This window comes from Musa acuminata, chromosome BXJ2-8 (genome assembly GCF_036884655.1).
Source record: "Musa acuminata AAA Group cultivar baxijiao chromosome BXJ2-8, Cavendish_Baxijiao_AAA, whole genome shotgun sequence".
NCBI classification, from domain to species: domain Eukaryota; kingdom Viridiplantae; phylum Streptophyta; class Magnoliopsida; order Zingiberales; family Musaceae; genus Musa; species Musa acuminata.
This window is the reverse complement of record NC_088345.1, coordinates 37,957,815-38,029,903: the sequence shown is the minus strand read 5'-3', so window position 1 is coordinate 38,029,903 and position 72,089 is coordinate 37,957,815. Positions and strand designations below refer to the sequence as shown.

General features: G+C 37.7%; 3 protein-coding genes and 1 long non-coding RNA gene across 9 annotated transcripts; 2 read left to right on the top strand and 2 right to left on the bottom strand.

Annotated features, from left to right (window-relative positions):
• Nucleotides 1–4,843: 4,843 nt before the first annotated feature.
• Nucleotides 4,844–11,177, bottom strand: LOC135619432 (uncharacterized). Its single transcript, XR_010489392.1, has 3 exons — nucleotides 9,548–11,177; nucleotides 8,047–8,171; nucleotides 4,844–7,395 (listed from the first exon to the last, which is right to left on the bottom strand). It is a non-coding gene; the product is annotated as an uncharacterized LOC135619432 (long non-coding RNA).
• A 1,320-nt stretch (nucleotides 11,178–12,497) lies between these two features.
• On the bottom strand, nucleotides 12,498–15,358 carry LOC135619431 (transcription factor NIGT1-like). The gene is made up of 5 exons (XM_065121440.1): nucleotides 15,104–15,358; nucleotides 14,812–15,035; nucleotides 14,406–14,715; nucleotides 14,166–14,242; nucleotides 12,498–13,037 (listed from the first exon to the last, which is right to left on the bottom strand). Exons 1-5 carry the CDS (start codon nucleotides 15,222–15,224, stop codon nucleotides 12,645–12,647), a joined length of 1,125 nt encoding a protein of 374 aa, XP_064977512.1. The 5' UTR covers nucleotides 15,225–15,358; the 3' UTR covers nucleotides 12,498–12,644.
• Nucleotides 15,359–23,900: 8,542 nt separating this feature from the next.
• On the top strand, nucleotides 23,901–39,643 carry LOC103994909 (receptor-like protein 4). Of its 6 annotated transcripts, none has more exons than XM_018829876.2 (9): nucleotides 23,901–24,115; nucleotides 24,199–25,251; nucleotides 25,352–25,502; nucleotides 26,880–26,954; nucleotides 27,490–27,558; nucleotides 35,500–35,568; nucleotides 36,792–36,869; nucleotides 37,865–38,094; nucleotides 39,223–39,643. In XM_018829876.2, exons 1-9 carry the CDS (start codon nucleotides 24,022–24,024, stop codon nucleotides 39,324–39,326), a joined length of 1,923 nt encoding a protein of 640 aa, XP_018685421.2. In that variant the 5' UTR covers nucleotides 23,901–24,021; the 3' UTR covers nucleotides 39,327–39,643. The 6 variants fall into 6 exon arrangements, with proteins under 6 accessions (XP_018685421.2, XP_018685422.2, XP_018685423.2 ...); XM_018829877.2 differs by having other exon boundaries at nucleotides 23,903–24,115; nucleotides 26,883–26,954; XM_018829878.2 differs by having other exon boundaries at nucleotides 23,905–24,115; nucleotides 37,865–38,070; nucleotides 39,223–39,642.
• A 548-nt stretch (nucleotides 39,644–40,191) lies between these two features.
• On the top strand, nucleotides 40,192–40,955 carry LOC103994911 (large ribosomal subunit protein uL24y-like). The gene has a single exon (XM_009415373.3). It carries the CDS (start codon nucleotides 40,253–40,255, stop codon nucleotides 40,712–40,714), a length of 462 nt encoding a protein of 153 aa, XP_009413648.1. The 5' UTR covers nucleotides 40,192–40,252; the 3' UTR covers nucleotides 40,715–40,955.
• Nucleotides 40,956–72,089: the final 31,134 nt, after the last annotated feature.

Here is a 72,089-nt window from a genome sequence, read left to right as displayed (position 1 = left end):
CTTACAAGTTCTTTAGTTATAATTTGTGAGATCAATTTTATACTTACATGACCTAATCTCCTATGCCAAACCCATGCATTATTGTTTAAAACCTAAAAATAAGTTTCATCACAAAAATGTTATATCCCTTATCACAAAAATAAGCCATGCATTATATCCCTTATCACAAAAATGTTATATCCCTTATCATAAAAATGTTAAAACCTAAAAATAAGTTTCATCACAAAAATAAGGCAATCATAGATTTAATTATATCTCTATAATGCAAGTATTAGATTCAAATTTAATGTTATATCCCTTATCACATAATTGATTAATACTTAGTAAGTTATATTTTAAACCATCTATTAACAAAATATCTTCAATCAAGAGGTTTGATTTGTTACCTATATTTTCTTTGCCAATATTTTTTTCTTTATTGTTGTCTCCGAATGTGACATATCCTTCGTCTTGGCTAGTGAGCTTAGAGAAATATGTTAGATATTCGATCATATGCCTTGAGCATCCACTATCAAGATACCATCTCTTGCTCCTAGTTTTCAATTGTATGTATATCTGTAAGAAATGAGGGTTTTTTTTAGGTACCTATTTAATTTTTGATACCTTATGGTTAGATTTACCTATCTTGACTTTTGGCATTAAGTCATTTATGGTTCCTTTATGAACCCAAACTAATTTATGCAAGCTATCTTTTTAAATAAATATTTATAAGCATGATGACCACGTCTACTATAAAAATTATATTTAACTTTAAGGGGAACATGTAATGTGAGTCCTTTAACAAATGTAATTAGTTTTTATCGAGTGTTACTACTCATGAAGTTGATTCCTTCATTTCTATGTACATGACCTTTATTAGCAATAATCATGTTTAATGATTTATTATAAATTTAAAATTTTCTAATATTTGTTTCAATAATATATTTTTCTTTTTGAATGAATCTAACTCTCCACATTTAGTGCAAGATGTTAACAAGCATTTATCATACTCTTTTTTCAATTTATCAAATTCATTAGAGAGAGATATAGGATCCTTTTTTAGTAATTTATATTTTTGTCAACTATTTTAAGTTCATCATACAAATCATAAAATACAGACAAATCATAAAATGCATCATACAAATCATAAAGAAGTTTCAGTTGAGTCACATACCTCATTGTTGAAACCCATCAATGCGTAGTTCACTACTTCATCTTCATTAGTTTGCTCTTCGTCTTCTAATTCACTTGATTCGTCCTAAGTTGCCTTGAGTGTTATTTTCTTCTTTTGTGTTAGCAACTTCTTCAATTATGATACTTATTTTTTAAGTGATATGGTTTTTTTCATTCATAGCAAATGATTGTGTCCTTTTTTAGTTTGTTTTTATTCTTAGAGTCTTATTTTACAAGATTTGTTTTGTTCCTTTTTATGAACTTTTTAAATTTTCTTGTAAGGAGTGCCAAGTCATCATCGTCGCTTGTGCTTTCGCTCGAGTGGTTTTCTTTGGTTCTAAGTGCAATATCCTTCCTATTCTTTAGAAAGTTGTCCTCATATTCGTCATGTGTCTTGCAAGTCATTTCATAGGTCAATAATAATCCTATAAGTTCTTTAAGAGAAAAATTGTTAAGTCTTTTGCTTCTTGAATTGTAGTTACTTTTGAATCCCAACTTTTTGAAAAAGATCTTAAAATTTTATTAACTAATTAAATATTAGTATAATATTTACCAAGAGCTTTCAAACCATTGACAACATTTGTAAAACTGTCACTAATGGATTCGCTTGGCTTCATAACTATATACCAAGAGATTAATCTTGTATTCTTTTACTCTACTTGTGCCTTCATGAGTACCTTCAATTATGTGTCAAATATCATGTGCAGTTTTATATGTAGAAATATGATTAAACTCATTTTTGTCTAAAGCATAAAATAAAAACGTTCATAGCTTTAGCATTTAAAGAAAACGTTTTCTTCTCAAGATCATTCCATTCATTCATGGGTCTAGATGATTTTTGAAAATTACATTTAACGACATTCCACAAATCAAAATCTATATAAATTAAGAAAATATGCATTCGTGTCTTCCAATAAATGTAATCTGTCCCACAAAATATAGGAGGATGAGTGATAGAGTTGTTAGAAACAAGTCGGCACTAAGAGGGGGGGGTGAATTAGTGTAGTGGTAAAATCATGTTGGTTTCAAAAAATTCTTTCGTACATTGAAAACCAATTTCAGAAACTTGAAAGCGTATGTGAGTGTAGGCGTAATAAAAGCATAGTAAAGAGGAGAGGTAGTTAACTATAAAAGTAAATTGCTCAATGTAAAGGCAAACCAGATTTTTATAGTGGTTCTGTCATCGTGACCTACATCCACTCCACCGATTCCTCCTTCGTCGAGGCCACCAGCATCCACTATTGATCATCCTTTAATAGGTCAATATCAACCTCCTTCTTACACCCCTCTTCTCCTTTTCACAGGTTTAGGAGATAACCTTTACAAGCACTCACTCCTCTCTCAAACTATTCTAACACTTAGACTAGAGGAGGAGGATTCTCACAAGAGATTACTACAATATTTTTTCCTTTTTAAATTCTCTATGCTTGCGTATCTTAACCAGAGATGAGAGGGGTATTTATGGGCCTCAAGTTTATTCAAACTTAGAGCCTAAAAATATCTCATCCTAGGTTTCCTAGGTATGGGCAGTACCACCGCCTATGTTGGGTGGTACCACCGCTAGTGTTAGTCTGACACTAGATAGTACCACCACTTGACAAGGGTTGTGCCCCGCTTGGCACCTTGCCACTAGGCGGTACCACCACCTGCAGCCTCTCGGAGATTGTGTTTGGGCGGTATCACCGCCCAAACTGGCAGTACCACTGCCTGACATAGTCTCAGAGACTGTACCACGATAGTGTCACCTTTTGGGCCATTGTTTAGGCCTTTTCATTGGGCCCAACACAATTCATACATGGGCCCAACTAGCTCCTAATTAGGTTGACCCAATTCTAATCCCAATTATGTGCTAACTATGAATTCTAAGACATTTACTAAGCTAAACAAGTCCAGAAGTCTAGTTTCTTCCGGCGAGCTTTCGGTGATTCTTCCGGCAAACTTTCGACGATCTCTCGGTAATGTTTTAATGGACTTCACGACGATCTTCTTGGTGAGTTCCAACGAGCTTCTTTAGTAAGCTCCTGGAATTCTTGGTCAATTTTGGTAGAACTTTCGACGAACGTTCGGACTTCCGATGAACTCTCGAACTCCCAACGAAATCATGTTCTTGGCTCCGGGACTTCATTTTGCTTTATAATTTGCTATCATAGTTAATCCTGCACACGTAAAATTCACTTCGATCTAGACAATTATTACTAAGCATGAATCACGTTGTCTGATATGTCATTGGTTCATTGACGCTTCGTCTGATTCTTCGACACATCACCCTTTCTTGTGGTTTATTGCCCATAATTAACCTCCGTAACTCCAATATCCTTGGCATAATATCCACTCTTCTTGGCCCGATGCCCGAAATCGTGGCCCGAAGCCTTCTGTCGATACGTCGACCGATCCTTCGACACGACATCTAATTTTCTAACATATTTCTCCGATCCAACATGATTTTTCCTGCTTTAAATGTCTCTTCCTGATTGAAACATCCTGCTTCACTCAAAACACATATCAAATCATAAACACTTATCAATTGGTTTCATCATCAAAATACGAGATTCAACAAGAGTGACCCTTTTGATTGTTAGAAAAAGTCATTTAATCTCTCTTGGGTATTAAACCAACTGAAAGAACCATACTCTGATACCAATTGTTAAGATCGTAAAAGCACTAAGAGGGGGAGGTGGGGAAGGTAGGGTGATTTAGTACTTTTAAAATTTTTGATTTAAAGGTTTCGATCGATGAAACCCGTATCAAAAATATGATTAACAAAAAGTGAAAGTAAGGATTGCTTAGTAAGTAAATCAGTATGTAATAGTAAATTAAAACAAAAGAAGAAATGCAAACTAATTTATAACGGTTTGGTCGTCTCGACCTATATCCACTCCCGATTCCTATTCCTTTGAGGCTACCGACTTTCACTACTAATCTTCTTTCAATAAGTGAAGATCAACTACCCTTGTTACAATGTTTTCTCCTTTTTACAAGTTTAGGAGAGAACCCTTATACCTCTCTTTTATAAATGACCTCTCACCTTCCTTAGAATAACTTCTAGACTCAAAAAGGAAGAGACTCAATACTTTTCAAAAGTTTACAATACTTTAAAATCATAAGCTTTTCATACTTTGCAAGCAAGCATGAGAGGGGTATTTATAGGCCCCAAATGGTTTCAGAAATTAAGCCAAAAATTTAAATCTCTGGGTTTTTGGGGTACTAGCAGTATCATCGCTTAACAGCCTAAGCACTAGTAGTACCACCACCTAACATAGTTTGGAAGACTATGTTCTAGCGATACCATCGCTTGACACTGGGTAGTACCACTACTGATCCTAGTGGTACCACCGTTGGGTTTTTTCGAAAAAGTATATTTCGTACTTTCCAACTCACAAGCAATTCCACCACTTGACCTGGCACCACTTGGCCCAACCTCAAGTCTGTCACGCCCCTCAAAAATATCGATAATATTAAAAAAATTTATCACAAACTAATCCAGGATCCAAACTAACATTTGAGGACACTAAAAAATATTCTATCAAATTTATATCTATAAAACATGTGTAGTTTATAATCATATATCACATCACTCGATAATTCATATTTATGGCAACCCAAGCCAACTTAACAAACATGAACAACATTTATAAATCCACAAGCTATGTAATTTATACAATCAGAACTCCAACCATTTACCAAAAGTTCATATCATCGTAAACTAGACTCAACATTCCGAAATTCCAAATAAGAGAAATCTTCTAACACTTTTACAAGGTATATCTATTTCGGTTCATCGACAATATTTCATTACATACAAAATATGCTTATATGACAATAACATAATAACCAACAAGACTTGCCCATAATTCTGAATAGCTCTCCACTGCCTCAGCCCAATTCAAAACATCTCAAAGAGTGACAACTTTTTTAGGATCGAGAGCACTAAGAGGGGGGGGTGAATTAGTGCAGCGGAAATCTTTCAACGATTTAAAAACGAAAGCTGCATTCGTCCAATAAAAACAATTTCGATGTAAAAGCCGATTCTAAGATTACTTAAGATTAAGCGCAGTTTACATCTAAGCACAGTTTACGTCTAAACTGAGTTTGCGTCTAAATACAGTTTGCGTCTAAACGCAGTTTTGCGTCTAAACATAGTTTTACGTCTAAACGTAGTTTTGCGTCTAAACTCAGTTTACGTCTAAACGCAGTTTTACGTCTAAACACAGTTTGCATCTAAAAGTAGTTTACGTCTAAAACACAGTTTTATGTCTAAACACAGTTTGCGCAGTTTGCGTCTAAACACAGTTTTGCGTCTAAACTCAATTTACGTCTAAACGCAGTTTTACGTCTAAACGTAGTTTGCGTCTAAACGCAGTTTTACGTCTAAACATAGTTTTACGTTTAAAAGAAGTTTATGTCTAAAATACAGTTTTATGTTTAAACATAATTTGTGCAGTTTACGTTTAAACGTAGTTTTACGTCTAAACGCAGTTTGCGTCTAAACGCAGTTTTACGTCTAAACGTAGTTTGCGTCTAAAATAGTTTCAAAGGGATCTAAACTTAGAAGCTAGTTCATAAAAAGCGCAGAAGACAGTTTTGCAGAATCAAAACACAAACGTAAGCTGATCGTACGAAAAACACAGATTTACGTCTGAATGCAGATTCGAAAAGATCAGCACTTAGAACTTGTTCGTAAAGGCGCAGAGAGGAGTAGTTATGTAGGAGGTTTGCAGTAATGATAAGGTACTCGAAATAAAAGCAAACTAGAGATTTAGAGTGGTTCGGTCAGTCTTGACCTACTCCACTTTTGGCTTCCTCCTCCGACGAGGTCACCGACGTCAACTAGCTGCCTTCCTTCAATGGGCGAAGGCCAACTGCCCTATTACAGTTTCACTCCTTTTGATGGGCTCAGGAGACAACCCTTACAGAACCTTTCTCTCCTCACTTTTACAATTCAGAAGCTTAAAGAACAGAAGGAGGAGACTTAAAGGCTTTACAACAATTTTGAGCTCTTAGAATCACAGAAAGAATCAAGATTTCGGTGTAGGTCTATGTTGTTTTTGTGCTGAATGGGTGGGGTATTTATAGGCCCCAACCTAGTTCAAATTTGGAGCTCAAAACGATCAAATCCCGGAATTCCGGGATCAGGCGGTTGCACCTCCTGACTGGAGAGGTTGCACCGCCTGGCAGAGCTTGGAGACTGAGCCCAGGCGGTTGCACCTCTCTGTCAGGGGCGGTTGCACCGCCTGAGTATGGCTCGGAGACTGAGCCCCAGGCGGTGCCACCTCCTGACTGAGGCGGTTGCACCTCTCCTGCCAGAGCTCAAAGACCGAGCCCAGGTGGTGCTACCTCTGTCAGGGGAGGTTGCACCGCCCAGTCTCGCTCGGAGACTGAGCCCAGGAGGTAGCAGGGAGACTGGGCGATGCAACCTCCTGGCTTGGGCGGTTGCACCTACTGATGCAATCAGGGTCCGAATGGTTAGCTCCATTCGGCCCAATTTCAGTTTTTCAGGGGCCCAATTGCCCCTGGATTAAGCTAATGGGATCACCTCCCATTTCCAACTTAATCAACGTGCTAACTACGATTAAATCTAAGACAATTTCTGCAGCTTTGCTTCGGTGCGTCAATCGCTTCTTCCGGCGAGTTTCCGGCGAACTTCCGTCGATCAACCGATGAACCATCGGTGATCCTCCTGCGGACTTTCGGCAAACTCCTGGACTTGCGACGATCCACTTGGCGAGTTCCGACGAGCTTCGCTTGGCAAGCTTCTGGACTTCTCGGATCTGTTCCCGCAGAACCTCCGACGACCGTCCGAACTTCCGTCGAACTCTCGAACTCCCAACATGATCATGAACTTGACTCCGGCGCAACTCCTGCTGCTTGTCTAACTTTCATCGTAGTTAATCCTGCACACTTAAAACAAAACTTCGATCGAGACAATTAATCCTAAGCAATTTAACCCAGTTGTCCGGCATGTCATTGGTCCCTCGACGCTTCGTCCGATTCTTCGGCGCATCGTCCGATTCTTCGGCGCATCGTCCTCTCCTGCAGCCTATTGCCCAATCGGCCAGTTGACTCCGCAACTCCGATATCCTTGGCACAATACTCGCTCTTCTTGGCCCGATGCCCGAGTCCACGACCCGAAGCCTTCTGTCGATACGTCGACCGATCCACCGGCCCGATGTCCAATCTTCTGACATGTTCCTTCGGCACAACATGATTTTCCTGCTTTAATTGTCTCATCCTGATCGAAGCATCCTGCATCACTCAAAACGCAGATTAAATCATAAACATATATCAAGTAGTTTCATCATCAAAATACGAGATTCAACAAACTTGACTTGAAAGATTTATATAACAACGGAGTGAGCTAAAAATATCTCAGCAAGTGACAAAGCATATTCGGAACAAAAGAAACGGTTTCAAACACGATATCATAATGTAAGGCAAAATACAAGAATTCTCAAGGATCCCATCTCATTAGATACAAAATCATATGTGTCATGTCATTCAAAACCTATTTGGTTTATAACAGATGGAGCATAGAGTAATTGGAGCATATCAATAGCATACGAGATGTTTCGGAGCATATCAATGGCCAATAGGACATTTCAGAACATATCAGTTCATAGCAAATGGAGCACAGAGTAATTGGAGCATATCAATAGCGTATGAAATGTTCCGGAGCATATCAACGACATATGAAACATTTAGGAGCATAACAATAGCAAACGAAACATTTCGGAGTATATCAAAGGCGTATTAAATGTTTCGGAGCGTATTAATGACAAATGAAATATTTTGGAACTTATCAATGGTATGTAAAGAATTTTGAAGTATATCAATGGCATAGGAAATATTTTGGAGCATATCAATACAAAATATGAAATAGAAGCTCAGACGTCGTACCCTAGCATAGTGCATATGAGGTTTAACTCAGTGGTGGCTCCACGTCGTGATGAGTTCTCGACTCCATCCATGGGTAGCCCTTTCCTACTCGAGCCCTCTCACCCTGCCCAAGTGCTAGGTCGGGTCTGAATTTCATATCAAACAGATAGATGGTGAAGTGCGATTCCAAACATAATATGGTTCATCTATTTCTGAATGACCACCAAACATAATCTAGAGCATCGCGAGCTCTAAGCACATACCCTTTACCATTTCTGGCAAAGGTCCAAATAATCCCACAAACACTAGAGTACAAAAGATATTGTGAACAATAAATTTGGACATATCGGAAGCACATGCGGAACAATGAAATGTACATGTGCCTTTATGAGTCAATACGATGCAAACATAATCATTCACAAATGTATTCAGATTTGAAAGGAAATGAAAGCAAGAGCATACGAGGATTCCAAGCAATCACATATAGCTCAATTCAAATAAGAAGGTTAGATGAAATCAATTTCCAAAGGAATGAAACCAGAATATGCGAAATCGACCAAAGCTCGATTTATGGCAGAATTCAAGAGGCACATTGAACAAATGATTCAAACTATCAATCATGCTCCAATTTACTCAGAAATATATCATTAGATTATACTTTCAGATAAGACAAGCTTCATATGAATTGAACTGTCCAATAGAGAGAGTTATAAATAATTTGGTAAACAAGGGTCGGAGAACAAAATCTCTATTTGGCATAATTCATAAGGTCAGATTCAATAGATAACTGGGTAGGTGTTTGGAATCCAATTCCTTCAATCTATATATCAAAAGAAAGATCTACGAGTCTAGTTTCTAATGAAATCAGTTTTGAACAAATCGGAGTTTCCAACATCGACTTATAGGCAGCTCGGTATCAAAAGGTCAGAAATTATAATCCCTATTTAGCAGAATCTGTAGGCTCATTTGAAACAGAAGTTTAGGCAGGCAAACTTACTCTGAATTCTTGAATTAAGCTATCAAAAGAAAGGATTATGAGTATATATTCTGATCAAATAAGCTTTGTCCAAATCAGAGGTCAATACATGAAGTTATAACCATAAAAAGGTAGAAAGGTCAGAATCTCGGAAGTTGCACATATTCGAATAGTTACGTCTAAACAGGAGATATATCAAATGCAAGGTTAGAACAATTCAAAATTCTTCATATTCAAAGCAAATGTAGAGGTAAAATTATAGTAAGGAAAGATCAGGATACTCGCAATAGGAAAGATTAGAAAGCTTGCAATAGGAAGGATCGAAACACTTGCAATAGAAAAGATAACACTTGCAATAGAAAGGATCGAAACATTTGCAATAAAAAGGATCGGAACACTTACAATAGAACGGATCGAAACACTTGCAATAGAAAGGATTAGAACACTTGTAATAAAAAGGATTGAAACATTTGCAATAGAAAGGATCGAAACACTTACAATAGAAAGGACTGAAACACTTGCAATAGAAAGGACCGAAACACTTGCCTTTCAAAGATTTTGATCTGAAGATCCAAAGAAGGTGTCAGCCCAAATCCTTCTACTTTTCCTCCATGTCCTCTCCCTGTTTCGTTTTCTACATGTCTTCTCTTTTTTCTCCACAACTACAACTCATGCAGAACATAGAGACATAGTCACCTGCTCTCTCTTACTCTCATTCCTTCGTTTTCTTTTTCAAACGCAACTGTCGCAGCCATTGCCATTGCCACTGCCACTACCACAGTCATAGCCACGACCGCAGCTACTTTCACAACCGCAGCCCCTTCCCCTACACTACTTCCTTCCTCCCTTCTCTCGTTCCTACTTTTTCTTTTCTAAACACAGTTGCCGTAGACGCAGCCGCCACCACCGCAGTCGCAATCACGGCCACAGACCCCTTTTTTTTCTTTTCCTTTCTTTCTCTTTCCCAAAAGCAACTACTGCAGCCACCACCGTTGCCACAACTACCGCAACCGCAGTCGCAGCCACCACACTCGCAGCTTCTGCTTCCTCCCCTACTCTGTTTCCTCTCCTTCTCTTCCAGCTGCAATTGCCACTGCCACAGCTGCCTCCCCTTCTTCTCTTCCTCTCTTCTTCCCTTTTCCTTTCTCTTATTCTTCCTTTCCTTCTTTCCTAGCTGCACTGCTGCAGTCGCAGCCTCAGCCACGGCTGCAGCCTCTTCTTCCTCCCCTGCTCATCTTCCTCTCCTTCTTCTCTTCCAACTACAGCTGCCATCGCCGCAGCCGCAGCCCCTTCTTTCCCTTCGCTTCTTCCTCTCCTTCCCTTCTTCCTTCCTCTTCCTCTTTCCCTGCCACAGCTGTAGCTGCCACAGCCGCAGCCGCAGCTACTTCTTTCCCTTCTCCTCTTCCTTCTCCTTCCTTTCTTCTTCTTCTCCTTCCTCCCCTTCTTCTCCCCGACGAACAGCACCTCCTCTCCTATGTTTCCTCCTGCAGGAAACAGAGGTGTCACCTCTTCACCCGCTTCTACTTCTTATCTTCCTCTTCTTCTTCTTCTCCTCTTCTTCCCTTCTCCTACCCAACACTCCACACCTTCTCACTGCAGCCCATGCCGCAGCCATCCTTCTTGTTTTTTCTTTTTCTCTTCTTCTTTTTCTTCTTCTTCTTCTTCTCATCCCCAACGCCCAACACCTCGTCTCCTCTGTTTATGCCTGCAGGAAGCAGAGGTGCTGCAGCCCTAGCTGCTGCCACCTCTCGCTCCTCTCCCACTTCCCTCTCTTTTTCTTCTTCTTGTATTCTTCTCTTCTCCCTCTTCTTCCTCCTCTCTTCTTTTCCCTTTTCTTCTTCTTTTCTTCTTCTCCTCTTCTTCCTTTCTCCTCCCCAACGCCCCACAGCTCCTCGCTGCAGCCCTTGCCGCAACCACCTCTTCTTCTTCTTCTTCTTCTTCTTCTTCTTCTTCTCTTCCTCTGCTTCTCTTCTTCTTCTCTTCTTCCCTTCTCCTCCCCGACGCCCCACACATGAACTCCTCTGTTTCCTCCTACACGAAATAGAGGTGCTGCAGCCCTAGCTGCTGCAGCTATCTCTCTTTCCTCTCCCTCTTCCCTCTCTTCTTCTTTTCTTCTCTTCTCCTTCTTCTTCCTCTCTTCTTTTCCCTCTTCTTCTCTTCTCTCTCTACTTCTCTTCTTCTGGAAGAAACATAAAGAGCATGGGGGCGGTGGGATAAAACCGAAATTTTCAGTTTTCTTTTTTTTTTTGTAACTTAACAGTTTAGTTCTTGAAATTTCTATATTTACATATAGGTCCTCCGATTTATAAATAAATCTTTATTAATAATTTTTAAAAGTGAGGGATATTACAAAGTCATAGAATTTGCCATCTAATAAACTCAATTTAATTTTGATTTAGGCCACATGGGCTCCTAATTAAGTTGATATTGTTACACTCAAAACTAACTCAATTAGACACTTAAATTAGTTCGATCAAGACTCAACAACTACAAATCATGAAGCTTACATTGTCCAGCATGTCATTAGTTCATCTGGCACTTCATCCGAACTTTCAATGTATCATCCTTTCCTTCAGCATATTACCCAATCCAACGGTATGTTGACCTCTAGTAACATCCGATCTTGACGCAATGCTCGATCTTTCCGGCCTAATATCCAATTTCTAACATGATACTCTTTGGCTCAACGTCTGATTCTCTTGCTTCAATTGATTTATCTTTTTATGATCGAAATTTATCATACATCACTTTTCTCAATGGCTCATTAGTTTATAAACTCATCAATTGATTTCATCATTAAAATCCGAGATTCAACATAATATACCATGTGATTTTTTAAATAATTATTTCATAATCAATCTACTAACTAAGTTGGGATATTACAATTTTGTTCTTTATTGTTGTTGTTCTTTGAACCAATCCAACAACCAAAAATTTTCCGTAAATTGTAATTTTACGATCCTTTCCACCGAGTCTGAATGGGATCTAAGAAGTTTTGTATTCTAATTATTCTCGATCCATCGCGCAAGATAAATGATAATACTATAGAATTTGTGAAAAGGGAAAAAAACGTAGATACCTAAGAGAACAATACAAAATTCAATAATAATATAAGATTGATGTGATTCAATATTTATTATCTGTGAGAGGAAAAACATAAAGTATAGTTCCTACCATTTAATCCAAATTCAAAACCAAATCTTTTCTATATGCTCTCACAAAAATTCCAAATAAACTTTTTTCTTCTTTTTAAATTTATAAAAAAATGATATGAACAAAATATTTTTGTATATTCCCTCCCATCAAAAGCTAAAGGCACATTACATATTCATATAACAATCAAATTCTAAATTTCAATATTTTTTATAATTTTTTCATAATAAAATTCCTTATATTTCATAAATCAGAAAATGTTTGATAACCAAATAATTGAACATGATGACATCGGATTTATAGATAAGAACAGTGGAATTCAGAAGAATAAATGAGCACAATGTTGGCAAAGCTCAGGATAATTGCATGAACTCAATATGGTCACTTACAACTCACCGGCGATACTAAATCTTGATCATGTGTACAACTGTCGTAAAGCTCTCCTTACAAAGAGACCGAGACAAAGGATGCAGTCAAAATCGTGGTGAAGTCAGAAGAGAGGCGAGGCTGTGGTGGTTTGAGAAGTTGCAGAGGTCGTAGGGGACGCAGAGTTGGTGGCATCGCCATCATCCCGCATGCTGTTGTCATCTTCACCGCCGGATCTGTCTTCTGTGTCCGAAGGCCTCGCGATGGATCTTTGCGACTGCTGATGAAGCTGCTGGTTTCGAAGCTTCGAGTCCGATGGAACCGATGCTAATGGGGCGTAGATGCTATCCGGAGGAGCATAAGCACCATTCCCAGGTGATGCTGCTGCGTAATCTGGCGGCGAAACCAGAATTCCGCCGACCAACACAAACTGGGTGGCCGGGGGGCTGCTGCTGCTGCTGCTGCTGCTGCTGCTCTGTACCGTTGGGGTCGGCCGTCGGGTGTGCAGCCGATATTTCTGAACAAAGATCAAATATGTCAATACGTCGAACAGATATTGGCATCGAAAACATGTCAGTATGACACAATAATTGTCCTGTTCACTGAATCAAATGCCAATAGTCCCAACGCAAAGCATGGTTTAGAGGAAGATTAACCAGAGAAGATATTAAGATAGCTACAATGGAATTTAACCTAAACCATACATGCGGATAGATACGTTAATGATTTATAAATACATGAGGATATCTGAAGCTAGTATCATAGAGAGACAGAATTTGATTTTTCTCTAAATATCTCATTCTACCTGTAGGTTTTGATGAGAAATATTTTGGGTGCCTCTTTGTTTCTGGGGTTTCTCTAGATATTTTTCTGTAGGTTTTGATGTGGAATATTTTGGGTGCCTCTTTCTTTCTAGGGTTTCTCTAGATAGAGCTCTAAAGGAGGATCGAAAAGATATAATTATTCGAGTTTTATATAAGAGGGTATATAAGAGAATTATAATTGAGTGAGGATCATTTAAGAGTCTTTTAATTGATCTTATACGATGAAAATTTTGGTTCTATTTTTAAATGTAGGGTGCCCATTGTATCTCTTTTTTTCTTAAAATCTTGGTTTCGAGTGTTTTTCCCCTCAAGGGTGCCCATTGTGTCTATAAGAATGTCTAGGCATTAAGTTTGGAGGGTGGTTTGGTTCATCACGGGCTCCACCAAGATTTTGACCACAACGCTGCTTACATTGTGGTCCATGCAGCATATCTGGAATCCCGGGTTTGGATACTAATCTATTAACCTAAATTGGCCACTGGAAGAAAGATGGGTTCTCCATCTTAGAAAATTAAGCAGGGTAGAGAAGTGGAAGTCGATGGAACGAACACATTAGTAATTCTAGGCATATAATTCTACCAGGGTGCAGAGACCGAGTAGCAGAGAGATTCTGCTAGCCAAAACAAAGGGCATCAAAAGGACCTTGGAGAGTTCATGAGGAGAAGATAGTGAATCGGTGGGAAGGAATCGGATTCTTTGCGGGTACAACACGATACTGCTGCATCCAAACCAGGGCCGCAGTGCATTCCACTTTTTCGGGTTTGTTTGTAGCTCACGCAATCAACAAGGAGAAGGAAATGGTAAAGGTTCTTGTAACTGACCTGCAGATGGCTCTTGACCTCGTCGTTGGTGAGCCCGTCCACCTTCATCAGCTCCCTGATCTGCTTCGGAGTTGCAACTGCGATCAACAAGATCCAATTTTTAGAAACGCATCTTGGTCGGTAAAAGGAGCAAATTTGAGATGAGCATGAGCCGAATTCTGTCTTGTGAGATGCTCAAGGCAGCAGAGACTAGTGATGGCGACGACGCTATTAATGGTGTTGTGTGTGTTTGGGGCTTACCGTGGGAGCCACCGAGCTGCTGAAGGGCGTGCAGGAACCGGCGGTGGAGCTCCGGCGACCAACAGCGTCTCGCCTTGCGATGGAGCTGGGACTGCCCTTCCTTCTCCTTGTCTCGTCCGCCGCTGCGGCTGCCATCAACGTCAGCACATCCTCCACCTCCACCCTTCCCATCACCACCACCGGCAGTGGAGCTCGCGGGTGGTGCTACTGCCACGACCGCTGGTGGCGCGACATGCTTTTCCCTGTCGAATGGCTGGAATGCGCCGCCGATCTTCTTCAAGCTCACCGCTATCGGCTTCTTCGGTGGCTCCTATCACCCACCACCACCAACAAGATCAGAACCCATCGACATGAAATCAACAAAAGGGCGAAAGAAAAGAAACCACTACAAAATTCGTCCTCTCACCACTTTAAGGTCTGTGTCCGGCTCCTGATTCCAGAGCTGGACGGATCTAAGCCACTCCGGCTTCCTATCCCACCCGATCGCCGCGGCGCTCTTCCTAGTCTCACCCTTCTCCTCCTCCGACAACGTCGAAGTGGGACTCGGCTTCAGAGGGATGAACTCTTCCAAGACCGGCCCTTCATACACCCCCTCTTCCTCACCCGCACGATGTCTCACGCTCTCGATCGCTGCAGCACCGTCAACTATTCCATGAGTGACACCATCAAAAGCAGCAAACAGAAAAGTAGATCGATACCCTGCGTAACGAGTTGAAGGCAAAGAGGCAGCTCTCTCTGGAAGACCTCGATCTTCTTGCGCTCCTCTTTGAGCGCTCGGATGTAGTCATGGTACCTCCGCGCTCGCCCCAGCAGGTCCATCGATGTGCTTTGGTTGAGATCTCGATGGAGAGGATGCAATCAGGGTCGGGGCGTCGCGTAGAGAGATCCGACTCGGTCTGATGAGGCGGGGAGGGATTGGAGGGTGGAAGGTGGGGGATGGGGAAAGAGCGGAGGGGGGGTTTGAATCTTAACGCCGTGGGATTCCACGGAGCGCGTAAGCCAACGGGTGGATGTCGCTGAAGGAGCAAACGAATGGCTGGGATGCGTTTGGGGCGAAGGAATATTCTTGTCGCCGCGTACGGGTCGGCGAGATTCTGGAGAGTTCCGCTGCGTCCCGAAGTTTTGGTGGGGGCTATCAGGGCGCACGTGACTGGGGGGGCGGGGAATGGCCCTCGCCGAAACCAAGGGGCGCTTCCTAAGTGCCGGTTGAGGGCGGGTTGGGTCGGCTTCGGATGCCGCCGCGGGGTTTTGGAGCGACCGGATAGGGATGTGGGAATTGATTGGGGGGTGGCGTAGGTTGAAGAATTGTGTGATGGAGATTCCGGAAGAATATTCTTTTGAGTGGGCGTTAGATACCTTGGACAGTTGTACTAATTGTAAATGCTGTCCTCTCGTCAATACATTCTTTGTGCTGACGAGGCATGAAACGTTTGGTAATATTAAAAAATTATATATATTAACTTTTATTTAGGAAGAGAAGAAACTTCAATATGTCTTTTCTTTAGTTATATTTGAAAAGGGTATAATCGTCCATTTAAGATTTAACACATGGATTAAAAATATATAGCAAATTTTCTTTATGAATTTTTAAAAATTATTTCGCTTCTAAAATCTCATATTAATAAGGAAAAAATTATTATTTTACAACTTTGACACGTGCACACTGAAACGATAAGATTTGTTATGTCATATATGTGCTATCTCAATAAAAATAACAAAATTATTTTTCAATAAAAACCAATGATCAGGAATATCAATTATAATTTTTTTTCTCTCTTCTCTCTCGTCACTCCTTACTGGTGATCTGAAAAAATCTGATATTAAACTTTTTATGTAAGAGCTAGATTTTGACCCTCAACAATAACCTCAGTAGTTTGGGAACAACTCTCTACAGCAAGGGGGAGCTTGGTAAATTGAGAATTCTAACTCGATAACTCAGTTTCTTCGATCTTGGTAACTTGATAGCTCGATACTAACTTGATGCCTCGACACGTCGGATGAGAATTGACAGGTATCAATTTTAGTCTCGGACCAGTTGAGTTTTTCCTAAAATGAACAATGAACTTTGAAGATAACATAGATTAAGAAATATTTTAATATCAACAACGTAAAGGTTGGAATTATCACAACCGGCTGCAATAACACTCATTGATAATGACGCAAGTCAAATTGAATATTGGATCATTTAGGATGAGCTTTAATAGTGTAAATGATATCGAATATTCGATCTGATCCAGTAAAACTTATCAACATCCTTATTAATGTTAGTGATATTATTCCCTGACACATGAAGAACATTATTTCTGATTGTTTACATTTGGCTAACATTGTAAATGTTGTTACTTTCTCCTATGTTCCTCCACACATACCTCACACGTTAGCTACCTTACTTGTCGATCAGGGAATATTATTTAAAATTGACAATATTATGAGATTAAGAACATTTAAATGTGAAGAACCATAATTCTAATAACAACGAAAGCGAAATGATGTTTTAATTATTTGAATTTTTAAATATAATAAAAAATTTTATGGATCATAATATATGAACCACTAGTGCGTTCAAATCAGTTTGAATCGTATTAAATTAAATCGAACTCAATCTATTTTTTATTTTGTTTGATTAAAATAAAATAATTCAAACTAGAACCTATTCGAATCTACATAATGGAACTAGTTTAAAAATGATTAATTCGATTCGGTTAATTAGTTAATCAATTTATAATTTTAAATAAATTAATTTAATTTAATTAAATCGAATCAAAATCTTAATCTAATTAGATGATATAATAATATTTATTAAATTGAGCTAATATTATTTGATTAATCGGTTCCCACCGATTAAAGGCTTAGGACAGTAAACTTAATTGAATTAATATATTTTAAATTAAAATTATTATCAATTTGATTCCAACTGATTAATCGAAATAAAATCATTTATAGTCTTTAAAATTGAACCATTTATGAATTGATTCGGACTAAACTAAATTCAAACTGGTTCGATTTAGATTTAGTTTTGATTAAATTTAGATTTTTGATTTAATTTGAATATTAGGGAAAATTATAGGAATACCAAAATGTCAATTGTCTTAAGCGGATGTGATGATAGCACATCTATGCTCCTTATGCCACCAAGTTTTCATGAAAAATGCTCTTTGCTCATTAATTTAGGGTGGATTTAGTTAGAAGAATGGTTTCAATTATGTGGCACAAAGGCATATATCTTAAATGCATTAGAATAATGATAAAGGAATTATAATAAAGCTGATCAAAATAGCTAATAAAAAAATAAAGGATTTTAGGTTAGGTTAGAAGAAAACTGAAAGTGAATCATTATTTTAAGATGAATTATAAACCTTTCGTGAAGATATATATGGGAAAACTACGTCAAGAGACAATTGATGTTGTTTCATACGAGCACGATGGTGGAGAACATAGACGACCATCTACCACCAGCAAAATCAAGTAAAAAAAACAACAAAATAGATGAGAGTAAAGCTACAGAGATTATAGCATTAGAAGCATTCTGGAGGGAAAAATCACCATTATTATTGTTGGAGGGAAGGTATTAATAGCCCCAACACTAGAATTGCTCTTGGAGTGTGACAGAAGATTGTTTTCACATCATGGGCAAAAAACACACAAATATTATAACATCCCAACAACAACCAAATGATATGAAATCAATAGAGGAGAGAGGCAAAACAATGAAAAACAAGCATTCAAGTAATACATTATTGAGTTTTTTTTTCAAGAAAATGCGCTACACTTTTGATAATATAAAAAATTTATGATAATTTTTTATTATTGTATACTTGCACAAGCAAAAGTCGAATGGTATATTCTTAAGATGGAATGGTTGCGTTGAAAGTCAACCAACGGATAGATCAAATCTTAGATTAGGGCCAAAAGACTAAAATATCTTGAAGACTTGATCCAACGATCTTAAATCATTTTGACAGTATAACACTAATTCAGTTTGATGTAAGGTTTCATGTAAATAAATCATTCAATGCCATCACAATTCCAAAAGAATCCCCAATCTCTCACAATTTTGGAATGACGAGATTCACTCATACTAATAAATGTTAATATATATCACATCGAATATTAATTCAACCAAAAAAACTTAAGTTCTTTTATGATCAGAATATATATATATATATATATATATATATATATATATATATATATATATATATATATATATATATTCTCAATATTATCCACTAATTGATGTACAAGTGTACTATCTTCCCTTTATTTGCAAGGTTCAAACTTTTTTAGAGTTCTTATTTTTTTTCCAATGCTATGAGATGGTTCACTCATCCACATCTATTTGTTATAGTGTGACTCATCTTCATTTAATCAAATCTAGCCTGATTGACTCAGTTTTGTTTTAAATTTTTTTACTTATTCAATTTAAATTTTATTTACCTACTCTAATAATATGTAATAAATTTTGTAAAAATAAGTCTGAACTAACATATATCAAATCATACATCAATTCAATCCAAAATTTAAGTTTCTAGATTATGAGTCAAACCTAGTATTTGTAATATAACTCTTTCAAAAATGAGATAATCTTCTTAGCCCATCTCTTTTTATGTCACACATGTGAATATTTTTAATAATTAAAGAAAGAATTATTTTGAGTTATGAGACAAAGTATGTTGAGTATATTACCATTAGTGTGAGTTTAAATTTTTTGATCCAATGGTTAAAACACATCAAATATCGAATTAGAATAGAAAACCTATATGGAATTTGATGATTACAAGCCACATTTATTTGCCTCAACTTGTGTTTCCCTAATGACCACTACGTAAAATCCCCAACTCCAAAATGACTCTCCGTTGGTCCATTCTTGTATGCATTAGGTGTTCGTAGTAGAAAAGGTGTCCTTGGTGACAAGTGACACGTCACATTCCTTTGTATCTATTGGGACAAGGTTACTGTCAGATGATAACATAATATTGTCCATTTGTCATCAGTAGCGTCTTGCACATTTGTATTATTGCTTGGAATACAACCCAATCAAAAAGTAGGCCACCATCTCCTAAGTTCTGTTGTCTTTTAACGCCGATCAACAGTTTGGGACAGTAAAAAGGTTCCGAGTTACTGCTGTCTCGATCCTTTATTTATTTACTTTTCATATGTTAGTGACAATAATGGTTTTAATCAATCCCTTAGAGCGAACTTAGTTGAATTTTTTTTAAAAAAAGTTTGGACTGGATTCGAAAGGGTTTTTGGCTAAAAATTGAGATTAGGAATGTTTAAATGGGTTGGAACAAAATCGTTACGGGTCAAATTGAACTGAATTATTTTATGGTTTAATTCAATTAAAATAAAATAGGTTTGAATCAAAACTGGATTGGATAAGTTCAAAATTGATTTATCAAGTTCGATTAATCGATTTATAATTTTAAATATTTTTTTTAAAATATATTTTAAATGAACTAATTCAGTTCAATTCAATTGAATTAGAATCTTGGTTCACTAGAACTGACATGATAAGATTTGTAAATTTGGATCCACATCATTAATGAAATTATGATATTAAAATTGGATCAAATTGGATTGATTTGATCGATTATAGGCTTAAGACAACTAACTCAATTGAATTGATATTTTTAAAATTAAAATCGATTTGATTTAGTTTGAACTAGTTAATCAAATCATAGAATGCTCTCAAATCAAAAATATTCATAATATTTTAAACCAAACTATTAATGAATCGATTTTAGACCCAATTAGTTCTAGACCATTAGATTTTTTTGTTTGGTTTGAATACCCCATAATTAAAATATATCAATAAGATGTCTTTCATGCTCAAATTAGAATATATTTAAGGTGATATAATTATGTCAAGAAGTTGTCACGGGCTAAAAGAATATATATATATATACATATACATATATACATATACATATATACATATATATACATATACATATATACATATATATACATATATATATATACATATATATATATATATATATATTCTTTCTTGACAATTTTCCAAGAATGTTGAACGTTATCAAAGTAGTTTGAACTGAGCATTAATATCGGTGTCATATGCAAATTATATATTCCATTGTATGGGATTGAATATATATCCGATTTCGTGTCACATTAATATTAATGTGACATTCAATTTTTTACTTTAGACAAATCATAGTCGATTGGAATTGAATAAATGATTCAGTAGTTCAAACTAGATTTTGACGGTTCTATTACGGTTAGATTTGGAACAAATGGTTTCAATTCGATTTCGATTTGATAAAAAAATAAAAAAAATTATTGATAAAATATTCCTCTAAATGATAAATTTATCCATTTTAATAGCCTAATAAACGATAAATTGAAGGGCGTTTTAGAAAAACTTTCAAATTTGGCCGCATTGTGCCATCAGCCCCACCTTTTCTCGATGGGCCAAATCTTTCCAAGCGAAGGGCCATGGGTGACTTGTCCTAATCTCGCTCTTGCCTTGCTACTCTCATTGTATTACATTGTAGCTCCTTTTATGCCCCCACGATATCTTATGGTTTTGAGCTAGTGCCTTTAGAATATGTTATAGATGATTTTGGATTACCGGAGCTATAGACCAACTCAGGTCTAATCTGATTTTTTTTAATTAGTCATTAAGATATTTATTGCATTGGTTATTGGATTCATACAAAACTAATTCAGGGATAATCTTGATAATATCCCTCCAATATCTAAGTTAGTACACAAGTCGAACGAGTCAGACTAGTTGTACAAATTAAGTATTATTTTATTATCTCAAGTGTTCTTATGTGACTCCCCTTTTATAATAGATATCTGGTAATAACGTTCGTAATCTATTAATAGAAATCGATCATAGCCATATTTAATGACCCTAGATGATTATGTTTATTTGCTAGGTCAATTGAAACTATCCTGGATTTATTTACTAGATAAGTATTAACCAAAGACTTTCACACGGTATCATAAATCCAGGTGGTTGAGCTATAAGAAGGTATCATAAATGCATATTTGTTAGCTGTTTAGGATGTTGTCATATCGGACATGTCACATTTACTTTAACATATGCCCCATACTTCTCAAACAGATGAGCATCAAAAAGTTGGGGCCGGAAGTATTGCTCTTTTATGACCCTTTGATGATATAAGTAGGGAACGTTAAAGTATTTGATCCAAATTCCCTACAAAGTTAGCATGAGTATATTGAATCTTGGATTTTGATGATAAAATCAATTAATTAATTTATGAACTAATATGCTTTTAAGATAAGTGAGGCAAAAAATACTTCGATCGCGGACTCGAGCTGTCAAAGGGTAAATTATCAAAGTAGGAGAATCATATATTGTGTAAAAAAAATATCATATTAGAAATTGGACATCTAATCGAAGGATTAGTCGATGGGCTGAAGATTGGACTTTGTGCTATAAGTTCGGGTATCATGCCGGAAGGATTAGGTATTGCGCCAAAAGATCAAATGCTGTGGGTAAGTTGACATACTAATAGATCAAGTGATATGCTGAAGCAAAAGACGATGTGTCCGAGGTTTGGATAAAGTGCCAGAAGATTGGAAGGGTGAAGGGTGAATTTGTGCTTACGAAAAATTACGTGCTTACAAAAAATTACGTCGGTTTGAAACTTCATATGATGAAAAATGATATCGAAAATATGTTAACTTGAAAACACGTTCGTAAGCGTAGTGAAAGTAAGAAATAAGTTTGCAATAAAAATAAAAATCTCAAAGTAAATACAAACCAGATTTATAGTGGTTCAGTTGTCGTGACCTACATCCACTCTCGATTCCTCTTCACTCAAAACCACCGGCTTCCACTATGATCTTTCTTCAATGGGCAAAGATCAATTACCCTTTTACACTCTTTCTTCTTTTGATAGGCTCGGGAGAGAACCTTTATAACCTCTCTTTCTTAGACCTCACTTCTCCATTTTGACGAACTTCTAAATATTAGGAAGAAGTGATCCTTCACTTTAAGAGAGATTATAATATTTTTTTTCAAGAATATTTTTTCTCTTTCTACTTAATTCATGCTCTACAAAGTAGAAATATCTAGGGTATTTATAGACCCCAAATGACTTAAAAAATGGAGCCAAAAAAGGTCTCATCCCGGTTTTCCTAGGTCCTGACGGTACCACCGCCTATACTGGGCGGTACTACCTCTTGCAGTATTGATACTAGGTGGTACCACTGCCCAGTTTGGTGGTACTATCGCTGACACAGTCTCGGAGATTATGTCTTAGAAATTGAGCATTTATTGAAGCAAAGTATGAAAAATTTTCATAAGAATAGACAGAAAATTTTCATAAGAATAGACATAGTTTTGTTTGATTGAGTCTCCTATTGGACCTTGATTAATGATTATTAAAATCAGAGGAATCGAACCGTGAGTGTTTGAAGTGATCGAAGTAAGGGCCCAAAAGTTTAAGCGATTCATGTCTTCAAGGTTTGATTGAGATAGTTCTACAAGATTTCCTTTAGATGGTTGACGCTCCTTCTAATGCCAATTTATTAGAGATGATTTTGGATTGCTGGAGCTGAAGGCCAACTTCGGTCCAACGTGGTTTTTTTTAAAGTTGGTCTTTGAGAAATTCGTCGTACTGATAGTTAAGTTACTACAAAACTAAGACGAGGGGTAATATCGATAATACCTCTTTGATTCTTAATTTTGTACTTAAGTGAGATGAGTTGAACTAATCGAATAAATTGAGTATTATTATATTATCTCCACTTTTATAATGGATGCTTGGTAGAAATATTACAGAGTCTATTTGATATGTATCGATTATAATCATTTTTAATGATACTAAATAATTATACTTATTTGTTAAGTCAATTAGAATGATCTTGGATGAGTATAAAATCATTTACTAACTTTATCCATTAGATAAGTATTGATCAAATATTTTCGCATGTGATCAAGTAATTGAACCCTAATAAGATATCCCAAATGTATATATTTCAATAGGACGCTCATATATCATACATACCTCGTTGCCATCCACTTTTTATCGTCCTGCTTAATCTAAAACGTACTATTGCATATCCATGATGTTTTCATATTCGTGTTTGCAGTTCACAGTGAATAGCCGTGATCTGTGTGTACAAGTTGTCCTTTTCGTGGCTTACATTCACTCCTTCCGATCAGTATCCTAATGCTCGACCGGATTGACTCGCATGTGATAGGAAAGGACTCGAACCGAACCCATCGGAAACGAATGGAATTATGAGTTGGAGATGCGTCAAAGCCAACCACTTTAATTAGCCATCAATCACGCCGCATCTTCAGCTGATCCCTGCCGTCCACGTGTTAAGCTCGCACGTCCCTCGGTCGTCCGCTGGGCCAATTTCTAGTTAATCCGCTTACCGCGCTCTCTGCCGCGGAGACGCGCACTTGTAGTGGGGCGCATTGCTCGACAAGAGATGTCTCGTCTGTTGGGTGCTGCTTTTCCCACCATCATCATGTGGTAACACCACTTAGTGGACTTACTGCGCGAATGATGCGTGATGAACGGCCACGATTCACGGCTTCGTCTTCTTCTTCTTCTTGATCTCTACTCGCACACACTCCATCGAAGCCCGTAACAAGCGAGCGATGTCTCACCACCTCGTCCCACTCTTTCTCCTCCTCCTCTCTTCCGCTGCCGGTGATGCCAGTTCCGCCCCGCATTCTGATCCCTTCACCGCCGGTAAGCTCGCCCACCCACATTGCCATTACTTCTCCTTGTAATGTCCGTACTCTTGGCCCAATTCTTTGATTTGGAAAGCGTAGGCGTGGGGTTGAACATCGACTGTGGCGGCACCTCCAACTTCACGTCGGAGTTCGGGCGCCCCTGGGTGGCGGACCGATACTACTCCGGCGGGGCCGTTGGGCTGGTGGCGGAGCCACACCACTTCCGGTTGCCGCAGGAGCGCACTCTCCGCTTCTTCCCCCCGGTCTCCGCCGGCAAGAAGAACTGCTACTCCGTGCCCCTCCCCCCCGGCCGCTACTACCTGCGCACCTTCATCGTCTACGACAACTACGACTCCAAACTGCGAACCCCCAGCTTCGACGTCTCCTTCGAGGGCACCCTCGTCTTCACCTGGCGCTCCCCCTGGCCCGAGGCCGCCGCTCGCTCCGGCGTCTACGCGGATTTCATCGCCGCCGTCCCCGACGGCGACGCGGACCTCTGCTTCTACAGCATCGCCACGGATCCCCCCGTCATCGCCTCCGTCGAGGTTGCTGCCATCCACCCTCTCGCCTACGGCGCCGCCTCCACAGGCGTCGACCTCATCCTGGTCAACTACGGCCGCCTCACCGCTGGCTCTTCCCTCTTCGGTCCCGGCTTCACCAACGACTCCGACGCCTTCTCCCGGGTCTGGCAGCCGGACGCCTACTTCCGCAGACGCGATGTCCCCGTCAAGGCGCTCTCCACCGGCGGCCACCAGATCCTCGGCGCTAACCAGGCGCCCAACTACTTCCCCGTCAAGGTGTACGAGACTGCCGTCACCACCGTCAACTCCGCGGACGCTCTCATGTACTTGCTGCCGGTGGACACGCGTCTCGATTACATGGTATGGTTCCACTTCGCAGAGATTGATTCCGGGGTGACCATGGCCGGGCAGAGGGTGTTCGACGTATTGATTGGCGGGGAAAACGCGACGAGGATCGACATCTACAAGGAGGTCGGAGGGTTCACAGCGTTCAAGTGGCATTACATCGTCGAGAACTTGACAAGCACGCCGTTGGTCGTGAAGCTGGTGCCGGTGGTGGGGAAGCCCATCATTTGTGGGCTTGAGAATTATGCCATTGTGCCCTTGGATCTTGCCACGGTGCCAAGCCAAGGTGCGTGATTCAAGAACTCGAAATGGAATGATCCTACGACTGCTAAGAACAACTTGCTTTCATGTTGATTATACATAATCTCTTTCTGTTATTTTGACAGTGATGGCGATGCAGGCGTTAAAGGAATCGCTGCGGATACCAGACAGGATGGGTTGGCATGGGTACCCCTGCGCGCCTTCCACATGGGATTCTTGGGAGGGCGTCACTTGTCATCACAGTGACAATGGACAGAATCTTGTTGTAACCCAATTGTAAGCAACACAATCTCGTTCTGCGAGCAGCTTTTAGAATGCCATTTTGCATGTTCTTGATTCATACTCTTGATCAGCTAGCGGTGTTTGGTTGTAGTTTTGCTGATTAGTCTTTAATATCTGCAACTTCATTCACCAGCATAGTCTTCCAATGGCAGAGAAAATCTGATGTCACACATCTTTGATGACTATGAAAGTTATGCTCTGTTTTTTCTTTAACATTATTGTAAGGGAAAATTGCAAAAAATAAGCCATAGATATCAATGAAATTACCGTGAGTGCTCAGTAGGAAATTTTATAACCAAGTTATTGTGAAGGCGGTATTTCCTAGCTGACTGCATGTTCACCTGCTTTCTGTGGAAATGGGAATTGGGCAGCAGAAGCTGTGGCTGTTTTCCAGTTCATCATGCTTCCTGTTGACTTGAGTGGCAGGTGAATGGTCGTAAACAGTGGGTGGGTAGGAAACGTGGCTTTCTTGTTTGGATTAATTTGAAATTGCATAGAATCTCCTACTGAGCTAAGACATTAAGGAGATCTGTATGTCTGGCTCAAGATATTATGACATCAGAGCTACTGTCTTGTGACCGAACATCAACCTAGTTCACTGGGACAACAAAGATTATATGCTAGGCTGAAGGTACTTTGTCAGTAACCAGGTTCAAGGTTCAAAGACTATGCTAAATGCCAACCTAGAACATTAATACCTATGCCCATATTCTTGTGATGTGTAAATTAAGGATATAGTGGCAGAGTATGATTAGCAAGGCAATATTCGCAAGTATTGTCTTTCTTTAATTGTGTATTACTATCCCTCCTTTCTCATATTTCCAGCTATAATCATTCTGTTCGAACATGCTATAATTTTGGTATAGAATTACATCCCGTGCAAAAGATTAAATTGCAAATATGTCCCATGCATGTGTGAAGTTATTTCTCAGGAATCTACCCTTACATGGATTATGCATACAATGTCGAATTCTGCATAGGCTGCATAAAAATGCATTTCACTCTGCCTATGACCATTCCTATTCCTAAATCTCCATTCATATTTCACTATTGAGACAGGGGACAATTTAGTTTTTTTGTTTTTTTTTTTGCTTATAGTTCATCTTTAAATGTGGTAATACTGTGCAAATGATTGCATCAAGCATTGTTGGTTATTGTCCTTTACTCCTTTATATAGTTTGCTATGTTAAAAGATTACTTTCTTTAACATGGATATAGATTCTGTTAGTGCACTTGCTGCTTTGTTAGTATTAACTTTGTTAGATTGGAGTTAGTCTATATTGGTTTCTCGACATTGAGCTTTGTGCCTTCTGTCTGAAATTTAGGTGCAGATGTAGCTGACCTGCTTTGTTTTCACATATTTCTGAATAGCAGGGATTTAGGCAGTCAAGGCTTGAAAGGTTCTATTAGTGACAGAATAAGTCTTTTAACAAACTTGGTAAGCTTGTAAGTATCAGCTTCTCTAATTTGCTTTTTATAGTTGACTTTTTATGTGCATTGTACAAGTGGAGATACTTGCTACTCATAAAAGAGTTACAGAAGGCTGCTTCTGTACCAAATATGGTTCATATGATCTCTTAAATTGAAGAGCTTGTAGTCTATCTGTCTATGTTGACAGTTTGACCAGCCTTATATAGCTGTTAGGTGCTAAAACTGCCAATTGCCTATAGCTCTAAACTCTGCTCTCTGTGATAGGTGATGAAAATAATAAATACTGGAAACTCATTTTAATGTAGATCAACATGTAGAAAATAAAATAAAAAATTGTTAATCTCGATATACATTGCTAACTTGGGAAGGATATCTATTTTAGATGCTTCTGAAGACTGTATTTGACACACCTTTTTATCTGTCTTAACCAGTAGACTGATGATTATATCAGCTTTTTGGAAAACTTTGTTAACATTTTCGAACTAGATATATCTGGTATGTGTTCATCAATTCTCTTATCTCCCATGCTTACCGCTAACAATTTGGACAGGAATTTGAGTTCCAATTCCTTGGAAGGAAGTCTGCCATCAGGCCTGGGTCAAGCATCACTTGTGAGCTTGTGAGTTGTTTTTTGATATTCATGTTCCAGTCACAGATTTGCCTTTTTTCCCCAAATGGCATAGTGAACTACTTCTTGTTATATGCTTCTAACACATTTTTAATTGGTTATAAAAATTATTGCATTTAATTTTTATGACAATTATATTTTGAGCAGTATAATATATATTTTTTGCAGCATATCTGTCTTTTTTTGTCTCGAGTCCATGCAATGGAGACCAAATTGATGGAATGCACCTAAACTGCATATTAATAAATTCTTGTATGGTCTCCGGTTCTTGATTCATTGCACAAGTCAGTTGATGTCAATTCTGCATAACCTGAACTGAAATAAAAAATAAAAGAACTGTAAAAGACAGTTCGTGCCATTTGGTTCTATTGGTGATAGATTAATGGATTATATACTCTCCTTTCCCCAATTTATAGTTATAATTTTTCTGATAAAAATGAGGTTATGACATCATAAATTGAATTTTACATGCCAAAGTTACTGGGCAACCATATGAGGCACGAGAAGAATGTAATGCCTTCCTCAGAAGGTTTTATGCCTTTAATATCTTTATGTCATCAATCTGAGTAGTTATGACATCATAGTCATGTTGAATCTCGGATTTTGATGATGAAACTAATTGATTGTGTTTAAATGTTTGACTACATTTTGAGTGATACAGGTCTACTCGATCAGGATTAGACAATTAACGCAGGAGGAATTGACGTTGCGTCGGAGGAGATCACATCAGGATATTGGATGGCAGAAGGCTTCGGGCGTCGGGCATCGGGCCAAGGAGAGCGAAATTGCGCCAAGGATATCGGGGTTGCGGAGGTCAACCGCCGATTGGGCAACAAGCCGCAAGAGAGGACGATGCATCGAAGAATCGGATGAAGCGCCAACCAATGACGTGCCGGGCAACAGAATGTCAATTTGCGTTATAATAATTGTCTAGATCGGAGTAGAGTGTTTGCTTGTGTGTGCAGGATTAACTACGATAACCAGAAAACACAAAGCGAGAATACCGGAGTCAAGTTCGATGGACGTTTAAGAGTCCGAAGAATCGTCGGAGATGCTGCCAGAACCAACCGAGAAGAAATCGGGAACTTGTCGAAATTTTCGGAAGTTCGCCGAAGAGATCGTCGGAGGTTCACGGAGATCACCGAGAAGGCTCGGCTACTCATTAAAGTCATCACAAGTTCGGGAGCTTGCTAGAAGCCCGTCAGCAGAAAGTTCGTCGGAAAGCTCGCTAGAACAAGACTCGACGTTCGCGGTTGAAAATTTGCTTAGGATGTGTTTTGGTTATGTAGTCCACTTGTAATTAGGATTAGGATTAAGAGATAATCCTATATCCTGGTTAGGGGCCAACTGGGCCCAAAGTCAGAGTTGGTTTAGGCTAAAAATTAAGCTAAACCAGCGAACTAGAGAGCCAAGATTGAAGCCCAACTAGTGGCTGAAAACACTGTAGTCGGGCTGAAAACACTATAGGCGGTGGCACCGCCTAGCTGGGCGGTGGCACCGCCCAACACCCGAGAGCTGGGCGGTGACACCTCCTGGCTGGGCGGTGGCACCGCCCAGCACCCGAGCCCTGGGCGGTGGCACCGCTTGGCTGGGCGGTGGCACCTCCAACAGCGGGAACCCAAAGAGAATTCAAATTTTGAAGCCCAAATTTGAATCCTCTTGAGGCCTATAAATACCCCTCAAATCTCAACTGAGAGAACAACTTTTTGAGCAGCAAGTGTTTGAGAGAAAAGCCTTAGAAAAGTGTTAGCTTGTCTTGTTTTTAATTTGCTAGTGTTCACCTCCTTCTTTCTTGTTGAAAATCTGTAAGAGAGTGAACCACTTGTAAAAGTTGTAAGAGGGGTATTCACCCTTCACTTTCAAGAGATTTGCTAGTGGAAGGTGGAAGCCTCATCGAAGAGGGGCCTCGCAAGTGGATGTAGGTCACTTGACCGAACCACTTTAAAAACGGCGTAATCTCTGGTTTGCATTTCTTATTGTCATTTACATTACTGCAAATCTTCTTACTTGCTTTGTTTCATCATTACCTTTGCTGTGCAACTTTAAGAATACGCTTTCAAGTTAAGCTTTTCAAGTTCCGTTCTTATCGTACGAAAGATTTTACTAAAACCGAAGTTTTAATCCGCTGCACTAATTCACCCCCCCCTCTTAGTGCCACTCCGATCCTAACAATTGGTATCAGAGCCACGGTTTTCTACTTTGGTTTAACACCCAAATAGAAATGGCTCTTTATGGCTTTCAAGAGGGTCATTCTCTCATTCGTCCTCCATTTTTCAATGGGACGGACTACACTTGTTGGAAAACTCAAATGAGAGTTTTCTTACTTTCTTTGGATTTGAATTTATGGCACATAGTCGAAAATGGATTTGAAATGTCTTCTCTCCCAATGAACCATTGGAATGATTTGGAGAAGAAGATGTTTTCTCTAAATGCAAAGGCTATGAATGCCTTATATTGTGCACTTGACAAAAATGAATTTAATCGTGTTTCGATGTGTGACTCGGCTTTTGATATTTGGAGAACTCTAGAGGTCACTCATGAAGGCACTAGCCGAGTGAAAGAGTCCAAAATCAATATTCTTGTGCATTCTTACGAACTTTTCCGGATGAAACCAAGTGAGTCCATCGGAGACATGTACACCCGGTTCACGGATGTCATCAATGGACTCAAAGCTCTTGGTAAAAGTTTTTCTAATTTTGAACTAGTCACTAAAATCTTAAGATCCCTTCCAAAAAGTTGGGATCCAAAAGTTACGGCCATTCAAGAGGCCAAGGACCTTAAAACATTCCCTCTCGAAGAACTTATTGGGTCTCTAATGACCTACGAAATGAACAATGTGACAAAAAAGAAACTTGAGAACAACCTTCCAAATGATAGGAAGGATTTGGGACATAGAACACATGAATACCACTCGAGCATAAGCTCAAGTGATGGTGAACTTAAACTACAAATGAAACAAAAATTAAAAAGCAAAAAGAATGGAACTACTTGCTTTGAACGCAAGAAGAACAAAAGTTGGGATGAATTGAGCTCTTCCGAAGACGAGGAGAAAATCAAGAAAGGCGAGGTGGCAAACTATGCCTCACCCTCTTACAACAATGAGGTAATCAAAATCCCACTAATTTATTTCGATATTACATAATACTTTCTTGAGTTATTTTTAATTTAGTTTAGGATTAATTTTCTTGAAAATTGCATGTGTTATGTTAATGCAGTAAAATGTTAGATATAAATCTAATGCTTATACACCTAGTAAGATTAATCTTATATATGTGATTGAGAAGCAAGAATTTGTATTTTGACGATTTCCATATTGATTTTCAATGACGATGCATGACTTTTGAATGGAAGGCTTGATGATTTTTTTTTAACCTTGTCTTTGGTTTTCAAACATGATGTATGGTTTTGACATATGAACAAAATTTGAGCATGCTAAGATAAAGTTAATCATATAAATTAAAACTAAAGAAGTTTTAGTTATCTATAAGAATCATTCAAAATTATGTTCAATAAAAATGCAAAATGATGGAATGAAAATATTAAATGTTTTAATACCATTTTATGCATGAGATTTTAAACGTTATACATAATGATCTTGATGGTTTTTATGACAAAATTCATTTTTCGATCCTAAATGTTGATGCACATTTTTATCTAGCATAAATGACATGAATTTAAATAACTAAAAAGAGAAAAGCATTGTTCTTGAAAATTATTTTTCTCTATCTTGTTGATTTATATGAATCCCTTGAAAATGATTTTGGTTTGATGATTTGAATTAGAAATGAGTTATATCAAAATCATGATATTGATTTGACTTGAAGTAATGAGTTGAAATCATTTTTTTTGGAATTATGTGTTGCACTTTTTTATCTTGATGATCTTTGATTTTTTTTTTTTTTTTTTTAAAACGATGATGCATGGATTTGAAAGAAAAGGAGATGCATGTATGGAATCAATCAATAAGTTGAAACAAAAGGAGGAAAGATTTTTTATTGAAAATTTTCTTTTTCTCTATCTTATTGATTTATACCTAAGAGACCAATAAAATTATTTATGTCATTTTGAATCTCTTGAAAGAAATGTTGAGATTTTGATGATTTAGACGATTTGAATTTGAATGAGTTTTATCTAAAATCATGATCTTGATTCCGTGATATTTACAAATTAAGATTTATTATGAATCAAGATTTTTCATTAATCGATCTCCTAAGATTTTCTTTTGATTATTAATGAGTAGGTTTTTCAAAAAGAAATCATGTCTTTTGGTATTCACATGTTCTAATCCTTCATGATAAATTTTTTATGTAATTCCTTATATTCATGAAATGTTTATCTCATCACCAATTATTTTCTTCTTGATATTCCTTATTTGGTGATATAAAATCATGCATGAAATACTCTTGAGATTATTTTGATGCATACAAATGAAAAGTTATGATCATGCATGGTAGGATGCAATTTGACAAATTAATACCATTATGATTTGAAATATTTATAATTTGGAATGATGCATACAATACTTATGCCTTTTATTATGATAATATATGTGATGTATTGCATATGATGTGAATCATGAATGCTTTAAATGATAAATGTCTTGATATCATGATTGATGATTTTGTTCTATGCATAAGATTTTTAAAATTATGCATAATGAATCTTGTAATTTACAGATTATCGATTTTCTTTTTACCATAATGAAAGTGCCTTATTGATCCTTGTCATAATAAATCTAGCACTTTCGGTTTTAAACATGATACATGTTTTTATTTGACATAAAAAAAAAAGGGGAGGCATGCTTGAATGAAATAAATCACATGAATTGAAGCAACTAAAAGAGAAGAATATTTTTCTTCTTGAAAATTATTTTTTCTATATTATTGATTTTGATGAATCTATTTGTATTATTTTTATGAATCTCATGGATTATGAAAATGATTTGAATTTAATGGATTTTATTGAAATCATGATCTTGATTTCTCACAATTTTCTATTGAATGAATCAAGTTTGTTTTCTATTTAAAAGGATATTTATCAAAATTTTCATGGTCTTTTAGTATTCATGATATTGATAATTATATTTTGAAACTCTATGTAAATCAAGATTCTTCATCATGATTCTCTCGTTTTATAAAAGAGGAGATGTTCTATGTGAATCATAAGATTTTATATGCATGAATTGAGATTCTTTTTGCTATTAACTAGCAAGAAACTTGTTTTTGTAAACCATGACATACTACTTGACATCTTGATAATTTATAACTTGAGTTTTCTTTTTGAATCAAGATTGTTTCCTATCATGTTTTCTATCTACAAAAGAAGAAATTTGTCAAAAATGATATATGTCTTTTGACATTCATTTTTCATCTTTATTATTTACCCTTATCATGATTTGAATATTATAGTAAAGAGAAATGAATTACATGATTGTATTGTTATTCCCTTCTATTTGACACTGACAAAGGGGGAGCAAAACTTGCTAGATAGCAAATTTGCTAGCTTGCACAATTTGAAAAGAGGCAAAATAGTCCATCTTGCACATCTCAAAAGATGTAAAATTTTGCTAACTTTTTATGTGCAAAAGTTGATAGCTTGTATACTATAAATTTGCATACCAAAAATACAATCTTGTTTAGCTCAAGATGCAAAACATACTAACTTGCACTTTGCAACGGAAGCAAAATTGCTAGCTCAAACATTGCAAAGGAAGCAAAAATTTGCTAGCTTACAATTTGCATATTTCAAGAAGCAAGAGTTGCTTTCTTGAACATCTCAATATTGCTAGCTTGCATGATGTAGAACTTGCTATCTTGAACATTACCAAAAGTGCTATCTTATATGCTGTAAAACTTGCATATCTAAAACTTGATAGCTTGAATGTCCCAAGCATGATGCATTACTTGCTAAATTTTCTATCTTCAAAATTGCATGATGATAAAAATTTAATATTATGTTTTTCATGCAATGGTTTGAACCCATATAATAAACACATAAGAGTAGGAACTTCTCCTTTTTGTTGATGACATAGGGGGAGAAGTATATTGATGACTTCATGCATTGAATTAAATATTTTATATTTGCATGATAGTTTAAATGTTTTTCATAACATGTGATGAATGTTACTTGGATTTGGGATAATCCAAGTGTTCTATCAATGGCATATTGATAGGGGGAGTTTAGTTAAACTCCGGGGAGTTAAGGTTAACTCCGTTAGTCATCAATTAGTTGTCATCATCAAAAAGGGGGAGATTGTTGAATCTCGGATTTTGATGATGAAACTAATTGATTGTGTTTAAATGTTTGACTACATTTTGAGTGATACAGGTCTACTCGATCAGGATTAGACAATTAACGCAGGAGGAATTGACGTTGCGTCGGAGGAGATCACATCAGGATATTGGATGGCAGAAGGCTTCGGGCGTCGGGCATCGGGCCAAGGAGAGCGAAATTGCGCCAAGGATATCGGGGTTGCGGAGGTCAACCGCCGATTGGGCAACAAGCCGCAAGAGAGGACGATGCATCGAAGAATCGGATGAAGCGCCAACCAATGACGTGCCGGGCAACAGAATGTCAATTTGCGTTATAATAATTGTCTAGATCGGAGTAGAGTGTTTGCTTGTGTGTGCAGGATTAACTACGATAACCAGAAAACACAAAGCGAGAATACCGGAGTCAAGTTCGATGGACGTTTAAGAGTCCGAAGAATCGTCGGAGATGCTGCCAGAACCAACCGAGAAGAAATCGGGAACTTGTCGAAATTTTCGGAAGTTCGCCGAAGAGATCGTCGGAGGTTCACGGAGATCACCGAGAAGGCTCGGCTACTCATTAAAGTCATCACAAGTTCGGGAGCTTGCTAGAAGCCCGTCAGCAGAAAGTTCGTCGGAAAGCTCGCTAGAACAAGACTCGACGTTCGCGGTTGAAAATTTGCTTAGGATGTGTTTTGGTTATGTAGTCCACTTGTAATTAGGATTAGGATTAAGAGATAATCCTATATCCTGGTTAGGGGCCAACTGGGCCCAAAGTCAGAGTTGGTTTAGGCTAAAAATTAAGCTAAACCAGCGAACTAGAGAGCCAAGATTGAAGCCCAACTAGTGGCTGAAAACACTGTAGTCGGGCTGAAAACACTATAGGCGGTGGCACCGCCTAGCTGGGCGGTGGCACCGCCCAACACCCGAGAGCTGGGCGGTGACACCTCCTGGCTGGGCGGTGGCACCGCCCAGCACCCGAGCCCTGGGCGGTGGCACCGCTTGGCTGGGCGGTGGCACCTCCAACAGCGGGAACCCAAAGAGAATTCAAATTTTGAAGCCCAAATTTGAATCCTCTTGAGGCCTATAAATACCCCTCAAATCTCAACTGAGAGAACAACTTTTTGAGCAGCAAGTGTTTGAGAGAAAAGCCTTAGAAAAGTGTTAGCTTGTCTTGTTTTTAATTTGCTAGTGTTCACCTCCTTCTTTCTTGTTGAAAATCTGTAAGAGAGTGAACCACTTGTAAAAGTTGTAAGAGGGGTATTCACCCTTCACTTTCAAGAGATTTGCTAGTGGAAGGTGGAAGCCTCATCGAAGAGGGGCCTCGCAAGTGGATGTAGGTCACTTGACCGAACCACTTTAAAAACGGCGTAATCTCTGGTTTGCATTTCTTATTGTCATTTACATTACTGCAAATCTTCTTACTTGCTTTGTTTCATCATTACCTTTGCTGTGCAACTTTAAGAATACGCTTTCAAGTTAAGCTTTTCAAGTTCCGTTCTTATCGTACGAAAGATTTTACTAAAACCGAAGTTTTAATCCGCTGCACTAATTCACCCCCCCCTCTTAGTGCCACTCCGATCCTAACAAGTCAAAGTAAATTTATAATTCTACCTTGAGATGTTTGTATGGCAGATTTATCACTTTGTTCTGCGACTTCAGTAATGTTTCTTTTTCTAATCAGGGATCTGTCATCAAATCAGCTTACTGGTAGTATTCCAGATTGCTTGGGATCCTCAAACTTGAAAGTCGTGTAAGTTGATAGAAATGCTCTTGAAGTGGCTTTTTGTTTTACATTATTGATCTTTAGTAGTCACAATCAATATTTTAATTCTTGTGATCAGCTCTCTTCTATCGATACAATCCATAAAATCTTACAGTTGCCATACATTATCCCTTAATCCATGTCTCAAAAATAATCAGAGAAAAATACTAACTCATAAAAAATACATAAGCTATTCTAGGAAGATATGTTCCATGAGGTAGATTAAGAATATCATTCAATTATTATTCTTCTTTTGTATTGCCATGCTTGTGTCCAAATTTTCACTAGAAATTGGCTGTTATGGAGGCACACCAATCACTTCCAAAGGATGGAGGCATACCAGCCAAACATATTCCATGTCCATTGGAGTGTTCTGTAAACTGTGGGCTAGTATATGTCGATGAAGTTATTGCATATGTAGATTGAAGCACTTGCATGCATTAATCTTACTAACCATATGACTTACGGAATCATAGAACAAGAGGTGGTCAATGCTGTTTCTAGTCCATAATGCTTAAAATATCAAGGACTATCTTAATTGGAGGCTCTAAGAGTAATTGATCACATGAACATTAGAGGCAGCTACCGAGAGTAGGCTATGCTTTGCTCTTGCAATTTTATACTGGTAAGGGAATTCTCTTTTGGGAACCAGATAGAACTGGGGACATTTTTGCTGCTTTCAATGCCCTGTTTTATTTCATGAACATATTCTGATATGAATTTTCAAGTGAATACTTACCAGAATCTGGTTTCACAAATGAATCACGTGTTCACAGAAGGTAAAAGTTCAATTGGAGTCATCTCAAGTTTGTTACAGATTATATTACTGAAACACACTATGCATGATTGATAAAATACATATTTATATATCGGGATAGGTTGACTTTAAAAATAGGCAGATAGCAAGCGATGTCCTGCCGGAGCATCATCATGAAGCTCCATTTTTGAACTTCTTGTATTTGGTTTTTTACATGACTCTTTGTTAACAATTTGGTCAATAATTTTCTTTTATTGAGACAAAAGCATAGGCAACCATTGGAGGAACTTCTACTTATTCATAGCTTAGCATCTGTATTGTTTCTCTAAAACGCCATCCAAATTTATCAAGAAAATGGGCAGAAGATAAAAATATGAATCCTTGCAAAAGAGTGAGTGTTGAATTTCCATTTTGTTTGGTTCTAACTTATTTTAACTTGTAATTTTTCATGCAGATTATTAAACAACAATCAGTTGGATGGACAAGTTCCTGAGAAACTTTATTCAATTGGTGTACATGGTGGAATCATAGAGTAAGCTATCCGTGAATTTTCCTCCCTTTCCTGACGTTGCTCTTATAACGATCTTCCTTTCTTGTAGAATTATTCATGTTTGTTCTTATTTCAAAATTTTCTGATAAGATCTTGGTGGCATTTGGTTTTGAAAAGCTATTCTCCAACTTTCTGCAGTTTTTCTAGTCTACATAGTAGTTAAACACAAGACACATGCACACACAAATTATTTTGGTGATGGAATTTTTTCATACTAATATTTTTGGTCGACATGTATAGACACGAGCATCGCGGGCTCTCTTTACATTTGAGAGAGATGAGAATATTATAAAAGTTGGTAACTTTAATACAATTCTGGTGACTACTAAATGATCAACTAGCCTAATACTCTGTAAGTGGCAGGATTATCATGGGAGCTTCAGAACAATGCTTATGACCATCTTTTCTTTCCTTTTTTAATGCAAGAAATAACTAAATGCACAGGATGGATTTTGTAGTTATATATACATACAAATTTTTGAGATGATACATATATTACTTTGAACATTGATAGATCAGTCTTTTTACTCTATGACCTACAAAAGTTAATGGTAGTGTATCATTTAGATTGATAGAGCTATCAAGTAGCCACAAGTGCCTCAATTTACTGGATATTTATTTTATATTTTACATTATTTCTAAATGGGAAAAATCACTTTTGAGAGTTGAATGAAAAAAAAAACAGAGAGCGAGTAGAAAAGCAAAATAATTTGAGAAAATATGAGGATGAACTGAGAAGGAAGTAAAGAGGCTGTGACATCTTCTACAAATCCTTTTTTGTTACAGGGTCCAAATTTCAAAATACTTAAGATAATTGTTTTCTTCCTTTATGAATTAGGGCACAGAGATGGACCTATGAGCATTCTATATCCAGAAATAGGATACTCTGAATGATACAATTTTTTTACTTCCTTATAGGTTCATAATTTTGCATTTCTTTTTGTTGTGTGGGAAATAATTGCATTTTTCTTATTCAGTCTCTCAGGTAATAAAGGGCTTTGTGGTGTACCCACTTTGCCTGCTTGCCCTTTGTTTTGGGACAAACAAGGTCTTTCTGCAGCTGGCAAGATTGCAATTGGTTTATCATGTGCCTTTATTCTCATCATGCTACTCCTACTTTACTTATTCTGCATAAGAAGGCGAAGCGATGATTATGATTTTGAGTTTCGTCAAGATTTAGTATGTGAGTACGATAACTTGCTACAAGGTTCTTAGTTTTCCAACCTTTTCTCATTACATCCTTCTAGCTTAACAAAATTACTACTCCATAAATAAGAAGTGAGATTTTGTTAATTGAGAAACAAGATCAAAATAAAAGTTATGACTATAAGATACCTCGTATTATGATTTATGCTCAACATACTTTAGTGCATTCTGGTACCGTAACTTTGCTTATTATGTTTCTTCTGTTGTGCCACACTGATACCTGTAAAATCTATTATTACTTCATTACGACATATGTTCTTTTCCAGTGGACTTTGAGCTGAACAATAAGGTGATCAGATAGACATCAACATAATAATAGAGAAGAGCTGGGGAGCAGTACTGATTGGGATCTAATATATATATGCTTGATTTACCTTCCGACTTAAATATTAGTCTAGTCTCCAATATAGAGGATTTAACTCCATATCAGACTACTTTTGAGTCTCCTTCCTAGTCTACTAGTGTTCTTGACAATCCTCCCAAAGTGCAACTGGAATGTGGACCACAACTGGAATAGATCACTACTAAATGAGCTCCATCCACTTATGTTAACCTGGTTATTGAGGTAGATCATGTTAGCTCATATGACACTGTTAGCAGTGAAATAGAGTAACTGAAGATGTTTTGAGTGACCAAATCCATTCTAGGATAATGCATTTTTTGATTAGTTTGGTTTCATATATCTTAATTCTTAAAGGTTCAAATTCTAGGGGCCATGCACTTATTTGTCAACTCAACATCAGTGTTCTAGTAAATATGTACTTTGGGGAATGATTATGTCTCTTTGCAGTCTAAAAGATACGGATTGGGATTTGGCGTCTGATTCATTTTTTAACCTTCATCAAGTTGCTTTTTGAGTGTACGTTGATTAAAAAATAGCCATAATTGGAACTCTAATGTCTCCCAGTTGAAAATTTAGCATGCTGCCTAACCAAGAAGACTTTATTCACCTTATGAGTAGTTTTTATTCGTTGCCATCATGTGGTAATTGAGTATTTGGCTATAAACTTGATTGATTAAACCTTCTACAGGCATTTTTTCTTGTTTACTTCTGAATCTCTCAAATAAACTGTACATTTTATGTACACTATGCTTCCACTCACTACATTTTCCTTTCTCCTTGTCTCAGCAATTGCAGCAAAAAGAAATAGGTACCAAAGGCAGAAGGTGATGCTTGTTGAGATGGAAGCACCAAATTCTAATGGTTTTCCAAGCACCTCGGCTACACATTAGCGGTCTTATGATTAAAAAGAAGATATTCTTTGATTTGGAAGGGTTATCATATGGCTTTATTGTAGTCTAAACGTATGACTTGGTAGCAGCAAACGTGGAGTTGATTAGCTTAAAGTGTGGGGTGTGTGATGTTATGGGTGAAATGTGTACATAAATAGAGTATAATCTATGACCATGGAATCAGCCAAATTTTGTTAATTCCCAATATGAATTTATGTACAATATATACATCCTCCAGATGTATGCAAGCCGCAATTAAATTGCTGCTGGATTGAGAAATATTGTATTATATTACACAAGTAGATGATATGATGCTCGGGAAACATGAGATTTTTTGCTTGTCGTGATGAATAATATTTTTTATTGTAACTTAATGTTAACCCCTTTTTTCATTGGTTAATGATGTTTTATTATTTACGATTGGTCCCAGATATATATATATATATATATATATATATATATAATCAATCAGATTATAATATATATAATAATACATATAATAATAATATAATCAACCAGTGGTCCCCAATTCTGAGCTTGACCTAATCAATCTGATCATAATATTATAATAATAAGTATAAATTGAATAAAATTTAATATTTTATATATGACTTCACGAGTGTAAGTGAAAGATTTTTTTCGAGAATATTCCATAATTTTGGAGGAAAATGATGTAATTTGTTAAGTGTTCAAGGGTACACGTGTAAATTACCTCAGCTTCATAAAAATGTAAATACGACGGGAATTGCACGTGGGTATGCCTATATCATATATTTTGTGTTAAGAATGAGGGTATTGAGGTCATTGCATGTGTCTCCAAACCCTAGCTCTCCTTGGCCTTATTACTAATAATTTTCCCGTCTTCTTTTCTTCTCTTCCAAGAGCAATTCCTTCGCCGCCGTTCTCCGCCGCAGCCGCCGGTCAAGATGAAGTACAACCCGCGCGTGTCGAGTTCCCGGAGGAAGTCCCGGAAGGCGCACTTCACTGCCCCGTCGAGCGTCCGGCGGGTGCTGATGAGCGCTCCGCTCTCAGCGGACCTCCGCAACAAGTACAATGTGCGGTCGGTTCCCGTGCGCAAGGACGACGAGGTGCAGGTGGTGCGGGGCACCTTCAAGGGCCGCGAGGGCAAGGTCGTGCAGGTATACCGCCGGAAGTGGGTCATCCACGTCGAGCGCATCACCCGCGAGAAGGTGAATGGCGCCACCGTCAACGTCGGCATCAACCCCTCCAAGGTCGTCATAACGAAGCTAAAGCTGGACAAGGACCGCAAGGCCCTCCTCGACCGCAAAGCCCGCGGCCGGGCCGCCGACAAGGCCAAAGGCAAGTTCTCGGCCGAGGAGGTCGCCGCCGCCGTTGCCGGTGCGCCCTCTCTCCAGGAGATCGATTGATCTCATCAATCCCTCCAACGATTAGCCCGATCGGTCCGTCCTTCATCACCTACCTACCATAGTTATGTCGTCATCTTGCACTACTACCTTTGCTTTTTCGATATCTAAGAGATGTTTTTGATTTCAAACTGTGCGTTGTTTCTGGTAGATGATGGTTCAAGTAAAGTCTACTATTCTTATGACTAGATCTAATGCGAACCTACATCAATGGATTTGATGCGAACATTCTCTTTTAGATTCATTGCATGTGTTCTTGACTCTTTCCATGTTGATGATGGGTATGCTGTTAGTCCTCATTTGCGTTCTGATTACTGTATGTGATTTCCCTTCTGTTATGTTGTTCGTCTCTTCTATTCTTCTTGATTCTTATTATTTTAATCCGTACGCCATCTTTTAATAGGCTGTTCATTTCTTACGTTCGTGATTTCCATTATCGTAGAATCATGGATATTCTTGTGTTCTTGATTTCTCTTATTCTATAATTATGAAAGTTCCTGATTCCATCTTTTAATATGTTGTTCTTTGATTCTTTGATTCTGTTTAGGGTTGCTAGTTTCTAATTGAGGCCGATTAATGTTGCAGATAGTGTTTCTTGAAGTATAGGATAGTGCTTTGAACCAAGAAATTGAAGTTAGTGTCTATTAATCAGAGCTCTATCACTTCTGGACTCTGATGTTTAGTTTTAGCTTTATTTTCAGCTGAGTCATCATGGGAGATCCAATTGATTAAAATTTGATGCTGTGTTTTTTAGAAATTATTGATCCTATCTTATAATATGTCGTCCGTGTATTCTTAGGTTCTTGATTTCTACTATTTTATAATTATGGAAATTCCTGATTCCATCTTTTAGAATGCTGTGTGTTATCTTGTATTAACATATGTTATTATAGAATCATAGATATTCTTGATCCTACATTAGGGTTGCTTGTTTCTGATTGAGACCAATTGATGATGCAGGTAGTCTTTCTTGAAATCTAGAGCACGTCAGAATAGTGCTTTGGAACAAGAAATATTGTAGGTAGTATCTATTGATTAGACCTTTATCCCATCAAAATCTGATGCTTAATTGTAGTTTTATTTTCAGATAGGTCATCATGGGAAGATCCAATTGGTTAGGATTTGATGTTGTGGCTTTTAGAAATTTTTGGTCCTATCTTATGTTATGTTGGCAGGCAGTATCTTCTTATTTTCTTGATTTCCATTATATTATAATTATGGAAATTTCTGATTCCATCTTTGAAATGCTGTCCATTTATGTTCTTAATTTATATTATATAAAATTATGGATATTCTTGATTTTTAAATTAGGGTTGCTAGTTTCTGACTGAAACCAATTGAAAATGCAGATAGTCTTTCTAGAAATCTAGAGCTTGTTAGTATAGTTTATTGAACCAAGAGATGGTGAAGTTAGTATCTATCGATTAGAGCTCTGTCCTTTTAGATTCTGATGTCTATTTGTAGCTTTATTTTCAGACAAATCATCATGGTAGATCCAATTGGATACAATTTGAAGTTGTGGTTTTTAGAATTCTTGATTCCATCTCATAATATGTTGTCGATGTTTTCTCAGGCGCCTGATTTCTATTATTTCATTATTATGAAAATTCCTGATTCCATAGTTGTTTCTTTGTTCTTGATACATATTATTATAAAATAATGGATATTCTTGATTCTATATTAGGGTCTACAGTTTCCGATCGAAACCAATTGATGTTAGAAGTCTTGAAATCTAGAGCTCCTTGGAATAGTTTTTGAACCAATAAATATTGAAGGCAGTATCTATCGTTTGAGCTCTTCCTTTAGAAGTCTGATGAATAGTTGTAGCTCTATTATTAGAGTAGTCATCATGGGGCGTTCTAGTGCGTTAAAGTTTCATGTCCTCGGGTTTTTTATTTTGATAATTATATAATCTTTGAAGTTCTTGATTCTTCCTTAGGGTTGTCAGTTTCTGATTTAAACTAATGGATGGTGCACATAGTCAATAGTGAAATCAAGTGGCTGTTGGAGTAGTGCTCTGAACCAAGAAAATTTTGAAGCTAGCATATATCAGTTAGAGAGCTCCATTCCTCCAAAATTTTGATGTTTAGTTGTGGGGCTTTATATTTTCAGATTGATGCTATGGTTTTTTTGCCTGTGGGTCATAACAAGGGGAGACTGGGTGGTACACAATTTCTAAATTTTGTGTTTTTAGATTGTTTTGAAATAAGAGGAAATATGTCTTGAAGGGGAAGGTTATGGAATTTAAGTATGACTTGATCCGAATCCGAGTTTGATGCTCCATATATGCATATCGTTCCGAAGTGTGTTTGGATTAGTCATTATTAGAACACGAGAGGGAGCGTGATATTAGGAGTTTTGCTTTATCAACTGAACCATGTTTCACAAATGGATATTAGCTTTGAGTTCACTTCAGATCCATATACATATATGCATTACAGGTTGCATTACAAGGTTATTAAGATTTATGAATCAATCGACTTCAATAAAATTGATTATTTAAAAAATAATTCTTATTTATATTAATTTTGAATTAGTATTAAGATGAGAAAGAAGACGATTATTTTTGTTCATTCGCTATTTTCGACGGCATCTATTCCTTGGGTCAGCTCTGCCTTCCAGCTCCTTTCCTCTCCTGCCACCATCGATCGTTATCTTTGTTGCTCGGGTCATCTTATCATTGACATTCGAATTTCAATTTATCAGCAGTGTCACTTTTTGTCGCGATCGGGTCTGTTACCGCGAGCCCAATTCCACTCGGCGGGCCTGTCTGACTCCGTTGGCTTTTAGGCGTCACGATTTCCAGCCAAGAATACACGGGAAACTAAGATGATATACACCGATTCGATTAAGATGAAACCACTTCAAGAAAGTGGAATGAAATCAAAGAAACAGAAGGTTAAAGGCAACGCAAGATATCCGACAAGAAAAAATTCACTTCCAGCCAAGTCATTGCGATCGGATCTCTCCAGCATTAACCTTACCACGAAGCATCTCGATGCAAATGATGTAGTCACATTACCGGGCTCAAGAAACTACCAACATTCAAAGATTTGATTCAGACGAAACCAACTTGAGTCATGCTTTTCTTGGTAATTAGAACAAAATAGAAACGAATCCATGAGAAGAGAATAGAAGAAGGCAACATAACGACTCCGACGAGAAAGAAATCATTTCTTCACATCAACTCCCCGCCAAATCAACTGCAACAATCTGTAGCCCTCGAAGAACCTTCCTATACAACTGGATTCAACTATCTCGAAGCAAATGAGCTACACACCACCGATTCAGAAACTATGTACGCAAAGTACCGATGCAGATGAAATCGAATTCTTTAGCTTCAAGAAGAAATCCATTAAAGACAACATAAGAAAAGATAGACCAATCAAGAAAAATAAAGCAGATGAGAGGGATTAAGGCGACATCACAACTGCATCGAGAAACAAATCACTTATTCTGACTAACTCTTATCCGAAGCTCTACAGCAATCGGTAGCCTTAAAGAACCACCCTATGCAACCAAACTCACAAGTATTTTGAATTAAATGATCTACTCATCACGGACTCAAGGAACCAAATTCTTCCCTCATGGTTAAGAGTGTTGGTACGGAGATATTATCGACTAACCAGAGTCCAAGAATTAACTTATCAAGCTATCATAAAAATATTCAAGTTACCAAAGAACAAGAAAGTACTCATTGTGACTTGGGACGAAACGAGTACATCCGAAGACGAGGAGCAAACCGATGAAGACGAAGTGGCGAACTTATCCTTAATGACTCTATGACAATGAGGTAAACAACTCAAATGAAACTCCTTTACCTTATTTTAAAATTATTTGATACTTTTCATAAGTTATTTTTAAATTAGTTACAGTGATTGAAAAAGGCGCTCGGGCGAGGCGAGGTGAGGCCCGAGCGCCTCGCTAATGTCCTAGGCGGTGCGCTTCAAACAGGTGTCGCCTGGGCGCTCGCCCGAGCCCAAGCGCTGGGTGCTTCGGGCGAGCGCCTAGGTAAACCAAGTGACCGAACCAGGATTTTAGATCTGGTTCGGTCCTGGTTCGGTTGTTAGTTGGTTCAATCGAACCAACTAAACCGATATAACCCTTACCCAACCCTAACCCGCTGCCACTGCCGCTCCCGATCCCGATCCTGATCCCGATCTCGCTGCTCGTCGCTCCTGCTCCCGTTGCCGCTGCTCGCCGCTGTCGCTGCTCGCGCCTCCCGCTGCCGTTGCCGCTCCCGATCCCGATCCTGATCCCGATCTCGCTGCTCGTCGCTCCTGCTCCCATTGCTGCTGCTCGCCGCTGTCGCTGCTCGCGCCTCCCGCTGCTCACGCCTCCCGTGAGCCCTCCCAGGAGCCTTCTCGTTGCTCGCGTCTCCTGCGAGCCCTCCCGCTGCTCGCGCCTCCCGCGAGCCCTCCCGCTGCTCGCGCCTCCTGCTCCCTTTCCCTTTCCCCTTGCCGCTGCCGCCGCTCGCCGTTGCTTCCTTGTTTCTCCGTCAGGCTTAGTATACAGCATACTCTTAATATTAAGTTTATTTGAATTTTGAAATGATTAATTTTCAATACTGTTAATATATTAATAATATATTATTTTGATTTTAATGTTGTTAATTTTTATTTATTTGAAATTATTGCTAGGTTTCAACATAAATGACAAGTGTAGAGAGCAACTCAATAGAGTCTCCAATGGTATCAAAAAAAGATCCTGCATGGAAGTATAATTATTTGAAGGATCTGAATGATCATAATGCAGTGACTTGCATATTCTGCGATAAGACTACCATAGGTGGTATTTTTCGTGCAAAACAACATCTAGTAGGAAATTTTAAGAATGCAGTAGCTTGCAAAAAATGTCCACCTGAGGTAAAAGAAGAGTTGCTGAGTTATATGAATGAAAAGAAGACACAAAAGAATGAATCTTACGGAAATTTACCAGAAGACAATGTTGAACATCTCAGGGATGAAGAAGAAGATTATTCTATGAGTATTAACCCAAGTGAAAAAAGAGTATACGACAAAAAGGAAAAAGAAGTTATGAGTACTAAGAAAGGTAAAAAAGGATCGATGGATCTATATATGCTTCAAGGATTCCAGAAACAACAAGGGCAAGCAGGAGGCTCAAAATTTAGACAAACAAATATAAGTGATGCTTGTGATAAAGAAATAAGAGGAAGAATAATTCAGCACATTGCTCGCTTCTTCTATCAGGCTGGTCTTCCCCTTAGTACAACTCGTTTAGATAGTTTTAAGGATATGATTGAAGCTATTGGAAGATATGATGCAGGATTAAAACCTCCAAGTTATTACCCTTTTTTGCTGCTCAGGGGATGATATTTTTCGCTCCAAAAGTACTTGAGGCTTTTAGGGTCGGTTTTAATTTGAAATCGTCGGCCAATCAAGTAGGGTCTCCACCTCGTTGCTGCGCGCACAATGGCGAGCATCTCCTTATCATATGTTGACTTATTTTGATAGGAGGGAGATAATGCCTTGCTAGTGTATGTGAGTGGTCAACCATCTTGCATGAGAATGACTCCAATTCCGACTCCAGATGCGTCGGCCTCAATAATGAAGGGTCGGTTGAAATATGGTAGTGTTAGCACCGGCGTCGTCGTCATGGCTGCCTTAAGTTTGTCAAAGGCAGCGGAGGCTCTGTCCGACCATTGGAAGACATCTTTTTTCAGTAAGGAAGTAAGTGGTGCACTGATCTCTCCATAGTTTTTCACGAACTTGCAGTAGTAGCCTATTAAACCCAGAAAGCCATGTAGCAATTTTATGTTTCTCGAGGTCAGCCAGTTTTGCATTGCTCCAATTTTGAGGGGTCTACTACCACACCTTCCTCTGATATGATATGCCCAAGATATTCCACCTTCTTTTGAAGAAAACAAAAATTCATAGTGGTTGTTGTGTGTTTAAAAGGTGGTTTTCGGTATGTCTTCTTCGCATACTCGTATTTGATGATACCCGGATCGAAGGTCCAGCTTTGTGAAGATTTGTGCTCCCTTAGCAACTCATCTACTACTGGAATAGGGTATTTATCTTTGATGGTTATGCCATTGAGAGCTCAGTAATCAACACATAATCGTCATATTCCATCCTTCTTTCATATGAGGAGCACCGGTGAAGAGTAGGGGCTGCAACATGGCCGAATAACTCCTGTTTTGAGCATCTCTTTTACAATCCTTTCTATTTCATCCTTCTGGAGATGTGGATACTGATATGGCTGAGCATTTGCTGGAGATTTGCCTAGAAGAATCGTTATACAATGATCATGCCGATGGGTAAGAGGTAGGTTGCGCGGTTCGTCAAATATATATGAAAATTCAGTAAGCAAAGGAAGTAGATTTGGATCTTCAAATTGTGTTGGCTCTCCCTTAGTTTGCTGCTCAAGTTGTACAAAAAAGGCGCTGCATGCTTTATGCAAAACCTTCTCCATTTGTTGTGTGCAAATCGTCGTTACGTCGCCCTCACGTTTCCCATGCAGTATCACCTGTTTCTCCTTACTGTAAAATTTTATAATTAGTTGCATAAAATTCCATGAAATATCACCTAATGTCATCAACAATTTAATTTTGAGTATGACCTCATGATCATCAAGAGGGAGGAGGAAGAAATATGCAATTATCTCTTGGTCCTGTAGCAACAGTTTCACTTGCGGGCACCTATGATCACAATTCAAAATCCATTCGTTGGCGACCTTAACGACAAACCTGCTGCAATTCTCAATTGGTAAGTTTATATGAACAATAACCTTACTGTTTAGGAAGTTATTAGTGCTACCTGTGTCAATGAGAACAGTGATCGGTTATTGTTTGAGAAGACCTCCAACTTTCATCGTTTGCGGGTTTGAGTAGCCAGCTAGTGTATGTACCGTAACTTCGGTCAGTTGTGGCTCTTCTTCTACATCTTCTTCTTTATGTTCAAGGCTCTCTTTTGGATGTTCAATGACCTCTTCTTCTATCTGTTCAATCATAAGAAGTCCCCCTTTACTACAGCGATGCTCACGGCTCCACGGCTCGTCACAATACCAACATAACCCCTTCGCATATCGCTCTCGAAGCTCTTCTCTTGTTAACCTCTTTGGTGTAGGGACTTGGTCGACAGTAGGGGGGCTAAGGGCTTCAATATTACTGGTTGAGTAGCGACCCTAGTCCTCCGAGCTTCATGGTTCAATTGCTCCTCTTGATGTCGTGCGAAAGATATGGCTGCCATAAGCATATACGGTTGTCGCGCTTTAACTTCTCCTCGGATCTCCGGCTTGAAGCCCTCAATGAAGGTCCTCAATAGCTATTTTTGAGACCAATCATGAGTTTGATTAGATAACCTTTCAAACCTGGTTTGGTACTCTTGAATGGTAGAGGTTTGTCGGATCTTTGCTAGTTGTCCGTCAATATTCTCGTAATCGGTTGGTCTGAAGCGGATCAGCAGTTCTTCTTTGAATTGTCACCATGAAAGGACTCCATAAGTATGTTCAAACCAGTCAAACTACTGTATAGCATCCCCTTCAAGATGTATAGCTGTAATTTTCACCATAGATGCATCCACGGTTTTATGGTATCGAAAATATCGCTCTGCGTGCGAGATCCAACCAATTGGGTCTCCTTCTTCCCATCTAGGGAAGTCCACTCTCATGCATGGATAGTTGGGGTTGATCATAGAGCTTCTCCTCTCTTGGAAGTCATATCTTCGGGCTTGGTGTGATTGGGCAAAGCTCTCTCCTTGATGTGATTTCTTCGGGCTTAGTGGTCGGCCCAATCTGAGTTCGGTAAAGAGCATCCGAATCTTATCCTCCATTCGCACCTCGAAGGCTTCAAATTTAGCATTGATTACCTCCTCAGATGCCATAGTATATGCCGCCAAATCTGTGATGTTAAGATCTCTCTTTTGTTGTCGGGTTAAAGGCATATATTGGTTGAGAGAGGTGATGGTCAAAAGGGTTGGTGGATGTAGGCTACGGTTTAGGATTGTTTTGTGGCTATTTTGGGTGCAGTTTGAGGGTGTGGTTTGGTGGAGTTTTAGGGCTGTGGATGAATATTTTGGATCTGTGGTAGATGGTAGCAAAGGTTTGATAGAAATCAGTAGAAGTTGCAGCAAGTATGTGTTGTCTTGTAAGAGTAGAATTGTCATTGAAGAAACAACGGTTTCTCGACGTAATTTCCACCAAAAACTTGAGAGAATTGAGGAGGGAATTGATAGCAAAATCACAGTTTATATGACAGCAAGGATATCTAATTTAATCAAGAAAATTTTGGCAGTATAATAACAAGGAAATTGGTGCAAGTTACGATTGCAGAATTCTCGTCGAAAAATTTCAGCGGGTTATGACGAAAATTTGCAGCAACATAAAATCATTTTTAGAGATGAATTTTCTTAATAGATCAATCTTAGATGGAAGCCAAGATGATATATGAAGTGTATAAGAAATTTCATTCAAAAAAGATTACAAATAGATGGGTTAAGGCAACAATATGCGGCTGAAATTTTCTGCAACACATATTTTTAGATATAACAGATTGGACGTAAAGGATCAGTGGTTTGATGAATCTCGGATTTTGATGATGAAGTCAATTGTCATTTGTTATCTAATCTATATGTTGAGATAAGTGTGCAGGATTAACTACGATGAAAGTAAGACATACAGTAGGAGTTACGCCAGAGTCAAGATAATGATCACGTTGGGAGTTCGAGAGTTCGACGGAAGTTCGGACAGTCGTCGGAGGTTCTGCGGGAACAAATCCGAGAAGTCCATGAGCTTGCCAAAGAAGCTCGTCGGAACTCGCCAAGTGGATCGTCGCAAGTCCAGGAGTTTGCCGGAAGTCCGCAGGAGCATCACCGAGGGTTCATCGGATGATCGACGGAAGTTCGCCGGAAGCTCGCCAGAAGAAGCGATTGACGCACCGGAGCAAGTTGCAGTAATTGTCTTAGGAAATATCGTAGTTAGCACAATGATTAAGTTGGAAATGAGAGGTGATCACATTAACTTAATCTTGGGGCAATTGGGCCCTTGAAAAACCCAAATTGGGCCGAATGGATCAACCCATTCGGACCCTGATTTCTGGCAGGAGGTGCAACCGCCCAAGCCAGGAGGTGGCACCGCCTGGGCTAAGTCTCCGAGCGAGACTGGGCAGTGCAACCGCCCTAGCCAGAAGGTGGCACCGCTTGGGCTCAGTCTCCGAGCGAGACTGGGCGGTGCAACCTCCCCTGACAGGAGGTGGCACCGCTTGGGCTCGGTCTCCAAGCACTGGTTGAGCGGTGCAACCGCCTCAGTCAGGAGGTTGCACCGCCTGAGCTCGGTCTTCGAGCTCTGGCAGGAGGTGCAACCGCCCCTGACAGGAGGTGGCACCGCCCAGAGGCTCAGTCTTCGAGCTCTGCCAGGTGGTGTAACCGCCAGATCCCGGAATTTCGAGAATTGACAGTTTTGAACTCCAAATTTGAACTAGGTTGGGGCCTATAAATACCCCACCCATTCAACACTGAAAGAGCACTGAACATACACCAAAATCTTGATCTTGTTCTGTGATTTTTAGAGCTCAAAATTGTTGTAAAGGCCAAAAGTTCTTCTCCCTCTTTTCTTCCAAGTTCTGAGTTTTAAAGAGAGGAGAGAAAATTCTGTAAGGGTTCTCTCCTAAGCCCGTCAAAAGGAGTGAAACTGTAAAAGGGTGGTTGGCCTTCGCCTATTGAAGGAATGCCTCTAGTTGACGTTGGTGACCTCGTTGGTGGAGGAAGCCAAAAGTGGAGTAGGTCAAGATTGACCGAACCACTCTAAATCTCGGTTTGCATTTACTTTGAGCATCTTATCTTTACTGCAAACCTCCTCAATAGCTTACTGGCTTCTATGTTTTTACGAACGTGTTTCAAAGTTCAGTGCTTTCCGAATCGACGTTTAGACGCAAATCAGTTTTATCGTACGAACATCATATTTCAGTTTGCGCTTACGTTCTGATTTCCATCATAACTGCAAACTGCCTTTATATATTTGCTTTAACTGCATCTCGCTTCATCTCAAGTTAAAGTGGTTTACGAATCGGCTTTCACACCAAAATCGCTTTTATCGTACGAACGTCGTATTTCAGTTTGCGTTTATATTCTGATTTTCATCACAACTGCAAACTGCTTGTATAGATTGACTTTAACGTCATCTCGCTTGATCTTAAGTTAAAGTAATCTTAGAATCGGCTTTCACACCGAAATCGTTTTTATCGTTCGAACGCAGTTTTTTTTTTTATCGTTGAAAGATTTCCATTGCACTAATTCACCCCCCCCCCCCCCCCCCTCTTAGTGCTCTTGATCCTAACAATTGGTAACAGAGTGGGGTTAACTCTCAAACGGATTAAAACCCAAGAGAGATGGCATACGCCGGAAACCAAGAGGGCCATTCTATTACACGTCCACCCATGTTCAATGGGACGGACTACACCTATTGGAAGACCCGAATGAGGATCTTTATTATTTCTATGGATTTTGAACTTTGGAATCTTGTCGAAAATGAAATTTTGAAGTCTTCTCTTCCAATGATCGATTGGAATGAATCGGAGAAGAAGGCTTTCACTCTTAATGCAAAGGCTATGAATGCCTTATTTTGTGCGCTTGATAAAAATGAGTTCAACCATGTTTCGGTTTGTGAAACCGCATTTGATATTTGGCACACACTCGAAGTGGCTCACGAAGGCACAAGTAGAGTAAAAGAGTCAAAAATCAGTCTTTTGTTACATTCTTTCGAACTTTTCTGGATGAAATCGAGTGAGACAATTGGCGACATGTTTACCCGTTTCACGGATGTCGTCAACGGTCTAAAAGGACTTGGAAAAAGTTTTTCGGATTTTGAGCTCCTAAATAAGATTCTAAGATCCCTTCCTAAGAGTTGGGATCCTAAAGTCACTGCTATTCAAGAGGCGAAAGATCTAAACAACTTCCCTCTTGAAGAACTAATCGGGTCATTAATGACCTACGAGATGACTTGCAAAGCTCATGAAGAGCATGAAGACATCCTTCTAAAGAACAGGAAGGATATAACACTTAGAACTTCAGAAGACTACTTGAGAGAAAGCTCAAGTGATGAGGACTGTAACGATGACTTGGCACTTCTAATAAGAAAATTTAAAAAATTCATTAAAAGAAACAAGTTTAAAAATGACACAAAAAATAAACTTGAACTCAAGAAGGACCAAGTTATTTGCTATGAGTGCAAAAAGTCGAGACACTATAAGAGTGATTGTCCCTAAGTTAAAAAGAGAATATCAAAGAAGAATGCACTCAAAGCAACATGGGATGACTCAAACGTGTCCGAAGAAGAGGAGTCCAACACTGAGCAAGTTGCTCATTATGCCTTAATGGCCATCGGAGAGGAGGTAACGAATTTAATAGATGTAGATTTATCATTTGATGAATTATTAAATACCTTCCATGACTTATTTGATGAATGCAAGATTATTAGTAGAAAATATAAATTGCTAAAAAAGGAGCATGATAGTCTTACTTGTAATTTTGACAAGTTAAAAACTGAATATCATGATAGTTTAAGTTCATGCATAAAATGCCATGATCTAGAAACTCTCCAAAAGGAAAACTTGCTACTTAAGGACACCTTGAAGAAATTCGAGGTTGGTAGCAAGTCATTGAACATGATCCTTGCAAACAAGGGTCACGTTCCCAAAAGAAGTGGAATAGGATTTGTGAGAAGTCCTCACCAAAATCCAACCACCTTTATAAAAGGCCCCATCTTACATGTTCGACACCAAAGCAAATGCAACTTTTGTTGCAAACCTGGACACAAAACGCATTATTGTCCATTCAAGAAAATTAGTCCGAACAAATTAATTTGGGTTCCTAAAGGAACCATGATAAATTCTATGCAACATGATAAACAATGTAGATCTATTTTTTAGGCACCCAAAAGCAAATGAGTACCTAAAAATCATCCTTTCTTGTAGAAACCTATACTATCGCAAGCTAGGAGCAAGAGATGGTACCTTGATAGTGGATGCTCAAGGCATATGACCGGAGATCCATCTCAATTCTCTAAGCTCACTAGCATAGACGAAGGCTATGTCACATTCGGAGACAACAACAAGGGTAAAATCATTGGCAAAGGAACCATAGGTAACAAATCCAACTTCTTTATCGAAGATGTTTTGTTAGTTAATGGTTTAAAATATAACCTCTTGAGCATTAGTCAATTATGTGATAAAGGATATATTGTCAGATTCGAATCTAATGCTTGCATCATTGAAAAACCACACAAGAACACGTCTATGATTGCATTAAAACAAAATAACGTATACACTATTAACATCAATGATTTGTGTAATGAAATGTGTTTTTCGGTTTTGAATGAAGATGCTTGGCTATGGCATAGAAGATTAGGTCATGCTAGCATGAAACTAATCACTCAAATATCATCTAAAGAACTTGTAAGAGGAATTCCTCATATCAAGTTCATCAAAGATAATGTATGTGATGCTTGCCAATTAGGTGAACAAATTAAGGGTAGTTTCAAATCTAAGAATCAAATAAGCACCTCTAGGCCCTTACAATTGATCCATATGGACTTGTTCGGACCAATCTCTACATCAAGCCTAGGAGGTAGCAAATACGCCTTCGTCATTGTGGATGACTATAGAAGATACACATGGACTTACTTCTTAAAACAGAAAAATGAATGCTTTAGATATTTTACCAAGTTTTGTAAACTTGTTCAAAATGAGAAGGGTTCTATGATTTCGTCAATTAGAAGTGATCACGGTGGTGAATTTCAAAATCATGATTTTCAAGAATTTTATGAACTCAATGGATACAACCATAATTTCTCTACTCCAAGAAATCCTCAACAAAATGGAGTAGTAGAAAGAAAAAATCGAAATTTACAAGAAATGACAAGAACCATGTTGAATGAACATAGCCTACCCAAATATTTTTGGGCCGAAGCCGTAAATACTGCATGCTATATTTTGAATAGAGTTCTAGTAAGACCCTTACTCACCAAAACTCCCTATGAGTTATGGAACAACAAAAAACCCAATATTTCATATTTTAAAGTCTTTGGGTGTAAGTGTTTTATTTTGAATGAAAAAGATAACTTAGGAAAATTTGATGCTAAATCCGATGAAGGAATCTTTCTTGGTTATTCTTTGGTTTCTAAAGCTTTTCGTATCTTCAACAAAAGAACTTTAATTATTGAAGAATCTATTCATGTTGTCTTTAATAAGATTTCCGAAATCAGGAAAAACGATTTTGATGATGATGTTAATTTTGATTCCTTGAATTTAAATGAAACCCCATCTCCAACTAGCAACTTGAATGCATCCACTTCCGAAACATCCTTACCCAAGGATTGGAAGTATGTAGATGCTCATCCTAAGGAGCTAATCTTAGGAGAAACATCAAAGGGGGTTCAAACATGTTCTCTTAAAAATTGTTGTTCCAACGCTGCTTTTCTCTCCCAAATTGAACCTAAATGTGTTGACGAAGCCATGAAAGATGATTCATGGATTATCGTAATGCAAGATGAATTAAATCAATTTGAGAGAAATGAGGTGTGGAAGCTTGTTCCTAGACCAAATGACCATTTAGTTATTGGTACTAAATGGATTTTTAGAAACAAGCAAGATGAATATGGTATCGTGGTTAGAAACAAGACTAGATTAGTGGCCAAATGTTTCAACCAAGAAGAAGGTATCGATTACGAAGAAACCTTCGCTCCTATGGCTCGATTAGAAGCCATAAGGATGCTCCTTGCCTATGCTAGTAGTAATAATTTTAAGTTGTTTCAAATGGATGTTAAAAGCACTTTTCTTAATAGCTTTATTTCCGAAGAAGTCTATATTGAACAACCTCTTGGATTTGAAAATAATAGCCTCCCTAATCATGTGTTTAGATTAACTAAAGCTCTCTATGGTTTAAAACAAGCTCCGAGGGCTTGGTATGAGAGACTTAGTTCTTTTCTTATTGAAAATAATTTCACAAAAGGCAAGGTTGATACTGCATTGTTCATCAAGAATTTTGAAAATAATTTTCTCATTGTTCAGATTTATGTTGATGATATTATCTTTGGTTCTACGAATGAATCTCTTTGTGAATCTTTTGCTAAAACTATGAGTCTTGAATTCAAAATGAGTTTAATGGGAGAATTAACATTCTTCTTAGGCTTACAAATCAAACAACTAAGCAATGACATCTTTATTAGTCAAACTAAATATACTATGAATTTGCTGAAAAAGTTTAATATGAATAACTCAAAAGCTATTAATACTCCTATGAGCACCTCCACTAAGTTAGAAATTGATGAAAGTGGAGAAAGCTTCGATCAAAAAACTTATAGGGGTATGATAGAAAGTTTACTTTACCTCACTGCAACTAGACCAGATATCATGTTCAGTGTAGGACTTTGTGCTAGATTTCAATCAAACCCTAAGATATCTCATCTCAAAGCAGTTAACATAATACTTAGATATCTTAATGGCACCACAAATCTAGGATTATGGTACCCAAAATCAGAGAATCTTGAGTTAATTGCTTATGTTGATGCAGACTTTGCTGGCTGTAGACTAGATAGAAAAAGCACATCAGGAACATGTCAATTTTTAGGACATGCCCTTGTTTCCTGGTCATCTAAGAAACAAAACTCGGTTGCACTATCAACAACCGAAGCTGAATATATTGCAGCAAGTGCATGCTGTGCACAAGTTGTATGGATGAAAAACACCTTAGAAGATTATAAAATTCATCTTAAAAATATTCCTATTAAATGTGATAACACAAGTGCAATATGCTTAACGAAAAATCCTATACAACACTCAAGAACAAAACATATTGATATTAGACATCACTTTATACGAGATCATGTTACTAATCATGATGTAATCATAGAATTCATTGATACTAAACATTAACTAGCTGATATTTTTACAAAACCTCTAAGTGAAGAACAATTTGATTTCATAAGAAGAGAACTAGGAATGTTGATGTGTCCGAGTACATAAACTAGTTAAAATTATCTTTCGGACTTTATTGAATGATCAAATCACTTGATTGCCATTACATGCCTAAATAACATGTTGGAAATTATGTGTTGAATACAAAAAATTTCATAACAATAAGCATGTTTTGTCTTCATGATTGTATTTAAAAATCAATAGCATAGTCTTGTCTGAATGCATGAAAGTGTTAATTTCATTTTCGGATTCGCTTAACAATTGGTATCCTAAAAATCGGATTTTCTCATACACTTATTATATGAAAAATATTTTTCTGAAATGGATTTGATGAAATGATTCCTGCTTATGAATTCCATCTTGAAATATGGATGATAGTGTTTTTACTTACAAAGATTTGTTTGACATACATATCTTGATACCTGTAAAAATGAAGCATGATTCAATCTCTCATCGACTTTATCTTTATGAGTTGATCTCTCATCGGTTTTAACTTCACTCAAAGTAAACTCACAAATAGCTGGTGTCACAAATAGCCTTCCTCCTTCATGCAAAAAGATTATAACAAATAAAAAGAAAGAAGTATTCAAAGCAATCTATGTATCATGCTTTCCTTTATATGCTTGGAAAATAACATGTAAAGGCATGAACAACTATCACGCTTATGCTCAAAATTCGCTTATTGTTCTCCTACTATCACAATTACCATGCTTTTTGTTGATGACAAAGGGGGAGAAATATATGAGTATCAATGCCATGCTTGCATCACTGAGAAATATATAAGTATTAATGCCATGCTTGCATCACCAAGAGATATGTGAATTGATGCTATGATTGCTATAATTTGTATTATGCCTTGTTTGTATCTTGTAATGATATCAAAATCTTACTTCGTAGTTTTACATGTTGATATCTTACAATATGATGAATTGCTACTATTACCATCATTCAAACCTGTTATGTAAAATTTGAAAATGAATGTCAAGCCTTGACATCATCTTCAGAGAGATACATCATGATGGGAATCATGATAGGAGTATTGATAAGTTTAAATGATTTTAACTTATCAATATGTCTCTTGAATTCAAAGGTTTTGAATTCTAAAATGACTTATCTCAAGTATGGCATATATACAAGGGGAGTTAAGGTTAACTCCATTATCAATTGATTGTCATCATCAAAAAGGGGGAGATTGTTGAATCTCGGATTTTGATGATGAAGTCAATTGTCATTTGTTATCTAATCTATATGTTGAGATAAGTGTGCAGGATTAACTACGATAAAAGTAAGACATGCAGTAGGAGTTGCGCTAGAGTTAAGACAATGATCACGTTGGGAGTTCGAGAGTTCGACGGAAGTTCGGACAGTCGTCGGAGGTTATACGGGAACAAATCCGAGAAGTCCATGAGCTTGCCAAAAAAGCTCGTTGGAACTCGCCAAGTGGATCGTCACAAGTCCAGGTGTTTGCTGGAAGTCTGCAGGAGCATCACCGAGGGTTCATCGGATGATCGACGGAAGTTCGCCGGAAGCTCGCCGGAAGAAGCGATTGACGCACCGGAGCAAGTTACAGTAAATGTCTTAGGAAATATCGTAGTTAGCACAATGATTAAGTTGGAAATGGGAGGTGATCCCATTAACTTAATCTTGGGGCAATTGGGCCCCTGAAAAACCCAAATTGGGCCGAATGGATCAACCCATTCGGACCCTGATTTCTGGCAGGAGGTGCAACCGCCCAAGCCAGGAGGTGGCACCGCCTGGGCTAAGTCTCCGAGCGAGACTGGGCGGTGCAACCGCCCTAGCCAGGAGGTGGCACCGCCTGGGCTCAGTCTCCGAGCGAGACTGGGCGGTGCAACCTCCCGCCAGAAATCAGTGCAGCGGGTGAATTAGTGCAGTGGAAATCTTTCAACGATAAAAAAAAAAACTACGTTCGAACGATAAAAACGATTTCGGTGTGAAAGCCGATTCTAAGATTACTTTAACTTAAGATCAAGCGAGATGATGTTAAAGTCAATCTATGAAGGCAGTTTGCAGTTATGATGAAAATCAGAATATAAGCGCAAACTGAAATACGACGTTCGTATGATAAAAGTGATTTTGGTGTGAAAACCGATTTGTAAACCACTTTAACTTGAAATGAAGCGAGATGCAATTAAAGCAAAGATATAAAGGTAGTTTGCAGTTATGAGAGAAATCAGAACGTAAGCGCAAACTGAAATATGATGTTCGTACGATAAAACTGATTTGCGTCTAAACGCCGATTCGGAAAGCACTGAACTTTGAAACACATTTGTAAAAACACATAAGGCAGTAAGCTATTGAGGAGGTTTGTAGTAAAGATAAGATGCTCAAAGTAAATGCAAACCGAGATTTAGAGTGGTTCGGTCAATCTTGACCTACTCCACTTTTGGCTTCCTCCACCGACAAGGTCACCGACGTCAACTAGAGGCCTTCCTTCACTAGGTGAGGCCAACCACTCTTTTACAGTTTCACTCCTTTTGACGGGCTTAGGAGAGAACCCTTACAGAATTTTCTCTCCTCTCTTTAAAACTCAGAACTTGGAAGAAAAGAGGGAGAAGAACTTTTGGCCTTTACAATAATTTTGAGCTCTAAAAATCACAGAACAAGATCAAGATTTTGGTGTATGTTCAGTGCTCTTTCAGTGCTGAATGGGTGGGGTATTTATAGGCCCCAACCCAGTTCAAATTTGGAGTTCAAAACTGTCAATTCCCGGAATTCCGGGATCTAGCGGTTGCACCGCCTGGCAGAGCTCGAAGACTGAGCCTCTAGGCGGTGCCACCTCCTATCAGGGGCGGTTGCACCTCCTGCCAAAGCTCGAATATCGAGCTCAAGCGGTGCAACCTCATGACTGAGGCAGTTGCACCGCTTAGCCAGTGCTTGGAGACCGACCCAAGCGGTGCCACCTCTTGTCAGGGGAGGTTGCACCGCCCAGTCTCGCTCGGAGACTGAGCCCAGGCGGTGCCACCTCTTGGCTGGGGTGGTTGCACCACCCAGTCTCGCTCAGAGACTTAGCCCAGGCGGTGCCACCTCCTGGCTTAGGCGGTTGCACCTCCTGCCAGAAATCAGGGTCCGAATGGGTTGATCCATTCGGCCCAATTTGGGTTTTTCAAGGGCCCAATTGCCCCAAGATTAAGTTAATGGGATCACCTCCCATTTTCAACTTAATCATTGTGCTAACTACGATATTTTCTAAGACATTTACTGCAACTTGCTCCGGTGCATCAATCGCTTCTTCCGGCGAGCTTCCGGCGAACTTCCGTCGATCATCCGATGAACCATCGGTGATGTTCCTGCGGACTTCCGGCAAACTCCTGGACTTGCGATGATCCACTTGGCGAGTTCCGACGAGCTTCTTTGGCAAACTCATGGACTTCTCGGATTTGTTCCCGCAGAACCTCTGACGACTGTTCGAACTTCCGTCGAACTCTCGAACTCCCAACATGATCATTGTCTTGACTTCAACGCAACTCCTACTGTATGTCTTACTTTCATCGTAGTTAATCTTGTACACTTATCTCAACATATAGATTAGATAACAAATGACAATTGACTTCATCATCAAAATCCGAGATTCAACATGGTTTATATTGAGAATTTTTTGATGAAACCAAAGGGAAATCCACTGTTATGAAGTGTCAAAGCTATTATAAAAAATTTGTAGAGATTTGGATAGAAACAACGTAGTATCAAGATAAAAAAATTGTGCTATCCGGCGGAAATTTTACAGTGCAGATTTTCAAGTATAGCAGATTAGATGTAAAATGTCAATAGTTTATATTGAGAATTTTTTTGACAAAACCAAAGGAAAATCTGCTATTAGGAAGTGTCAAAGATGTCATAAAAATTTTATAGAGATTTGGATAGAAAAAACACAGTAGCAAGATCAAACAGACGGTGCTATACGGTTGGAATTCTGCAATGTATATTTCGTCGTAGAAATGAAAATTTTATGACGAAGAGTTTATGCAGCAATATAGGAATAATTTTTTTTGGGATTTTCAAATAAGTATAACTAAATTGCAGCAGCAGTAAGGTAGAAAACTAGAACCTATTGCAATTCACGGGGAGATCAAAGGATGATCCGTGGTGGTGGAGATGTCGACAGAATTTGATGACGAACTTTTAAGCAATTGTGGGAATTGCTTTGGATGGTTGTGGAGGGTTGATAGATGGCTGTGGAAGGGTAGCGAGATGCCAAGAACGCTGCTTTGATACCAGGTGTTAGAACCCTTGTAGATTCTAAACTTGGGGTTGATCTCTTTAGGGGATCGGCCTCCTTAGAACTCTATAGGGGTTCCTCCCTCCAAGTTGCTACTTAAAGGCTGCAAAAAAGATTTATCTATTGCTTATAAAAAAAGGTGGAATATATAATTATTTATAGGGCTTCTAAACCCTAACTCCTAATAGGACTCTTACTTAAGACTCCTACTTCTAACCAACTCCTAATAGGACTCCTACTCAAGACTCCTACTTATAACCAACTCCTAATATGACTCCTACTCAAGACTCCTATTCCTTTACAACTCCTTATTCTTCTCTAAGAAATAACCTCCTAACCCTAGCCGGCCACTTCACCTCTTTAATAGGGGTCAGCTTAGGTAGGTTTTACATGAATGTCCTCTTAATTAGGACTCTCCTAGCTAGAGTCCTAACAGATTGCCTACAGCCTCTCAAAGGCTGTGTTTGGGTGGTACCACCGCCTGACACAGTCTCGGAGACTATGCCACGATGGTGTCACCTCTTGGGGCACTATTTGAGCCTTTTTATTGGGACCAACATAGTTCTTACATGGGCCCAACTAGCCCCTAATTGGGTTGGCCCAAATCCAAACCCAATTACATGCTAACTACGTTTCCTAAGACATATTCTAAGCTAAACAAGTCCATAAGTCTAGTTTCTTCCGGCGAACTTCCAACGAACTCTCGGCAATGTTCCAACGGACTCCCGGCAAGCTCCTGGACTTCACGATGATCTTCTTAGCAAGTTCGGACAAGCTTCTTTGGCAAGCTCCTAGACTTCTCGGTTGGTTCCTGTAGAACTTCTGATGAATGTTTGGACTTCCGACGAACTCTCGAACTCCCAACGAAATCATACTCTTGACTCTGGGACTTCATTTTGCTTTATGCCTTGCTATCGCAGTTAATCCTGCACATGTAAAAACACACTTTGTTCTAGACAATTAATACTAAGCATTAATCATGTTGTCCGGCATGTCATTTGTCCCTCGACGCTTTGTCCGATTCTTCGGCGCATCATCCTCTCTTGCGGCCTATTGCCCCAATCGGCTAATTGACTCCGCAACTCTGATATCCTTGGTGCAATATCCGCTCTTCTTGGCCTAATATCCGAATCCATGGCCCAAAGCCTTCTGTCGATACATCGACCGATCCTCCGGCTCGACATCCAATCTTCTGACATGTTTTCTTCCAGCACAACATGATTCTTCCTGCTTTAATTATCTCATCCTGATTAAAGCGTCACTTAAAACACATATTAAATCATAAACACTTATCAATTGGTTTCATCATCAAAATATGAGATTCAACAAAAAGGAGTCATGAGAGAACACATAAAGAATCTTGAATTATGTATAATATATCTCAATTCATTATGAATCATAAAAATAAAATTATAATTCTGAAAAATCATGATTCGTTTAGATAATTCTTCGTTTTAGTAATTGGCAAAAAGAAACATGGTAGTTCAAAAATAAGATCTTGGTTCATAGAAAAATCTCATGTATCAAATATCGAGAAATCAAGATCATGATTTGGATAAAAAAATAAATCTTAACCCATAAAGTTTTCTTATATGAAATGCCAAGTCATCATCATTATTACGTTGGGCATGATACTAAATTAATAAATTTTCAAATCAACATTACTTGGGTATGTATGATACAAAAACATGGTTTCAAGTCTTCAACATATAACATGCAATTTCAAACCATTACAAACCATTATCAAGGTCACAATTTGTTTGCATAAGTCTCTTCTTTAGTAAATGGTAAGAAGAAATCATCAAAGATAGAAAATATTTTGATTCTCATAAAAGATAGCTCAAGTAGAGAAATCAAAAGAAAGTTCATGATTCGGTTGAAAATTTTTCATTCAAATTCAAATCATCAAAATCACTTTTCGAAAAATTCAATGAAGGCAATGTAAATAGATTCACACAAGAACTTGATTCATGCATAATGTCTCAATTTATCATGAATCATAAAAAAAAAATTAGAGTATCAAGTGACCTAATCATGATTCGTGTGACAAAAAGATTGTCGATTCGTGCATTCAAACTATTATTACTTCAACTCATCATGCATAGTTTCAAAATCAAATATGATATAAACATTTATTTTTAAAATGTATTTCCTTTTAGTTGTTTCAATATAAGTGATTTGATTTCATACAAGCATGTCCTTGTCCCCTTTTTTTTTACCAAATCAAAACATATATCATCGTTTAAAATGAAAGTGCAAGATTTATCACAAAAATCATCAAGATCAATAAATCACAAAAATCATCATATATAACTTCAAAATCTCATGCATAGAATAAAATCATCAAGCATTGTAGTAATGCATTTTTCTTTTTAAGTGAATCTAACTTTTCATGCTTAGTGCTAGGAATTAACATGTAATTTTCATGCTCAAATTTTTAACCTTTTTCAAAATCACTAAAAAAAAAAGCATGATATTTTTGCCCCTTTTTTAATTTTTACTAACTAATTTAGAAACAACTCTTGAAAAGCATCATGTTATTTCAAAATAAATAAAGGAGGTTTTGGTTACCTCATCGTCAAAAGTCATTAAGGCATAGTTTGCCCGCCTTTGTTAGTTTTTTCTTCATCTTTAGATGAACTCGATTCATCCTAAGCCACCTTGAGTGTTTTCTTCTTCTTTTGCAACTTCTTCTTTTTAGGTTCATTTTTATTCTTTGATTCTTGTTTTAAGAATTTTTTAAACTTTATAGTTAAGAGTTCAAAGTCATCATCACTTGAGCTTTCGCTCAAGTGGTCTTCATTTGTTCTAAGTACCAAATCCTTCCTATTTTTTGGAAGGTTGTTCTCAAGTTCGTCAAGTGTCACATAAGTCATTTCATAGGTCATCAAAGACCCAATAAGTTCTTCAATCGAAAAATAGTTCAAGTCCTTTGATTCTTGTATTGGCATTACTTTCAAATCCTAATTTTTAGAAAGTGATCGTAAAACTTTATTCACAAGTTGAAGATTTGAAAAACTTTTACCGAGAGCTTTTAAACTATTGACAACATCTGTAAAATGGGTGTACATGTCTCCAATAGTCTCGCTTGGTTCCATACGAAATAATTCAAAATCATGCATCAAAATATTTATTTTAGAGTCTTTAACTCTACTAGTATCTTCCTATGTGATTTCGAGTGTGTCAAATGTCAAAAGTCATTTCCCAAGTAGAAACCTGATTGAATTTATTTTTGTCTAAGGCACAGAATAGAGCATTCATAGCTCTAGCAGTTAAAGAAAAAATCTTATTCTCCAAATCATTCTGATCGTTCATTAGAAGAGAAGACCTTTGAAATATGTTTTTGATCATATTCCATAAATTTAAATCAATAGAGAGCAAGAAAATTCTCATTCGAGTTTTCTAATATGTATAGTCTGTCCCATTAAACATGGGAGAACTAATGATAGAAAAGCCATCTTGATAGCCAAAAAGAGCTATTTCTCTTTGGTGTTAAACCAAATGAGAAAGATGTGGCTTTGATACCAATTGTTAGGATCAAGTCGGTACTAAAAGGGGAGGTGAATTAGTGCAGTGGATAAAAATGTTAGTTTTAAAAATCTCGTTCGATAAAATCATTTCGACAAAGTGAGTTTAACTTTGAAAGCATACGGAAGAGTGTGCAGTAAAAGTAATAAGGAAGTAAAACAGTTTGCAATAAAGATAAACAGCAAAATAGAAATGCAAACCATTTTATAGTGGATCGGTCGTCGTGACCTACATCCACTCTACTGATTCTTTTTCCGTCGAGGCTACTGGCATCCACTAACAATCTTCCTTTAATGGGCGAAGATCAATTACCCTTTTACACCCTTCTTCTCCTTTTCACAAGTTTAGGAGACAACCTTTACATCCCCACTTACTCCTCTCTTAAACTGCACTAACACTTAGAGCTTTTAGATGAGTTCTCACAAGATTACAACAATGTTTTTCATCTTTTTTGCTCTCAATTCTTGTGCTTTTTAACCAGGGATAAAAGGAGTATTTATAGGCCTCAAGTGGATTCAAACTTGGAGGCTAAAAAGTCTCATCCTGGGTTTTTCAGGTCCTAATGGCACCACTGCCTATGTTAGGCAGTACCATCACCTACAGCACTAACACTAGGCAGTACTACCACCCAGTCTAGCGATACCATCGCCTAACACCCTACCACTGGATGATACCATCGCCCAATCTGATAGTACCACCACTTAACAATCTCTTAGAGACTATGTTTGGGTGATACTACCGCCCAGATCGGCGTTACCACCACCTAACACAGTCTCAGATGTTAAGATCGGAGCGGCACTAAGAGGGGGGGGTGAATTAGTGCAGCGGATTAAAACTTCAGTTTTGGAAAATATTTCTTGCGATAAAAATCGAACTTGAAAAGCTTAACTTGAACACGTGTTCGTAAAGATGTGTAGCAAAAGTAATGAGAAAATAAAGCACGTAAGAAGGTTTGTAGTAATGTAAATAGCAATAAGAAAATGTAAACCAGAGATCACGCCAATTTTAAAGTGGTTCGGTCAAATGACCTACATCCACTTGCGAGGCCCTCTTCGATGAGGCTCCCACCTTCCTTTAGCAAATCTCTTGAAGGGGAAGGACAAATACCCCTCTTACAACCTTTTACAAGCGGTTCACACTCTTACAAATTTTCAACAAGAAAGATGGAGGTGAACACTCTAACAAATTGAAAACAAGACTTGCTAATACTTTTCTAAGACCTTTTTCTCAATCTATTGCTTCTCAAAAAGTTGTAATCTCAGTTGAGAATTGAGGGGTATTTATAGGCCTCAAGAGGATTCAAATTTAGGCTCCAAAATTTGAATTCTCTTTGGTTCCCGATGCTAGCGGTGCCACCGCCTGTCAGTGTCTGACACTGATAGTGTACTGGCGGTGCCACCGCCCAACCAAGCGGTGCCACCGCCACACTTCGGTTCACTGGTTGGGCTTTAAGTCCAGCCCAAACCAAGTCTAATTTTGGGCCTAGTTGGCCCATACTTGGGTTATAGGATTAACACCTAATCCTAACCTTAATTAACATGCTAACTATGAATTTAAAGACATTTCCTAAGCTATTACAAAGTCCGCAAGTCAAGACTTCTTCCGGCGAGCTTCCGGTGAACTTTCGGTGGTCTTTCGATAAACTCTCGGAAACCATTCTGCGGACTCCCGGCAAGCTCCTAGACTTCACGATTTGATCTTGGTGAGTTCCAACAAGCTTCTTCGGCAAGCTCCGATCTTTCTTGGCGAGCTCCATGAACTTCCAACGAACTTTCCGGCGAGCTTCCGAAAAACCCTTCGGCAAGCTCCCTACTCATTCTCGGCTAGTTCCGACAGCATTCCCGATGAACCTTCGGACTTCCGTCGAACTCTCGAACTTGCAACAAATCCTTCGTGCTTAACTCTGACACTTTGTTTCGCTTTATTTCTTCATCATTATCGTAGTTAATCCTACACACACAAGCCAAAACTCTACTCCGATCTAGACAATTATTACAATGCGAATTGACATTCTGTTGCCCGGCACGTCATTGGTTGGCGCTTCGTCTGATTATTCAGCGCATCGTCCTCTCTTGCAGCTTGTTGCCTAATCGGTAGTTGACCTCCGCAACCCCGATATCCTTGGCGCAATTCTGCTCTTGGCCCGATGCCCGACGTTCGAAGCCTTCTGCCATCCAATATCCTAACATGATTTCCTCCGGCGCAACGTCAATTCCTCTTGCATTAACTGTCTAATCCTGATCGAGTAGACCTGCATCACTCAAAATGTAGTTAAACATATAAACACAATCAATTAGTTTCATCATCAAAATCCGAGATTCAACATCATAGACTATGTCATGACAGTTCCACTTGTTGGGTCATTGTTTTGAACCTTTTACTTGGCCTAACATAGCCCAAACTTGGGCCTAGTTAGCCCCTAATTGAGTTGGCCTAATTATATTCTAAACTAACTCAATTAGACTCTAAACTAACTCGATCTAGACATAATCAATTATAAGTGAATTCTATACTATTCGACATGTCATTGGCTCTTCTGGTGCATCATCGTCTCCTTCAGCATATTGCTCAATCAGTATGTTGTCTTTTCGCAATATCTGATCTCCTTAGCCCGATGTTCAATCTTCTGATATGTTTGCTTCAGCCCAATATCTAATTTCTCCTACTTTAATCGATTTGCCTCTTCTGATTGAAGCTAGTCCTACATTACTTAAATGCACATTAGATGACAAACACATCAATTGATTTCATCATCAAAATCCGAGATTCAATAATTGGTTCATTCGGTGCTTCGTCCATACCTTCGGTGCATCATCCTCTCTTGTGACGTATTACCCAATTGGCAGGTTGACCTCTGCAATACCCGATCTCCTTGGCGTAATGTTTAATCCTTCTGGCCCGATGCCCGAATTCATGACACAAAACCTGTTGTTGATACGTCGACCTTCCTCCGATCCGACGTCCAATCTTCTAACATGTTCCATTCTGGCCCAACTTCTGATTCTACTACTTTAATTGATTTATCTTCCCTGATCGAAGTTAGTCCTACGTCACTTAAACACATATTAGATCATAAATGTTATTAATTGGTTTCATCATCAAAATCTGAGATTCAACAATTTACTCCTTTTTTATGATGATAACCAATTGATGACGGAGTTTAAACCAAACTCCCCCTATTAATATGTCATATTGAAATGAACCCTAAATTCATAAATAATTTATGAATCCAAGCAACATATCATCATAAAATCATGCATAATCAAAATTTCAATACATCATTTCATGCATGATCATCATCATACCTTCTCCCCTTTGTTATCAACAAAAAGGAGAAGTGCAACTATCAATGTTTTAGAGATATGTAAGCTTAGCAATTTAGCAAATTTTTTATCAATTTAGAACATGCAAACTAGTGAGTTCTTTCTTCTCTTTTGAGAAGTGCAAGCTAGCAATATTTTTAATTCCTTTGTAATGTTTAAGCTAGTAATTTTTGCTTCCTTTGCAATGCGCAAGCTAACAAATTTTACATCATTTTACAACATGCAAGCTAGTAAATTTCACATCATTTTAAAACATGCAAGCTAGCAAGTTTTCTCATTGAAATGTGTAAGCTAGCAATATTTTCTCCCCCTTTGTTATTGTCACAAAGAAGAGAAGGTTACAATAGTGTAAAACTTTTCCCTTTCCATCATTTTTTAAATTATCATATGAAATATATCGAGAAAAATTAACTTGATGATGAGATATACAAGTCATGAATACAAAGGAATTATACATAATAAAACTCAAGTCATAAAGCTTAAAAACTCAAGTGACATAACATGGTTAATTTGGATAAATGTCCTCTTTAGTAAACAACAAAAGAATTGTATGAGAATAAATAATAAATGATCTTGATTCATGCATAAGAATTCTCAAGTCATCAAGATCATGTTTTATAAAAGAAATTCTCAAGTTAAGATTATGAGAAATCAAGAAAAACCATGATTCATATGGATAATTCTCATCTTTAGTAAATGACAAAAAGAAACATAAGAGATAAAATAGCAATGATACCAATCATGATTCATTTGGATAGTAGATAGCAAAAAGAAACATAGAGGATAAAAGATCTTGATTCATATAGAATAAATCTCAAGTTATAAATATCAAGAAATCAAGATAAAAATCATGATTAGATAAAACTCATCCAAATTCAATCATCAAATCAACAAAATCACTCTCAAGAGATTCAAAATGATATAAATAGATTTATCAATTTTTTATTGAAAAATCGATAAGATAGAGATAGAGAAATTTTTAAAATACATTCCCTTTTTAGTTGTTTCAATTTATATGATTGATTTCATACAAGCATGTCCTTATTTTCTATGCCAAATCCATACATCATGTTTAAAACCGAAAAATAAGATTTATCATAAAAATCATTAAGATCAAAAGTATAACACATAATTCAAAAACATAAGATTTCAAATCATCATTACTTCAAATTATCATGCATAGTATAAAATCATCAAGCATGATACCAAAACTTTCAACATTTTCATTACATCGTTACATCATTATGCATCATTAAATCATCAAGCATGATTTCATTAAATATAAAATAATTTTAATCAAAAATAGTTTATTTGTTGTAGTAATATATTTTTCTTTTTAAGTGAATCTAACTCTTCATGCTTAGTGTTAGGAGTTAACATGCAATTGTCATACTCAAATTTTTAATTTTTTTAATATTACTAGAAAGAGAAGCATGATTTTTTTTTTTACTAACTAATTTTAAAACAACTCATGAAATGCATCATGTAATTTCATATTAAGATAAAGAAGATGTTTGTGTTATTTACTTCACAGTCGAGAGCCATCAAAGCTAAATTCGTCAATTTGTCTTTGTTGGTTTGCTCTTCGTTTTTGGATATACTAAATTTGTCCCAAATTGCTTTGAGTGTCTTCTTCTTCTTTGGCAACCTTTTCTTTTTAAGTTTATTTTTTATTTTTTGATACTTGTTTTATGAACCTTTTAACCTTTGTTGTTAGGAGTTCAAGATCATCATCACTTAAGCTTTCGCTCGAGTAGTCTTCTTTTGTTCTAAGTGTAAAATTCTTCTTATTCTTTGCAAGGTTGTTCTCATGTTCATCAAGTTCATCATGTGCCTTGCACATTATTTCATATATCATCAAAGACCCGATAAATTCTTCAAGAAGAAAATTATTCAAGTCCTTTATCTCTTGTATTACCGTCACTTTCGGATCCCAACTTTTTGGAAGGGATATTAGTATTTTATTAACAAGTTTAAAATTAAAAAATTATTTATCAAGTGCTTTCAAACTATTGACGACATCCGTAAAATAGGTGTGTATATCAATAATAGTTTTGCTTGATTTCATTTGAAACAATTCAAAATTATGCAACAAAAGATTTATTTTAGACTCTTTAACTCTACTTGTGTCTTCATGTGTAATTTTAGGTGCAATTTCACAAATTGAAATACGATTAAGCTCATCTTTATCTAAAGCATAAAATAAAGTGTTCACAGCTTTAGCATTTAGTGAAAACGATCTTTTCTCAAAATCACTCCATTCATTCATAGATTTAGAAGGTATTTGAAAACTAAGTTCAATAATATTCCATAAATCAAAGCTCATAAAAAGCAAGAAAACTCTCATTCGAGTTTTCTAATAAATGTAACTCATCCTATTAAACATAAGAGGACTAGTGATAGAAAGACCCTCTTAAAAGTCGAAAATACCCATCTCTCTTAGGTGTTAATTTAACAGAGAGAAACGTGTCTATGATACCAACTGTTACGATCAAGTCGGCACTGAGGTGGGGTGAATTAGTGCTTATGATAAATACATCAGTTTTGAAAAATTACATTCGATGAAAATCAATATCGGAAAAGAGTGCTTGACTTAGAGTAAGTGAACTAAGAAATTAACTCAGAAAGTAATAGCAATGATAATTAAAAGTAGAATAGAAATTACATACCGAGTTAATAGTGGTTCAATCATCGTGACCTACATCCACTCTCAATTCCTCTTCACTCAAGGTTATCGGCTTCCACTACTGATCTTCTTTCAACGGGCGAAGATCAACTACCCTTATAATTATTTCTCCTTTTCACAAGCTCGTGAGAGAACTTTTACACCTCTCTTAATTTAGAGCTCACTACTCCCTTAAAAGTCTTCTAACTCTAGGAGAAAGAGACTCATTAAACTTAAAGAGATTACAACACTTTTTAAACTTAGAATTCTTTCCCCTTCTACTCAATTATTGCATCTCAATGCTGGAATATCTGGGATATTTATAGATGTTAGGAACGAGTCGGTACTAAGAAGGAGGGGTGCATTACTACAGCGGAAAAATTACGTCGGTTTAAAAATCTTTGTACGATAAAAACTGATTTCAACGAAAATCATTTGTTTGACTCATATAAGTTTGCAAGTGAATAAAGAAGAGGGGATTGGATAGTTTGAAATAAAGTAAAGTAGAATATAGTAAAGAGAATAAGTAGTAAGGAAATGACACACCGGAATGTATAGTGGTTCGGTCATAGTGACCTACATCCACTTCCGATTCCTCCTCTGTTGAGGTCACCAGCGTCCACTAAAGGTCTTCCTTCAATAGGTGAAGATCAATCACCTCTTTACAACACTTTCTCCTTTTTCACGGGTTTAGGAGATAACCCTTACAAGTCACTCTTTTATAAGTATTCCCTCACACACCTCCCTTAGGACTAACTCTAAGCACTAGGAGGAGGGAACTCAAAGTTTTGACAGAGTTTACTTAATTTTTTCCTCAAAAATTCTTACTCCTTTCTTGCTGCCTAAGTAGAGTATTTATAGGCCCCAAATGGTTTCAAAAATGGAGCCAAAAATTTAAACTTCTAGGTCTTCCAGCTACGGGTGGTATCACCGCCTACAGCCTGACACTGGGCGGTACCACCGCCTGACATATTGTCATTAGACGACACCACCACCCAGTCTGGTGGTACCATCGCCTGATAGCCTCAGCGATCGGGTTTTTTGAGTTTTTCAACTCACAAGTAGTTCTACCGCATATTCTGACGGTGCCACTTCTTGACCCAACTTTTGGGTCACTGAATAGGCCTCCCAATGAGCCCAAATCAGTCCCAATTAGCCCCAATTGAGTTAGCATGATTATATGAAAAACTAACTCAATTAGCCTCATAAACTACTTCGATCTTAGATAAATGATTACAAAACATGAATCCTTTATCTGGCATGTCATTGGTTCATCCGGCGCTCGTCCAATCCTTCGTCACATCATCCTCTCCTTCAGCATATTGCCCAATCAGTATGTTGACTCCTGCATCTTTCGATCTCCTTAGCGTAATGTCCGATCCTTCGGCCCGGTGCTCGAATTCAAGGCACGAGCCTTCTGCCGACACGTCGACCGATCCTCCGACCCGACATCCAATTTTCTAACATGTTCACTCCGGCCCAATGTCTAATTCCTCTTATTTTAGTCAATTTACCTCTTTTTTATCAAAGCTAGTCCTGTTTTACTCAAAATGCAAATTAGATCACAAACTCATCAATTGATTTCATAATCAAAATATGAGATTCAATAATCTCCCCCCTTTTTATGAGGACAACCAATTGATGATGGAGTTTAAACTAAACTCCCCCTATCAATATGCCATATTGAAATAAGATATCATTCAAATAAATGATGACCTTTTAGTCCAAGTTGAAACCATTTTAATCATATCATATTCAATACATCATATACATCATCATAATAAAATCATGAGTATTGCATACATCATTCTAAAATATAATATATATTTCATAATCATCATTACATGTATGATCATCATACATAATTTTAAATTATCATTTTAATCATAATATGTATGATTATCATCATACCTTCTCCCCCTTTGTCATGAACAAAAAGGAGAAGTACAACTAGTAAATTTTTAGATATGCAAGCTAGTAAGATAGTAAGTTAGAACATGCAAACTAGTAAGTTTTAGATATATGCAAGTTTAGCAATTTTTTACTTCTTGAGATTGGCAAATTTAAATATAGGCAAGATAGCACTTTTTACTTCTCTTTTGAGATATACAAGCTAGCAATTTTTGCTTCCTTTGCAATGTTCAAGCTAAAAAATTTAGTAATTTTTATATCCTTTTCGAACATACAAGCTAGCAATTTTACTTTTTCTTGAATTGTGTAAGCTAGCAAATTTTGATTCTCTTTTGAGATATACACACTAGCAACAATTTTATTTTTCTTTACAATGTGCAAGCTAGCAAGTTTTTCTCCCTCTATGTAATTGTCACAAGTAAAGAGAAGGATATAATAATATAAAATATTTCAATCATTACAAGGTATACAAGCCATAAATACAAAGAACACGTCATGAAAGATATAATATCAAAGATCACGAAGGATTAAGTCATGAATACTAAAGGAGATGATTTTTTTTGACAAATCTCTCTTTTAGTAAATAACAAAAAGAAACATGGGAATTCAAAAACAAGATCTTGATTCATAGAAAAATCTTATGTATCAAATATCGAGAAATCAAGATTATGATTTAGATAAAAAAAAATAAATATTAACCCATAAAATTTTCTCGTAAGAAATGCCAAGTCATCATCATTATCACGATGGGCATGATACTAAATCAATAAATTTTCAAATCAATA

What these genes read in the sequence shown, in the direction of transcription:
- LOC135619431 (XM_065121440.1), bottom strand. Translation starts at nt 15,224, where the DNA reads ATGGACCTGCTGGGGCGAGCGCGGAGGTACCATGACTACATCCGAGCG. An exon ending in CGGACACAGACCTTAAAGTG is followed by an intron (nt 14,716 to 14,811) that starts GTGAGAGGACGA and finishes GGTGGGTGATAG; the next exon opens with GAGCCACCGAAGAAGCCGAT. An exon ending in AGGTCAAGAGCCATCTGCAG is followed by an intron (nt 13,038 to 14,165) that starts GTCAGTTACAAG and finishes ATCTTTGTTCAG; the next exon opens with AAATATCGGCTGCACACCCG.
- LOC103994909 (XM_018829876.2), top strand. Translation starts at nt 24,022, where the DNA reads ATGTCTCACCACCTCGTCCCACTCTTTCTCCTCCTCCTCTCTTCCGCT. An exon ending in TCCTCAAACTTGAAAGTCGT is followed by an intron (nt 35,569 to 36,791) that starts GTAAGTTGATAG and finishes TTTTTCATGCAG; the next exon opens with ATTATTAAACAACAATCAGT. An exon ending in GTACATGGTGGAATCATAGA is followed by an intron (nt 36,870 to 37,864) that starts GTAAGCTATCCG and finishes TTTCTTATTCAG; the next exon opens with TCTCTCAGGTAATAAAGGGC.
- LOC103994911 (XM_009415373.3), top strand. Translation starts at nt 40,253, where the DNA reads ATGAAGTACAACCCGCGCGTGTCGAGTTCCCGGAGGAAGTCCCGGAAG.